Source organism: Haliotis cracherodii, unplaced genomic scaffold, assembly GCF_022045235.1.
Source record: "Haliotis cracherodii isolate W230 unplaced genomic scaffold, xgHalCrac1.p SCAF_5, whole genome shotgun sequence".
Taxonomy (NCBI): domain Eukaryota; kingdom Metazoa; phylum Mollusca; class Gastropoda; order Lepetellida; family Haliotidae; genus Haliotis; species Haliotis cracherodii.
Genome location: NW_027266308.1, coordinates 38,322,883 through 38,394,971, shown reverse-complemented (window position 1 = coordinate 38,394,971; position 72,089 = coordinate 38,322,883). Strand labels below are relative to the sequence as shown.

The following is a 72,089-nucleotide window of genomic DNA, read 5'->3' as shown; positions in this document are numbered from 1 at the left end:
ATCTCTCTGCTCTGGTCATGATACTGGACACTGTAAACCACCGGTATCGCTGACCAAAGAGTAGCACTGATCATCTCAACAGCGATACTCGTCATGTGATACCAGTCACGTGACACCTATTGCTCGTCCCTCTTCCAACACTGCAGCGAAGCGTTTGACTTGGAAAAAAATATCAAAATAACAAATTCAAAATATATAAACTGGCACCCATACTATCAATTTACCGTAAAGAGAAACATATAATTCAAGTCGTTGAATGTGTCGTATGACATGGCTTCAATAGTCATTACATAATCTTTTCACTGTTGCGTCATTAGAATGAAAACAACAGCAATGAGGAATTATTGTTGTCATTATAATAGTTGTACTTAGATTAAATAAATAAAATACATACACATGTATTTTATTATCGTGTTTTATTATATACATATGAGTGGACAAAAAGCTAGATACTATACTAGCAAGATAGATATTACCATTCAATTTCTGTCCGAAATAAATAATACATTCAGTCCATTTTAGTTGGTTTAATTGTCTTAAAACTATGAAAAATAAATATACACCGAGTAGATATTGTAGATAGCCCATGTTAACCTACCTCATCAAAATGTTTTTCTATTATGTTGATTTTTAGGCTAAACTGAACACACTAATGCTACTCAAACTCGTCAAGCAGAACGTGGCCCCAGGTAATTCAGATTGAGTGTAAACGAAATACGACACACGCTCGGCGTATCGATACGTATAAGTTCAGATAGATATACTACAATAACATTACCAAGCAAAATAAAAGATATGGTATATACTATTCTGTGTAACTAATAAATCAAATGTGTCGCACCATTTTTATTAGACTAACATCTAGTCTCTGAAATGAACATATTGTTCATAAAAAAAACAGTTGTTCAGTTATCTTAATACAAATATAATAAAAAGGAGCCCAGTGACTCTCTTCACTTTCCTGATACTGCAGTGATCTAGACTTGCCAAACATTATAGACTTCCATGGGCTGTAATTGATATTTATTTGTATCAGGGTCTGTAAGACAGACTATACTTTTATTTTCGTATTCGATATTATTATCATTTTAAATTCCGTTTAATTTTAATTTTATCATGTTGTATATGCCATTGTTGTGCATTTTGAGATCATTAATGTTAACTGTTCTGGTAGTAGATTTTCGCACAGTAGTGAGTGAGGTTTTACGCTGTTTTGAGCAATATTCCAGCAATATCACAGAGGGGAACACCAGTAATAGGATTCACACATTGCGGACGCTTTAACCACAAGGTTATCCCTCCGGCCCCCTTTTCGCAAAGTATTAATATTCTTCTGTTTACTTATTCACAGCGTAATCGCATCACATCACATCACATCACATCACATCACATCACATCACTGATGATGATGATGATGATGATGATGATGATGATGATGATGACGACGGCGACGATGACGATGACGATGATGATGACGTGTCCTATTTTCTTAGGTACTAGTAATACCTTCAGATTATGACTACACATGAGGAATAAATTAATTCATTTTGTTAGTGGTGCTATGTTAGTGGTATTAATTATACACGGTGTGTGTTTTTGCGATCATTTCCTTAATAATGTTTTCTTGTAGAAATTCTAAAGTACAAGATGTCACTTGTCTCCTACAGATCCCTGAGCATGTATTTCATAAAACAAACAGACAGACAAATGCCTTATTATAGTCCTGCGTATATACAATGCATGAAAATGTCATCAATATACACTTGTCACTCCTATGGGGTTATGAGAGACTTAAAATACGTCAATAATCCTCAAAAGTATGAACACAATGATATTCATGAATGAATATGAACATTAAAGCACTAACTGTACAGAAGCCGTTGGCGTCGCAGTCAAATAGGAAGCAGCTTTTGCCAGATTGTTTTATGATCAAAGTGTCGCTTAAAAGTAGGGACAGCTTTTCGTCATCTGTACACAATCAAAATTCTTTAATACGTCAAATCATTTCTTTGAAATGATGATATCAAACATAATCACAAATAGGACAGTCTGAAAGGACATGCTCTTTTGATTTTATTTCTGATAAATAATCGTTCCGCAGCTTCCATACTTTAAATTCACATGCGACATTTGAACATTGACAGTGCGCTCAGTGTGCTTTGGACATTGGTGTTGACACATAAGATTCTGTACAAATATTCTCATTAATATGTATGTGCGTAGTTTATTTCCACCGCCCCCATTCCATCCTTCATCCCATTCTCAACTCCAGCGATTTATATTCATCCCCTTTTCAACTCTAGGAATTAAGAGACTTGAAATTCCTTTAACATTCGTTGGGACCCTTGTAGAAATAATTTTGTTTAACCCTATATATAACTATTTACGGGATTGTATGTTACTTTAAATGATCGGCCAAGCTGTACTTTCTCGGAATGACCAAAGCTCGATCCCTAATCGCCTGACCGATGTCTTGACCGCATCTGCTGTATCGTATTATGGAATAAGTAGACGCCATTGCAAGCTTGACAAAACTTCACTGTCATGAGACCAACAAATCGATAATGGCTTTTGGTGACGACGAAGACAAGACAAGGTTAATCCTTGTTGAGACACACGACAGCTGACTGTTTGTTAAAGTCGTGTACTTATTTATGAAAACTTTGAATTTCAACAACAACAACAACAACAAGATAGCCGGGGTCAAACAGTCCTATTTACAACACACAAACGTAAACACACACAACTATGACATATCAATAATTCATTCTTATGGCCAAATACATGAGATAAAGGGAGATAACTGCGTTACATCCATCCTCATTTTAACCCGTAATTAGCAATTGTCAATGTTTATTTATGCCGGTATCGTATTAATTGGTTGCTCTGATGCGCATGCAGAATGATAATGTGATACGGGGAGAATTTGTGAATCAGATGGGATGGACTCAGCGTACAATTATTCGTTTTATAGAATGAAAAGCTGTTGTCAGCAAACACATGGTGATCAATATCTACCTGGTCGATGTAGGTTACGATGGATATTGATTGTTACACAGATGTTAAATACAACGGATAAAACAATTGACCTATCTGTGCTTTCATTATCTGGGGCTAAGAGGATCATTATTTTTTCAATGTAACTAAACTACACTTGATAAAACTACGCTCTAACGCCCGTCTGTTAATTCTTATATACTTGCAACATAATTATGAACATTTATTATCAATAGCGGAAAACTAAGTATTAGTAAACACACATAAAATAAGATTTTTGACAGACTATCAAAAGATGTTTTTTTTATACAGCTGAGTCATTTGGTGCAAATAAAGCTGATCTAAAATATTCTGTTTGGCTTTCGTTCAAGCTCCTACACCTTTTATAACGCCCCTCTGACAAGCTGGTCATTCAGAACCATTACGCCTTATCCTTGCACTGTGTAAGATTGGTCAGCCGTAACATCCGGGGGTCAGTGAAGCGTCCGAACTTGTCCCCATTGAGACCCGAGTGGATATCAGCTCTCTTCTCTTTCTCTCTTTCAAACGATTGTCTGTTGTGCTGGCTGCCATTTATGTTCAGTTTTCACTTTTAAGGATATAAAATGTTGATGCGCCCTGTAGGCCAGTGTGGTAGGGCCTTACACGTCGCCATGACTGAAACAGCTTTGCGAATGAGACACTGTTATTTTTTTATACTTTCAACAACAAACTCGACAAACAATTTAAGAGGGACTGTATGTTGTTTGTTTCAAAAATATTACCGTAGGATTAGGCTCGAATCTAAACATAATTATGCGCTAATTATAACTTTATTAAATTTAAGACTGAACCAAGTATCACTTTAATTTCATTAAACGACATCATTCCGGTATTTTATGTAGTCAATAACGTGCCGATAAAAAATGTTAATATCAGCTGCAGTATATTAAAGGGTTTTTTTCTCGATCATAATAAAAAAGTGTGATTAATATCGAGGCTTTGTCGATGAAGTCCTGAGTGAAATAGATGATTTTTGTTTATCGTTCCGATAACCTCAGTTTAATTATTTCAAAATGGTTGTCACGCGCGATGAAACTAGTAGAGCAGGTCTTAAACATCTTGCAGACGGAAAATTATGTTGAAGACGGAATTTTATACTGGCTCACGGCTAGCAAATATTTATAAAGTATTATTTCATCAATTTCAAGAAAACGATCGATTTATTAATCAATCATAAAATGTACATGTGTATAAAGGCACACTATATAGATATTTACTTGAAACAAACGTATGCAGTAGTTTCCATATGTATCACAATCGGTTTGTCAAGTTTATTGTAATTGCCCCGTGTTTGGATTTATCGTGTAGGCATTGCGATATATAATATATCAACGACGGCAAAAATACTATTAATAAAATTTGCTATTAATCTCACCGCCTCATATAAGCTTGACACGACATAATGGATGATTTAGCTACATAACAGTATAGTTCATATGTCATAGTTAAAAAAGACGGTTGATTGACAATGTTCGTTTATTTTTATTTTGTTTAAAAAACCATGTATTCATGTATTCAGTGGAGCTTGTAAGATGACGCATAAAAATGTCTCAAACAATTTTTTAATCCAATTAACTTTTTGTATTCAGCCGGGAAGATGAGCCCGGATACAAATCGCATTTCAAACAAACCAGAATTCGGAAATATAATAACTTCAGGAAATTAAAGTTAATAATAAGTTTCTAAATGAAAAGGATAATTTTATTAAATCCGTTTGTTTATATTTTTAAGCGAATTTCAAAATGGAAAATGCAGTTTTTGATACACCGTTACATTTATATATTGTTATTATGTTTATACAAAAAAAATAATACAGGCAGCAAACACATATATATTAAAAACCGCTCAATGTTTCTTGACGACGTATGATCGAAATATACACAATAATGAAGGAATGAAACAAACAAAACAGTGTTTCATTGATACAATGCATCCGCGTAAACAATAACATTATGTTCGCCATCCGTGCGAGTGAAAGCCCGTCCCACACAGGTCAGCTGTGACTGTGTTGTTGCTTGTACGAGTCATGGTTGACTCTCACTGGCCGGGGCAAGAATTTGGGCCATGCACGATCACTCCCACGATCTCTTACTTGTGCCAGTCGTGTCTAACGCTACCCCTGAGGTCGCAACGAATTCCCACTCTCGCTATCCTCCGGTTATATTTTTAACTGTTAGCCCGTGGTATTACTCCCCCCCACCTCCTACTCGCCTCGCGTGAACTCTACATGCCCTCTTGATGCTGACCAGTCGCCGATATGCAATGCTCGGTTATACAGAGAGCGTAATGTAAACATACAATGACACTGATATATAGTCATCTCATATCAAACAGTCATAAACGTGTATACAGTTATGCTGCAAGGAAACGCGAATCAACGAGTACGTCAATCGCTCGGTCAGTCACGTCCGGCCTGGCCTGGCCTGGTCAGAGCATGCGAAATCGCCACTGACCGTTGTGACAACATGAAGTAAATAACCTGGTGAAATAAACACAGCGGTCATAGCAGTCGCCTGTACTAATCACAGGACAAACTTCACACGCTCATCTTTTCTCGATAATTCATCACCACACCTATCCTGCCTTTTAATTGCGCAATACAAATAGAAACGATAAGTGTTTTCGATCTCCGCAATGTAATAGGGTCACTTCTCTGAAGTCCAAAACGAGGCTGTCACCTTTTGGCCTGTAATGCAACCACTCTGTCCTTACGCAACCTTGAAGTGCGGGACCCGTCAGCCAATGAGCGCCCTGCCCGTGATGTCAGCGCGGTTCGGCTGGACATGCCTCGTTCCGAGGAGGCCAACCCGATTGGTTAGCTAATTTTGGATTACGTGATCTTCACTGAGGGCGATTTGCGATTTGCATACATGGTACACCCTCGCGTCATTTGGGGTCAGAGAGCCAACGATAATGGACCAGTGTTCACGTACATTACACCACATTGTATGGCTAACATTTCATGGCTGTTTGTGACGGAGCGATCCGGCGAAGAGAGGCCAGCGGCTAACAAAGGTATGATACAGTATTTGTTGTGATACAATCAGTCTGGTCTATGGGCAAGCGGCCAGCGCTGTCGACTAAAGTACACATCAAGTGACCCTCGTCCTCAGCGTTGCGCACGGTACAGTTATATAGCTTACATAGGCTCTCATCCTGGTACGTAACAACCGTTCAATGTCTATGTTTTCATTGCCCTGTTTTCAGTCAGCCTTCAGCCATGTGTTAGTGTTTATCGTTTTTCCACGATGGTAGTTGTGGGAAAATCCTCATATTCATTGATCGATGCTATGAGAAAACTATGGCCTACAACCGCAGAGAACAGTGACATATTCCTCATTACATAGTGTTGTATCTCGCCCACATTCCTGTTCTTAGTCCCGAATAAAGGCAGCTTTATCAGTGCGTCATGGACTGGTGAGAGAGAGAGGGGTTTGTGAATTGAAAGGTATCGTGATAGGCGAGAGTTGTGTCGTGCTTACTACGTACTGGTGTTTGAGTGTTTCACTATCTCGCTATGTTTTGGTTACAGCGTGAAGGCCACGGAGTTGTGTACATGGCTGTTTGCCAATAGGGGAGTGCAGGGGGAGATGGCGGAGTGCGGGAATGATGCTAGTACGGAGGAAACTATATCGCAAGCATCACATAAACACACCACCAACGGACACTCCCACGGAAGTAACGGTGTCACTGATAGAGGGACATTTTCGAAGGAGAGAAACATGGGAGGAGAGGACGAGAAGAAGACAGTCGTGCAGGATATTCCTTTGGATTTTTCTGTGAAAAGGAAAAGTGTTGAGTCGATCTCAGAAAGTCTGACAGACGATTCTCAAGTGTCGTCAGTGAGCCCACCAGCTAGTCATGGGTCTCAGGAATCATACCCTGAACATAAATCCAACGAAACTACCTCCAATGGTTCCAGTCGGTCCTCGGACCCAAATGGTGACCCCCGGGCATCTTTACCGCTGTCCCCCAACTCCCTACCCATGGGTCTTGTCCCGGGGATGGGATCAGGCTTCGTGCCTAATGGACACTTGCCCAATATGCCTGGATTCATGGACCAAAGACTATTGCACGGGAATAAGAATTCTCGCCCGTTCAAAGCCTACCCCAAGGAAGCATTATCAATGCCATTGGGGTATTACGGGATGGCAGGGATGCCGCCTATGCCTCAAATTGACGGACAAGCCTTGCAGGGGCTCAATTTGAGTTCGGACGAAATTATGAACATATATCAACAACAACTTCAGGTGCTTCGTGAACGAGATAAACAACTTTTAACCATGGCAAAACAACACATGCGCGTGGAAACAACGAGCCCGACACGTACGGGCGCCAGCAGCAGCGGCAGCAGCAACAACGGAACAACGATGTCGCCGCCTTTGCCAAATTGCGTGTCCCCCCAACCCCGTCTCCCCCCTCCTTCTAGCCGCCCAAGCCCCATGGTCTCGAGTACCTCTGCCCTCACAGCGGCAGGACGCAAGCGGCCAAGGTCCTTACCAGATGAACAAAAGGATTCTGCATATTGGGAAAGAAGAAGAAAAAACAATGATGCTGCAAAACGGTCCCGGGATGCCAGGCGTGCAAAAGAAGACGAAATTGCAATCCGTGCTGCACTCTTGGAGCAAGAAAACCTCAAACTCCGAGTGGAGGTGGCAGCACTGAAAACAGAGACGGCCCGACTTCGGTGTATGTTGTATAACAGCTAGTGGATTTCTTGACCACCGGTCATCAGCCTATCTACCTCAGCAATGGACACAGGTTCGTCAGTCTACTACCTCAATCCCTGTCTCGCTTTCTATCCTACATGTTGCAGGGGTTTAATGGACATGTTGTTTGCCAATTATATGCAAATGTCTTATGTGTTTAGTCATTGCTGTATGTTAAGGAAACTTCCGTCAAGAACATGCACCGTGCTTGGGGTATGCTGTTAGTGGGGTCGTGTTTACAACAGCCATCTATCCATTCATACCCTGCTGTACGAGCCGCTGAGCACTACCGGTCACGTGACCTCTCAGCTGTTCATTCATGTGTGTATGCTTCAAGACTTGACATGCCCTCTCCTGAGGTAGGTTCGTCGACGGGCTGGAACACCCACTCCGATACGGGTCACGTCACTGTGCTGCCGGCCGTTTGGGCACGTTGTTGTCATTACATGTCCATATAATGCATTACTACATACAATTCTCAGGGACTGCTAGGCTGCTCCGTGTTAAATACTCCAGCTGTCAAGCGCATCCTCAAAACCACACCCGTATATTATCCCCAACCTCAAGTGCAACTCGTAAGAGCTAGTACGGTTCATATAATCTTGTTTTACTTGACACGGGATTGAGTCACAATCAATAAGAAATAGGGCGCAACGCAACACAAAAACCTCAACCCATCCCTTCCTCACCCCCATTCAACCGGCAGGTTCATCCGGTTCGGAGAATTATCTTCCCCGGGTGCACCCGAGTGCATCCAGAGCGCTTAAAATGTTAATAAGTTCGGCTTGATAGATCCATGATTGTTGAGGCCTGGTAATCTAATCGACAGGTGTAGCGGAAGACATCGACTTGGACCAGCTTTTATCATTGATTTGGAATTTGATGTCTCTGCTAAAACACCGACCCATTGTTTGTTCCTATTTGTTATGCAGAGAGATGTTCATTGTGAGCCATTATTTATGCCATATTACTTACTACAAGTTGTTTAATTGTGTTGTCGTGTCCCCTGTGCCCACGCGCCTATTCAAAGTTCGTCGTCTTAATGTCACAGATTAGTTCGTATTTTATACCAGATCAAGTTCTCCAAAACCTTTGAGTGTTGTGAAAATTGAATTAGTGCTCAAGATCTCGGTGTAGGTTAAGGTGAAATTGAATTCAGTCTCACCTGAAGTGCTATTTTCCCGAATCGAGAAAAGTGTTCATTGATAGGTTCCATAGTAAGTGCTAAGTTCCTTTTTTTATGGATCCCTGTTGCTATGTGTATTGAGTGCTGTTGAATCTATTAGTGCTAATCGATTGTGTATTTTGCTGGTGTAACCAATCGCAGAAATATGTAGGACTTTCCCACACTGTCGTGTATCATAAACAGCTGATTATTGCACACGTGGTTAAGTCCTACGAATTCATGTGATTTCTAATACGCCCTTGTGACATGTTTAGTGCTTTGCGTAATAACCACGCTATTCTCCCAGCATTGGCCTTTCCCCGACCAGACAAATCATAGGAGCTTTTAACACGGAGTAGTTTATCAAGGTTTTGCATTACGGTGGGATTGAGTGCGAATTGTTAGTATGTTATTGCCGAATAACTATGTTGGCTGGCGACCAGAGATCCTTTTGTTCATACAGACCTTGATTATTGACGTCATGATTATTGACGTCATGATTATTGACGATACGGGTGTATTTTATTACGACGTTCTCAGTGCTCAACTACGGAAGCAAGGCGGCACCTTGCCCACTTCCAAGTTCCAATCTAATATTCATAATTGTACACAATTCACGGTCTCATGAAGGATGTGTTTTTAACTCAGGGTTCATATCCGAAATAAATGATGTTGGATGAATTCGGATAGATGGTGGTATATTTGTGTGCATACGAATAGATTGTGTTAGAAGCAGCCAATACCCTGTCTTCAGATCTGAACTGAGTGGTACTGTTAGGTCAAAGATGGTACTTGTGTTTCACGTAACATGTGATTAATAGATTTTTTAAATATCAATTTTAATGAGTGTTCTTGACGACCAGCTACAGATGTGATAATATTTTCCAAGTCGCAAGAAAAAGCACGAATTGACTTTGTTACTCGAAACACAAGTATTTTGGGGTCTTTGATGAAAAAGATATTGCAACTTTACTTTAGATTAACAGTGTTGTATTTATCGTAGATTTTGTTGTGTAGGTCGTTGAGGTAGCTCTCTTTGTTTATGTTTGTGTTTTTATGATTGAACTGTTGCTATTTGAACGAGCGGGTGTTTTAAGTACATGCATATGTATGTATGATTGTTTTTTCGGTGTTTCATTGTACTGTGTCATGAACTGATGACTTGTGCTTTTTTTTGGTAAACCCTTCATAAACGTTGCCACACGTTTGAATTCACCAAGGGTTGTGAGGAATGGTACTACGGGTAGATGAATGCATTTTATTCAAAAAATGTCACATTAATCATTTTAAGCCACACTCACAGAACGCGGTGAACTAGATAAAAAACATCGTTTTACGCCAACTCAGAAACACCCATCCTTACGTTTCACAAGGTATACCTGGTTGGTTTAAATCAGCAGCTGCGTCATCAGTTGTGAAAATATGGCAAGAATTGAAAAGCATAACAATTAATGGTCTTCATACTGAAAAGGCCATGTAACACGCTATGCCTTCTGGCCATCATAAAATCGTTATTCTGAAACACAGAAGATAAACTTCGTCATTAGAGAATATGCCCCGGGGGGTCGTCGTTAGGACGATTCCCCCTCCACATCGATTGTAACAATGATAAACCTCAGGGATGATACATCGCATTTATCTCTGGATTGGATTGAAACATAATAAACAGCCTTTTTTCGGGGGCGCTGGGTACACTCTGGCGCTTTTATTCAGTGTCGTACAAACGGTAAAATGCGCCATGGAAAACACCGATATCAACAGATTCGAGAGATTATTTCTTTCTATTTTTGCACAAACTATTCCTTTAGAACTCAATCTTTTGACGATGACAAATCATGTTTCCCGAACTTCGGTCTTTTACAGCAATTCCCATTGTTAGCATGTGCGTACGTATTGAACAAATCCCCTTCAACTATTTTCTGAAAAGGAGATGCTATTTTGTATACAATTTGATTACTGATTTACCAGCATTCATGAGACCAATCACACCAAGGGGCCTGGGCTAGTTTTTGTGTAATTGTAGTACTATTTTATTGTAATAGTTATTTTATTTGTGTCACTGCCAATTTGGGCATTTGCCTTTGTTAAATCAGTGTAGTAGCATTCGTCGGCTCTGCAGTTGTAATAGGTTGTCTAACAGACAGCTTCTTTCGTACACACTATCTACCTCACGACTACCCCCATGGGCAGCTGGTGTTGGGGGCTTTCAAAGTAATATTGTTAATCCACCTGCTGTCCATGGGAATGTCTCACAGTCCCAATGTCTGCTCGCTCGCTCCATTTTGTTCTCAGGGAATTACATCACATGTCATGTTGCTATGTATATTATCATCGTATGTATTCACTCGCACTAAGGGCGTGAGAATTATATACTATTGTGTTTAATATGTATGCATTGAATGTATATTGCACTGTCACTTTGAATTTTAAGGTTACTACTTGTTTTGTACATTTTCTAAAAATATCCATGTTTCAAGTTATTGTCCTTACCGTTATGGATTTATTGATGACCTGCACCATGCTGGTTTGTTTTATAAATTTCATTACATAAGAAACCATTTCCTACGTTAACCTAGAAACCAGTTCGGTTTGCACGTTGTGGTGGCCTGTTTTGGTAATTTCAATGTAGGACACTTAATATCCATCACAAACGCAAAAAAGTCCACACTTATCTGTTTGAAATGCATTTGGCTGAAAGCACTCCACGTCAAACGCAGTGGTATTAGTTGCATTTTTAAGATCTTCACTGACCAGTGAAGGGGCGTATTGTGTTTGAAGTTAATAAGGTGTCGTTAGGAAATAACTCTCGTAAACAGCTGAGAAACGAAGCTTCGGGGCATGGTGATCACACGATCGGTTACGAGGAGTAAATATTCACCACACATCTCCATCTTTTGAATAATATATGCTGGCAATGTTTTACGTCTTCATCTTTGGATGTTACAGGTGAAATCGATTTACCTATTGATTTATGTGATTTGTTCAACAAATAGCATAATTCGAATTTGAATTTGAGAATAATATGGCGTTGTATTAACTATTTTCAATCCATGTTAATGTATGAGTTTTGAAACACTAGAGAACTGAACGCATGTGTTGAAAAAATCAATGTTATCAGGTGTGACTGCCAACATGTGTCGTATTTTGCGGTCATGGATGTTAAGTGTTGCACTATTGGCTTTATATTATGTGTCAGTCAGCGGTTTATTTTTAAATAGTGAATATGACAACCTGATTGTTTGAAACGTTGATATAGAGCAGAATAGTTTAAATAGAACTTCAATCGCATTAGTGCTATATCAGTTGATATGCCAATGTCGTGCTAAAATGTTTTGTCTTATTAATGTTCAACTATTTTGTGGACATTCAGCATGGTGTTTGTCTGTGTCAATACAGTGCTCAAAGTGTTGTATATTGCGCTAGTTTCTACTGTTTGTGTAACTATTACATCACTTTATGTCATACAAAAATGGTGCATTTCTGACCGAAAGCCGTTTCATAGAAATCCACTAGTGTATCACCATATTGTGGCCCAGTTCATTATGTGAATTAGTTGTACCCTGAAGGGTAACAGAAAGCTTCATGTCAAGTGCTATTTTTGTCTAGGAATTTTTAGTGTATATGTGGTATGAATCATTTGAGTGCTTCAAGGCCATTGGTGCATATCCTTATCCTTTGATAAATGGCTTATGAGTCTAACATACTTCATGAAACCAAACAGTTTCTGTTGACTAAGGAAGGATACATTCTATTTCTAAAATTCCAAATGATTTAAGATTGTTAAATGTTGCACTTTCCGCTGTCATCGAAATCAACACAGTTATGTTTTGGGTATTCGAGTAATTTTATTCGATGTTTTCATTCAATTTTGAAACTAAAAGATGTTTTCGGAATTGGTAGTGAGTTGTGTTTACGCAGTAATTAGCGTAAAGGCGTAATGATATTATATTCTTTGTATTCAGTTTGAATTTGACATGCTATCATTTACTTTAGAAGCAGAAATGATGTACACACTGGAAAACCTTTTTAAATAGTACGAACTCAGAAGAAATGTTTATTGGTTAAGATTATTTAAATAGACTTCACATTAATACTTTTTTTCCAACGAAAACGGGTTTATTGTCACTGTTTACAGTAGATTAGACATTGTATATTTTCATCTCCCTGACATTGGGTTGCATGTTCATAAATCACAACAGACAGGCGATATGCCTGTGCGTTCAGCGTTCATGAGCCCATATTATATCTGGTCCTATTTATAGTACCACATAATGTGCACATTCTACGGAAGTGACGCAACGCTATGGGTGACATTGCAGATTTAATGATAGTATGCGTGGCTGTCATGCATCTTTAACCATACAGTTATTGAGTAGATCTTTTGAGCGAAAATGATATTTTATTTTAGTCTATAATGTGTAATTGTAACCACTTCGTTTTACTTTAAATTGTACTAGTTTCTTTACTGTTAGATTAATTTAGTTTCATATGCAAGCTCGCAATTGAGCGCCACAATGTGATCCTGGAGTGAAGAGATGGGGGCACTTGTTTGTGAAATGTAGTGTACATTTTATATTCCCAAAAGTATATTTTTGATGTATTGGGGAAAATGTGCACATACTTTCAATTCAATGCTATATTCCTGATATTGTTATTTTTCATACGATATTTGCGTGGATGTGTTGTATGGTGACTAAAAATAATAATATTTACCTTCTTGATAATATTATTACCAAAGTACATGTCAATTGGTCGAATAAAAACGACCATATCTTCATTCATTGACTTTCAACAATCATCGTATCCAAAATCGTATAACCTTGATCAGGGACGACAAGTGATGTCGTTCAGCCCTTATCGAGATTAGCTTATTATTGACTCACGGTTTGTTTCTATTTACTCCGAGTAGCTGTCGAGCTGTCTCAAAGGTATTTATCACGAGAAGCCTTTTTATTTCCATCGATTATTCAAACCTGTACATTTCAGTGCTGTTCATTCATATACGGCATTTCATTACATTTCATGCTCAGGAAAGAACAATCAAAATTATAGTCACATGAACATTCGCTTTCTCATATTTGTTGATCTATCAGTAAGAAGGTAAACAAATTTCGTTAATCTACTTCGTTGCTCATCGACGGCAACGTCCATAACGGTTCGTCTTTCATGTCCACATTCTACTCCTGTTGATCAAAATGTGATTGTTGCGGGTGAATGGTCATATCATAATATGCATGCCTTGTCGGTCCATCTACCTCGTTAACATATCCATTCCCGTAAGTATTCGGTAATGTCCGTTACATAACGGAAACAACCGAAGTGTTCCGAATGGGAACTCGAGTGCCTGTTCTCCAAGGCACCCATCTCTTCACTTGTAATATTATATGCGAGTCTGCGGTCCCTATGTAGCATTCTGATATTGATGAGCGGGTATGTTTGTCGGGTAACCATCAGCGGGTTTTTTAACCTACCTCACTTTCTCAAAACTCTCACATATATATAGAGTATTGTTATTTATGGAGAATGTTTCGCCATGAAGCGAATTTTATTAAAATCTGTAACACGTTAATCTATGTTTGTTTTTCTTTGTCAATATGTTTGATTTATTATACATGAGTTTAACAACACTGGAGTACAATCGTACACAATGGGTCGAAGCTGCCACCAAAAACACTCCCGTCTTCAAAATCTGAAATGTTTTGCCGAGGGATGGGTTTGTAAACCGCCCAAGAGTCGTGAGAGAGTAATCCTCTTAAGTGGTCCCCTCAACCATGGCGATTATTGTACATGTATATTTAAGCAGGAGAAATGAGCGAGGTATTCGGCTGATCGATAGCCAAATGGGAAAATTCGCTTAAAAGACATTTCTATCTCGTCTTGAGAAATATCTCTGTCGTTAACGCCATTGTGAATTATGGAAATGATTTGGCCACGGGTGAGGACATAGGAGTCACGGAGACAGATGGTCCTTCTCCAGGAGATACAGTTTACCTCTGCACGTTCAAGGACTTTACGTTAGATTTTCCGTTTCGACTAGTTGATGCCAAGTTTTTTAAAACCCACGCCAACATTGTGCGTACGTAGTGATCTTTGTCTTATCAATGTAATGGCTTGTCCAGAAGATACTGTTCACTTCTGCACGTTCAATGACTTGACTTGAGATTTTCCGTTTCGACCAATTGATGCCAAGTTTTTGAAAACCCATGCCAACATTGTGCGTACGTAGTGACCTTGTCTTATCAATCTAATGGCTTGTCCAGAAGATACTGTTCACTTCTGCACGTTCAACGACTTGACTTGAGATTTTCCGTTTCGACCAGTTGATGCCAAGTTTTTGAAAACCCATGCCAACATTGTGCGTACGTAGTGATCTTGTCTTATTAATGTAATATGTGAAAACTATAACTTGCGATGAGCTTTTCGTCGCGTTAGATCACCACAGGTTATTGCCTCTAATGAAGATTTTAGTATGTGATATAAGATAAAACTGTGATTACCATGAATACTTGTCCAGTTGGAATGAAAACACTATTAAAATCAGTGCAAAATTTGTGTATTGTTTGCCAGTCCTTATGGGATATTCTTAAAGCTGTATGTAAATATTAAGTTGCCCTCAAAGCATGAAGCTATCAAGAGATCAGCGTGGATGATATACTGATGACCCCAAAAGATGACCCCAAGTGACCGATGGCTTAGACGAGCGACCTTATAATACGGAGCTTGAATTACTCCATGAGTTATGTAAATCTCGCGGGAATTCGAGACGCCATTATGCAAGCTGGCCAGCAAGGCAAGTAGGCCATACACCACGTAATGGCCGGAGCGGTCACTGATGATACTATGTGTGAATCACGACCTTGGCTGACCACTGGTCTTTGGTCTCAGTCGGCTAACATAAACAATAGCTGGACAAATACGCGTCATCTTTTGTCAACTGGACCGGATGTCTGGAATATTCAGACATGTAACAAGAGTTCAGGACAAGCGTAGAGGCTCCACATGTAACAGTGGTCAGTGTGAAAGTTGTAGATAGTGCCAACAGAGTGACCAGTTATTGATCGCAGAGAGAATATCCTTCGGCCTTGAGCGGTCAGCTGGGTCGATATAACGCTCTGCGGCCGACAAGCAAACATCGCTGGACACTTCAAGCTTCTTACACAGATCATAATGGCGTCATTCCGGCGGGCGCTTGTTGAAAAGTGCCGCCATGTTGGATGCTGATGTTGGATCTCCGTGTACACGAAGGAGAGACACAGGGTTCGAATATAGGAGTAGGTTTGCAATCAGTTGATCACAAATACAGTATCGGGATTACAGTTCCGAGATGACACCATGCCTCCACACGCTGGTCAGAGAGGCATGTTTGTTATATTCCTGGAGGTTAAATCAGGTTATTGATCACAGGCACCTGGGTCCATCTGACACATGACTGAACTGACAGTGCACTCGTGGTCAATAATCATATAATAGTTGCAATGACCTCGCTATTGAGCCACGTAACGCCCAATCGCATTTATGGCAAGTAATACCATAATACTATATGCCGAACAACGCCTTGCTTTTAATTAGAGAGGTTTTCATCCGTGAATAGATCGAAGGACCAAAGTCGATGAGCTTGTCCGTATACCCGGTGTGTGACACTTGGACGATGGATCATTTGAGACACGTAACGCAAAAAATCTATACATGACCTTTTGAAATTGTCACGTCGCATTTAGATAATCATTCAGGGCAGGAATTGAATACCATAGCAGCTGTTTGCGACATGGTCGTGTCCGTGCAGATTGTATTATTCCACTAACAAAGACAGGTATGTTGATTACTGAATGGCGACACGATCAAAGGTAGATGTATATATCGAATCGCAATGTTATATTCCTCAGGCCATGCTTGAATACACCCAGTGATAGAACAGTCATGGCAGAATTAGTATAGGCTGACGATGTGTTAGGTGTTTAAATGGATGTGACAATATGTCTGTTGATGGGTAGTCAGGATGCTGATGGGAAAGTGTTGTTGTAAATGAAAAGTGTGGCTGTAGTTGGATGTGTGGGGTGTCCTTTGATGTGTAGGAATGCACGTGTGGGTGGATAAGTCTGGGCGTGGGTGGATGTGCTAGGTGTCCGTAGATGTGAAAGAATGCACGTGTAGGTGGACATATCTGGGTGTGGATGGATGTGTGAGGTGTCCGTTGATGTGTAGGAATGCACGTGTGGGTGGATAAGTCTGGGCGTGGGTGGATGTGCTAGGTGTCCGTTGATGTGAAAGAATGCACGTGTAGGTGGACATATCTGGGTGTGGATGGATGTGTGAGGTGTCCGTTGATGTGTAGGAATGCACGTGTGGGTAGATAAGTCTGGGTTTAGGTGGGTGTGCTAGGTGTCCCTTGGTGTGTAGGAATGCAAGTGTGGGTGGATAAATCTGGGTGTAGGTGGAAGAGAGAGAGAACATATACGTGAAGATACTTTACATGCCATATTTTATAAATATATATATATTATGGACATTAGGTTGTATTGTCAATATGACATTTCAAAATATATAAAAATTAAGTACTTAAGTCGCATAACTGAACATCAATTTGTGTCATTTATCCCAACAGTTATATTACCATGTTGTTATTGTTGGTAGATAACAATGGATGTGTAGATCTGATAGGACTGAATGAATACTTAACGAACATTTTGATGGACATATCCCACATATCCATATATATTATCACATCATAAAGCTTTATGTGCCTTTATCGCATAATTATATCACTTTTATTACTTCCGCTATGACGCGATTGCTTTTTGCAAGAGTCATTGTGTCTATTTTTGAAGCGGGTTTATTGCTACAGAAACAGACACAATGGCTTCTGGCTTATCTGTATAGATATATGAATTTCAGTCAAAACTCCTTTACCTCGTGCGAATTTCTATTTCACTGACTAACGATGAATGTGATCAAGCCTTTCACGTTTATTCTTTCGTTATTTTTATATTACAAACATAAATACGATCTTTATGTCACGATATGACATTAAATTGTATTTTTTCAATAAGACATTTCCTAAAAATAACCTTGCATTGTGTATCACTTTGAGGACGTACGGGTATTCGGGGAAAACAAAAAACTGAACAGTGAACAGACATCATGCTTCTAGTTCACGGGGGCGGTCGGGTAGCCAAGTGGTTAAAGCGTTCACTCGTCACACCCAAGACCCGGATTCGATTCCCGACACGGGTACAATGTGTGAAGCCCTTTTCTGGTGTCCCCCGCCGTGATATTGCTGGAATATTGCTAAAAGCGGCTTAAAACCATACTCACTCACCCATTCTAGTTCACGATGTTTAAAAAGAAATTGTTGAGATAGTTCATCTTGATTATTTAATAGCTATAATGATTCAAATATTTTGGGCAGAAGTGGCCCCAAGTATCCCATTCTTCTTACAGCATTGCACATCCTGGCCAATTGTTGGTCACCGTCCTTGAGCGTGGTTCGCTCACAACGGAAAAAAATGGAAATAATAAAATGAAAACAGAAGAAAACTATATTTGTGTCTTTAAGTCGATTTTGATAAATATACATGTGTAATAAATTGCATCGCATGGCCACACCGTTAGTATTTCAATCTCGCGGGGATTCCCAATTATCATCCAAAACTGGCCCCCACAGGAGATATCGCTTGGGTGAGATCAAGCGATATCTACATTGTAGATATCACTGCAAAGAAATTGCATCACAATGCTTTGCAGACCATTGTGCCGTCATTGTTACCATGACGTCACAATTAAATGACATCACTAATGGCTCAGCTACTGAAGCTGTTAGCAGTACTTTTTACACTTAAGACACTGATTATTACTATCTACAAACTGAAAAATTTGGAAGAATGATGTTGAATGATAAATATAATCTCACCCTTGTGTCTTTTGATATCAAATAGATCAACCCTCGCTGATAAAAAAAAATCCACTTTTTATAAACTCGTGTTGATATATTTGATATCAAAAGACACTCGGGTGAGATTCTCTATTTATCAGGAGAAATTCTCACACAAACACGGTATAAACAATAGGATAGGAGGTATGTGTATGTACCGGCTTAAGAATGTTTGTTTGTTTGTTGTTCAACGCCACACCCAGCAATATTCCAACAATATGATGACGGTCTGTAAATAATGGAATCTGGACCAGATAATCCAGTGATATACATTATGCCTATCATCTGAAGCAATTGGAATTCGACGACATTGCAATCGACCAAGTCACGAAGCCTGACCATATGATCCACTTAGTCGCCTATTAAGCCAAGCATGGGTTGCTGGAGATCTATATTCCTACTCGGAATCCTCACAAGTCCATGTACCGGCTATGTGGTAAGTGAGACCGGAGACATAAGAGAAAGGCTTACCTATATACCTTGGGGGTACCCATAGACACATGTACATACTTTCATTCAAGGACAATTCATGTGACTCATACACCAATCAATATAAACTACCGGGTATCATAAAAAGTCATGCTGCTCTCAATGGTGTAAGTGCTGTGGGTGCGTTTTGCGCCACCTCACATATCGCACACGTGTGACAAATCGGACCGGATCATTCGAAGGATGGCCACAAGACTACATCCACCTTCAGACAAATGTTGTTTGTTTGCTGTTTAACGTCGCACTCAGCAATATTCCAGCTATATGAAGCTGGTCTGTAAATAATCGAGTCTGGACCAGACAATCCAGTGATTGACATCATAAGCATCGATCCATGCAATTGGGATACGATGATATGCATCAACCAAGTCAGCGAGTCTGACCACCCGATCCCGTTAGTCGCCTCTCACGACAAGCAAAGTCGCCTCTTACGGCAAGCATTGGTTGCTGAAGACCTCTTCTGCCCCGGATCTTCACGGTCTCAGACAAATGTAAGCTGTTATCTTTTACGTATTTTCACTTCTAATAATATATTTCTAAATGTTGATGGTTCATACGTATCGACTGAGGACTATATTGAAGTTTATTTATTAATCAAATGCAGTTACATGCCATCATCGATCCTATATATCATGTAAAAAGAGAGTTGACATTACTTCTGTGTTTAGGTTTATATTACGTTTGATAAAGAAAATGTATAACAGTTAGCTTTCCTAACCGGTACTGCATCTCCAAATGTTATCAATATATATGGATTGAATAAAAGCGACAAAATCCTTTCCATATTCATAAAAAAAATCTCCGCCAAAAGCATCTGTATCTATCTGTTCAGACATTCTCAATAACGATTTCTGAAGATGTTAAATGTTTCAATAAGACATTCTCAATAACGATTTCTGAAGATGTTAAATGTTTCAATATGAATCTAAAGTAAAGCAACAAAACTATTTCCACAATCATAAGAATTCTCTGCCGAAAGCAGAGTCGATTGTAAGATTCCGACTGTATCACGAGCATGTGGTTATGAATCACTATCAAATAGTGATAATACCAGGAGTTCGCGAATGGTTGAGCGTATCCTGCCCCACCGGTTGCACCGGTCACTTCCGCTGCCTATTTGACTTATGAACAAATGATCATTGATGTAGATTCAATACTTTCTAAACAAGACGGTTACATTTCAGTTCGCCACGTTTATCTGAACCGTATCCACTGAACTGCATGTAGACTTGCCAAGCATTATAGACTTGCATGGGCTGAATTGGATATATTTGTTTCAGGGTCTGTATGACAGACTAGGAACCCACGAACACGGGTAAGTGCTGACAACACAAGAGACATAATCGGGCTTCGAACCCATACCCATAGTATTCTGGTTCGCAACTTTTCAAGGCGAATTTGACGGAGCTACTAGCTAGTGCTAGTACATTGTTTGTTTGTTGTTTAACGCTGCAATATTCCAGTAATTAATCGAGTGTGGACCAGACAATCCAGTGATTGACATCATGTACATCCATCCAAGCAATTGGGATACGATGACATGCATCAACCAGGTCAGCGAGATTAACCACCCGACCCCGTTAGTCGCCTCTTACGACAGGCATAGTCAGTGACAAGCATGGGTGGCTGAAGACCTATTCTACCCCGGATCTTAACGGGTCTGTGCTAGTACGTACATACACACTTTGAATGCAAGCGATAAAATGTAACAAATTAAAGTACTACGAAGAACATCAACAAAAGAACATAACATCCGATGGCTCCTTAGATTACAGAACAACGTTATTTCTTTTAATTTGAAATAAGCTGCAATGTAAAGCACCAATGGTCACACACTACGCGATCCATTTAACAAACCGATACGACACCAACCCAAAATTTCCTACCCTACTAGCTATGGCTGTCTTTATAGCAAATATAGAAAAGTAGGTCACCATGATTATTCGATTGACTATGGACGAAACAAGTCACGTCAGAACTGAGGTCAGAGGTCATGGCGATTCATTATATTCGGCAAACATTCATGTTCTGTCAAAAAGGCATCTGCATGGTGTTGATTCCCTGGCTTCCCCCTCAAAGACCCTCGCCAATATTCATATAATAATATAATTCATAACTCTTGTTTATCAGATGCCAAATATGAACTCCGTCGTGTCAATAGACATGTGTAGTTACTTATTAAACAAGAATCGTTTTTTAGTAATTAATAATGTTCTAACACACTAAGTACCTATAAATTATTTATAAACAAACTTTATTAGAAACTTGGTCATAATTTGAAGGGAAATATGGAAACCGTTATGTATCCAACATGTCCTCTGAAAACTGTATCAGTTAATTGACACACGATGACAATAGGCGTCAGACACATTAATTCCATACTTTCCCAAAGTCTACCAAATAAAGAAAAACATGAATCCCTTGTCATTTGACTTCCTTGTATATGTGATGCTACCGCCTGCAATCGATAAGACCCAAAGGAAAATATACCTCCAGGCCCTTCGAACACATGAACATATTTGCATGATAAAAGTACATGAAATATATATTACCTGAAGGAATAAATCGTTCCCATGATGGATGAACAGATGAGTTATGTTCTTAGACTCGGTTCATATTTCCTTCTCTTAGGAAAACATCTGTCATTATCTGTTATTTTACCGGTCGTTAATTAATGACACTGTGGTTACCTTGATGACAACGGGTAGCGTAAATGAGGACCATGAACGCTCTCTCTATTTATATCTGTACGTACATAAGATCTGTATCTATCTGTTGAGACATTCTCAATAACGCAAATATGTTGAATGTTTCAATATGAATCTAAAGTAAAGCGACAAAACTATTTCCACAATCATAAGAAATTTCAGGTGTTCACAAAAAGGTGAGCGTATTCTGCCCCACCGGTTGGACACGTCACAAACACATGCAAAGAAAGGTCAATTGGACAACTGAAAAATAACACTGAGACATCTTGTACAAGTCAAATTAGGGAATTGCATCAGGCGTTATTTTGGTGTCTATCTTAAAACGAAGTGAAGTCTCGTCTACAATGACCATGCAATAACTACTATCATTTATGTATATCCTATAACCTTTCTCTGAGCTGCCAAAGTCAAGTATTGAGTCAGTTTCCGGCATCCCAAAGACGCCAGCGCAACCCTGGTTTTTAAAAGGACGAAGGCCAAATATTACCTTTGATTTGGAAGATTCGTTTACCCTCCTTCCTTGGATGGGTATACACACAGTGAGAGCTGACAGTGTGTACTAGAGAGTATAATTCTAAATATTGCTGTGAAACCTTTGGCCAAACCAGAAACAAACATCATAAAATCAGGAAAATATAGAAATTGCAAACAAGGAAATTTAATGTTCCTGAATTTGAAATTTGGAAACAAGAAAATTAATGCTTTAACCTTCAGTAACATTCTCAGACAAAACTCATTGAATGTCCTACAATCTTTCAAATTTCAAGAACCGCCATTTCCATTTTTCTTTACGAATCCCATTTCATCTAAAGTGTTCAGTTATAGGAACGTGTTCCAGAACATTCCACTCGCCATACCTGTTGGTCGTGTAGTCACAGGTGATTCAAAATATGGCCCACAATATTGGGATCACAATTTAAATCATGATGGATGCTGTCGAAGCCAATTCGGGAAGATGAACCTGTCATTCGCATCTCTACATTACTTCGTTGATCAAAGAACTTGGTATACGTGACATATGGAATAATGCCTCATATAAGACAAGTTAGTTAACAAAGAACTTGGTATACGTGACATATGAAATAATGCCTCATATAAGACAAGTTAGTTAACAAAGAACTTGGTATAAGTGACATATGAAATAATGCCTCATATATGACAAGTTAGTTAACTGATAAAACTGATTAGATCTGATAAAAGACGCGTCCATTCCACTTTTGAGCAAATTCCAAAGTTCCATAAAAAATCTGTACAAACAGATATATTGCTGGATGTAGCAAATGCACCACCAAATCCCTATATACAATTGACTTGCTTGTGATCCTGACGGGTGCCACCGGCGGGCAGGTTAAGCTCACCTTTTCGCAATTTGATATCGATTAATAAACACATGCTTATGATAGAGTCGGAATCATCGTATAATATAGACCTTCTGTGATAATGAAAGGGTTTCGTCGCTTTTTTATTACGATAAATTTAGCGTTATGTAATATCTATGCCATTACCTTTTGGTGTCTTGTTTTATCCAGTACAATCGGGTATTACTTATAGATAATATTATGTCAAGTCATCAACATGCTATGTGGTCAGGGCGCTTGACCACCATAAAGTCGTGCACACCATGCATTAACTGGCCAAAGCAAGAACACATGTGGAGAGCTGTTGTAATGAATCGGGCGTACTTTCAGCGAGCACGTCCTGAGATGCTCGGGTCGCAATCGATGCTGCTATTTAATCAGGTAATTACTCGGCTAGTAATCAGTGTTTGCCATCATGATGACAGGGTAATTCGGCTGACGCAAGGAGACTTATGGCACTGCCGTTTAATCATTATGGTGGCATGTGATTAAAGACACATACGGATCCTACAATAACTGACACTACATTATAGTGTTTATCCTTGTGGTTATAGAGATCGGATGTATTTTCAAGTGTTATCATTTAATTAAATAAACGCAGATCATACAAACATTGCCAATAAATATACTTCATTTGAAACAGTGTACACTGATCTAACTATATATTTGAGTTATATTAGCTTGGAGTTTCATGTGATCTTAATTTATTAAAATTCATAGCTCAATTATGATTAATAAAAACCAGCATCCTTTGAAATAGTATACCTGTGCATGTGGTATGGGCAACTGAAAATTATATAAAATATGGTATACAAAATAAGAGAGATTAAATTCAGAAAATAACTGGGACTCCAAATAAAAGAACGATATCCTAGAGATATGTCATCTGATATAGTGTGGTTGACATATTCCTACGGATGCACTTGTATAGTATGGATTTATGTTCCTACTGATATACAAGTATTGAAGATATTCATACTGGCATACTATTATTATAGATAATAATATTATAGATATTATAGATTATTATACTATTATTATAGATATGCACACAGGTATAGTATTGACGATATTCACACTGGTATAGTATTGTATATACTCATGCCGAAATATTATTTATGGTCATGATACTTGTAAGGTATTGAATGTATCCATGCAGATATAATGTTCATATTGATATAGTCGTATATATCCATACGGGTATAATATTGAAGGTATTCACACTGGAAAAGTATGGAAGATATTAATACTGGTATACACACACTGTCAGTGAGTTGGACATGCATCACCTGGTCATAAGTTACCCTCCATTTGTACACTGTCAGTGAGTCGGACATGCATTATCTGGTCATAATTTACCCTCCATCTGTACACTGTCAGTGAGTTGGACATGCATCACCTGGTCATAAGTTACCCTCCATCTACACAAACACTGCCAGTGAGTTGGACATGCATAGCCTGGTCATAAGTGACCCTCCATCTATACACTGTCAGTGAGTTGGACATGCATCACCTGGTCATAAGTGACCCTCCATCTATACACTGTCAGTGAGTTGGACATGCATCACCTGGTCATACGTTACCCTCCATCTATACACTGTCAGTGAGTTGGACATGCATCATCTGGTCATAAGTTATCCTCCATCTATACACTGTCAGTGAGTTGGACATGCATCACCTGGTCATACGTTACCCTCCATCTATACACTGTCAGTAAGTTGGACATGCATCACCTGGTCATACGTTACCCTCCATCTATACACTGTCAGTGAGTTGGACATGCATAGCCTTGTCATACGTTACCCTCCATCTGTACACTGTCAGTGAGTTGGACATGCATCACCTGGTCATAAGTTACCCTCCATCTATACACTGTCAGTGAGTTGAACATGCATAATCTGATCATAGGTTACCCTCCATCTATACACACACTGTCAGTGAGTTGGACATGCATAATCTGATCATAAGTTACCCTCCATCTATACACACACTGTGAGTTGGACATGCATTACCTGGTCATAAGTGAGCCTTCATCTAAAACAATCATGGGTTGCTGAAAGTAATTCTAAGTCAGATCATCCCGGGGAACACACACACTGTGTGTGAGTTTGACATGCATTACCTGGTCATAAGTAAGCCTGTAATTCTAAACTAGATCATCACGGGGAACACACACACTGTGAGTGAGTTTGACATGCATTACCTGGTCATAAGTAAGCCTGTAATTCTAAACTAGATCATCACGGGGAACACACACACTGTGAGTGAGTTTGACATGCATTACCTGGTCATAAGTAAGCCTGTAATTCTAAACTAGATCATCACGGGGAACACACACACTGTGAGTGAGTTTGACATGCATTACCTGGTCATAAGTAAGCCTATAATTCTAAACCAGATCATCAAGGGGATGACACACACTGTGAGTGAGTTGGACATGCATTACCTGGTCATAAGTGAGCCATCATCTACAACAATCATGGGTTGCTGAAAGTAATTCTAAGTCAGATCATCACGGGGAACACACACACTGTGAGTGAGTTTGACATGCATTACCTGGTCATAAGTAAGCCTGTAATTCTAAACTAGATCATCACGGGGAACACACACACTGTGAGTGAGTTTGACATGCATTACCTGGTCATAAGTAAGCCTGTAATTCTAAACTAGATCATCACGGGGAACACACACACTGTGAGTGAGTTTGACATGCATTACCTGGTCATAAGTAAGCCTGTAATTCTAAACTAGATCATCACGGGGAACACACACACTGTGAGTGAGTTTGACATGCATTACCTGGTCATAAGTAAGCCTGTAATTCTAAACTAGATCATCACGGGGAACACACACACTGTGAGTGAGTTTGACATGCATTACCTGGTCATAAGTAAGCCTGTAATTCTAAACTAGATCATCACGGGGAACACACACACTGTGAGTGAGTTTGACATGCATTACCTGGTCATAAGTAAGCCTGTAATTCTAAACTAGATCATCACGGGGAACATACACACTGTGAGTGAGTTTGACATGCATTACCTGGTCATAAGTAAGCCTGTAATTCTAAACTAGATCATCACGGGGAACACACACACTGTGAGTGAGTTTGACATGCATTACCTGGTCATAAGTAAGCCTGTAATTCTAAGCCAGATCATCACGGGGAACACACACTCTATCAGTGAGTTTGACATGCATTACCTGGTCATAAGTGAGCCTTCATCTGCAACAATCATGGGTTGCTGAAAGTAATTCTAAGCCAGATCACACACTGTGAGTGATTTGGACATGCATAATTTGGTCATAGGTTTACCCTCCATCTATACACACACTGTCAGTGAGTTGGACATGCATCATGAAACGACTAGCGTCGCCACATGTTTAAGATCACCCTGTATCCAGCACTTACACACAGAATATGTTCTTGTCCTGATAAAACCGAAGCCGAGTGAATGTTGAACAACACCAATGCGGCGCGGACACTCGAAATCATCAGGGGAGGTGGGGTAGCCATGTGGTTAAAACAGTCGCCCCTCGCAGAACCGAATTCGAGTCCACATGTGAGTACAATGTGTGACGCCCATTTTGATGTTACCCCGTGATATTGCCTGAATATTGCTAGAAGGGGCGTAAAACTAGGCTCACTCTAAAACAATCAACGTATGACTGTGTGTTTGTCATTTCATACTACCTCATTAAAAAATTCAAATACATACAAATACAAATATAAAAACATAAAAATAATACTAAATTTCAATCTAATACTCTTTCATATTTCCAAACAGAGATATAGATCATCCAGAATGCACAATCTCATACTTACAGTTTCATTATCGTATCTCAAACAGACACTTCATTATATCTCTGTTTTTGCACATATGTTTGCCATCGGCCAATGGTGCTATTTTGGTCAACATACAATCAAACTAATACAAAATGTTGAACGAACTTTAAAGAGTGAACACCTATCTTTCTTTATGAATATTATAACAAGGACACCTATGCTATCACTTTGTGTGTAGAGTTCATCAATTATATTGTATATGTTATCGCTATTGTATATGATGAATCTTCTGTGTCCTTGGTTCGTATTTCAAAATCCACAATGTTGGACATAAGCTGTATACGGAAACAATGAAGTGAATATAAAGCAAGAATTTGAATATGATATTCATGCCTCTGACATGGAAACCATTTCCATCTTTCACAGTAGGATGGTCTGATCAGATAATATTGATATGTTACACAAACAGGACAACGTGCTGTCGTGGAATGAAGGACCCGCGTAGTTTTTGTCGTTATAACTAATCAGTCTGGTGTTGACTGATTTGAAAACAAATTTCAGTTTGACCAATGTCATCGTCTTAATCCTTTGTATATTATAAGACTGATTTGTTTACGCCACTCTCGGCGATATTCTAGTCACATGGCGGAGGCATGTAATTAATCCAGAGAAACCAGAGTTTGATATTTGAAAATTCCATTTATCCATGCCTTCGGAGTACGATGACACGCGCAACCAAGTCACCGACTCTGACCACTCGATCCATGAAGTGGCCGTTCACGACGACCATAGTTGGCTGGGATCAGTTACAATATTAAATATAGCATTACTAGTACCATACATTTGAATGTTGACTAACATCTAGTCTCTGAAATGAACATTGTTTTACAGAAAAAAAACAGTTCTAACATTATTGTTATAAAATATTATAAAAAAAGAGCGCAGAGACTTTCTTCATTTTCAGATACTGCAGTAATCTAGACTTGCCAAACCTTATAGACTTGCATGGGCTGAATTGGATATATTTGTTTTAGGGTCTGTATGACATACTAATTTGAATGATATAATACAGTCTATACATATATACAAGGACATCATGATGATTCTGTTTATTATCGTAAGAAAAGAATAAGATATGAACAATCTTACTTGATTCCCCAAGTAAGTTAGTCCGAATGCCTCCGAGTACTTGTGCGTGGTGAGACAAACCCTTAGTCTCTGAAAATTATGATAGAAACAACAAACGTCTTGTAAACTGAAAAGGATCCCAGTAAGATGGGAGTTTGATAGACTAACATTTAGTCTCTGAAATCTTATATTACACAATATCCTTCTTGACTCTGTGGAATAAAAAAATTTCCTAGCTTGAGCTGGCTAGACTTGCTTTTGTATGCATTTCTAGATTATTATTTTTTCATAAAATAAATATATTCCACGGTCATGGTGCAGGACTAGGAGTTTGAGAACCTGTGGGAAATCTAGACTTGTTTCATATAGAGCTCTACGTACTGTGAATGAAAATGATATGTAATATCTCTATATTTCATGTACATTATGTATATCTACCTTTCGTGTCTATATTATATTAATTCCCAAATGTAGATAGTTTGTACCCTGTCGTACGAGAGGGTTCTGTACAAAACAATTCTTGATTCTTGATGCTATAGAGCTGTAGCATTACACTAAGGGCTGGGCGGAGTGGACAATCATATGGTTGAGGGACTTGAGATTGAATAGTGCGTCTTGTGTATTTGCACGTATCTGTAGTAACACGTTACCCTCGCCACTAAGGGCGACTGGATAGTCCATGATTACAAATTCTTTAAGTGGAAATAAGCGATGAAATATGAATATTTTATTGAGCAATTTATGCGGTTTGAACTTCTTTAATGATAAAAGTCCACACATCTTGGATGCAAATTCCAGTGTCCTCTATGCTTTGAAAATGTACTTAATGTCAAACAATAATTTTAATATATTTCTATGAAAACACAGAGACGTTAGAAGATAGCTATGTCCGCTGTAAGTCGTAAAAACGGAACTATTTTCTTCAAATAAAAACCCCTAGATGTTTGTGAAATATGCTGTAAATATTTGTTTATTGCCCTACACAAGTTGTATTTACCGAAGGAACTGATGACTGTAAATATCATTAGCGCATGGGGTCTTTCCCACCTCTTTCCAATACAATACTATCTTCAGCGTTCCTCGTTTCAAATTGAAATAATATAGTTTCGTTCCGGGCCGATGACCGCGGCAGTGATGCCAACGCCAAGGTCAAATGTCTTAGCTTCCTGTATCGTGCAAAGAGAGAAGAGATCGCCTCCAGATGTAAACGGGTTTTACTATTAGTGTGCTTAACAGTCGTCAGCGCACTTTCAGTGGTATCTGCAGACAGTACCTAGTCGACATGCGATATTTGCACGGCGATAGTCATCACCGGTCCGCATGGATGAGGGGCAGAGAACGGAGGGGGGGGGGGGGGGGGGGGGGGGGGGGGGGGGTTAAGGGGTAAGGGAAAGGGGCGGGGGATTCAAGGTTTCATGATCATGGCCGGTTAGGCCATGAACTCCAGACGCTTCCACTTTGACCTTATGGGGTGAGGGGGGGTCTATGTAGGGAGGGGATATTAGCGACCGCATGTGGTAACTGGGTTTCTGACGCTGATACGGAGTTCTTTCCCGCAGAACAGAATACCACGCGATTTGAACACAATTTCAATAAACTCTACTCCAATGGCTGTGCACCATGAGATGTGACACCGAAAACTGCTTGAAGAGAAAAATCGGTTTAGGTTTTATTAATAATGTACATATTTGGGCACAATAAAGTCAACATTGCATTAAGATGACTTTTGATGAAACGAGAAAACATAAAAATGCCTTACAAAGATAGTTGTGACAAAATTAAAGTGCGCCATAAATGTTCTACTTATTCGAATTACTATCTCGATATCTGGACAAATTAACTGTTCATCAATTGTCTTCATTTTCATTAAAATAACTAATGGTGTTCACGCACAAGCATTACAACGTGAGAGCAAGGGAAGCGTCCATTTTGCATTCATTCAGAAGTCTGTTAAGATACTGAATTATTCAAAAATCCGTTTCATACTATTATCGTTGCACAGATACATGCTCGTCTGACCCAGGCCTTATCGTTGATGGCAAGCTCCCGTTTCAATTTCCCAAGCTTCAGCTGTTCATGTTTAGACTATTTGACCGAGATAATTGTGTTGTTATGCATACAATTACTTTATTTGGAAATGTGTAAACCAAGATCTACGAGTAATAGAAACATGACCCTTTTAACAAGATTGATATACAAGGCTCCCTGGTTTTAGATAAGTTTACCCGCCATGGCGTCTTTGTCAACTGCAGACAGCTACACGGCTTACTAGTTTCAGGAACAAATTTCTGAAATATGACTTTTTTCAGGGAAGGACTCCAGAATATATCACGAAACAGAGATATAAGGAATATACGTTGTGATAAAATCTTAAAATTGATTTCATGCGCTATAAAACGAACTGAAAATATGCCTCTTTTCACGTATGATTCGTTTCGGACAAAATGCCTTGATTTTTTGGACCTCCTTTTCTGCACTGAGCTCTGTCTCTGAAGCAGTGAACCACGTTGTCACACGTATTGTTTTTCGTGAACCATCTTACAAAGCGTTAACCAAGTTGTATAGGTGTTCTCTCGCCACGCCGAAGACCCTAGTTCGATTCTCTGCATGGCAATTTATTGCTTTAAAATGGTGCTGAGCCTAACGCACCTTCTCATCGATGATTTGTTTTGAAACAAGAGCACGTTTTCGATTAATTAGAATTTCAACCAAATAATATAAAGACGTTTGACTTGGTGATGACATTTAGATGTATTCCATTCACTAGAAACTAGGTTTGGCTTATTTAAGAAAAGTACCAAGAAGAACCCTCATCAAGAGAGTTGAATTCCTTCGCCGGCCGATCTAACCCATGTAACGCCATCGGGAATATGCACTTCAGTCACATATTCAACAACTGTGACCAAACTGGAAACGGAGGTCAATGGTATTTCTATACCTGTCAACACGCAGTGGGGATTACCACGTTGGTCATATTTGATTGACCGACGTAGAAATAACGGCTTCAGATTGGTTGAATGACTTTCAAATTTTGGAAGCTGGAGACATACTAGTAAATGCGAAGCTTCATTAATGCGAACAAAGACTTACAGTATTTTATTTCAAGATTTACAGTATTTACGTCATAATATATTTGGATTCTGGCGTTTAGCATTTAGGACGCCAGGCATGACATCATAGTCAAACTTCCTAGGATAAAATACAAAGGGGTCAAGGTTTTGATCTGCTTGTTTTCGAATGTGTGGTTGATTTACACGTTAATTTCTTTGTATCAATAATGAACCAGTTGTCACTCCGGAATACCGGAATATCTTGCTCGTGAATTATTTTGGTGAGCCCCTGGTTAATTAATTCAAACTCAACAACATTTATTCAAACATTTTCTAAACCTACAGCTTCACTGTCAAAGAGCGGAAAAAAAATATTAGTTGTATTGTGCATACATTCCACACAGATAAAGTGATAATATTCTCTTACCAACATACGTAAATGACAGCGTACAACACTTCTAATTATGAGAGTGTACAGCTATATTATTCTTCTCAGATTGGAATGGATGTCTGTTTATCTGCAACCGTCTGTCAAAATTTTAGTGTACAGAATAAATAAACAATCCCACCGATTATCTCCCTTCCTAGCGTGGCCACCGCCCGGCCTGTTGCTTACACGTCAGACAGGTGCGTGTTATGTTCGCTGACCCCATGTCCGGTGCAGGGCGTTATGCTGAGTGACCGTCGGTCATCTGTGAGGAAACGCCAGACAGCCTCCAGGGTCACTTCAGGGGAGCTCGGACGAGGTCAGTTACAGGTGAAGCGATGTTTTTCACAGATCACCACCGGTCAGCGAACAGCAGATATGGCCTGTTAGTGTCAGCTTGTTTAAACATCGCCCAAGGTCGACACACAATCATAAATGACTCATATGTAATATGATATGGTGTCGTGACAAACTGAAATATAAAATATGAAGTAACGTCTGGAATATTATACAGCTAAATATGAAATTAAATGTTTCAAAATATACAAAATAAATAGACTTCCACATTACGAATCAAAATGAAATAAATCTTTTACAAATTATAACAGAAATATTTTAAAACGATAATGTGCGGATAAATGTTGTTCATCTCAATAAATTCAAGATTAACAATTTCAATTTGCCTAATATTACACCATTCCTAATGTAAACAACTTGAGGAAATCATGCTGTCATTACAATTTAATCTGCGAGCAAACGAGCGCTGTTGTAAATAGACAGACGTCAAACGGGCGATTAATATCAATAACAACCTCTAATATCATCTTTCTGATAAATATCACGTATGAAGATCCTAATATCACTCTCTTGTTACAAGGATCGGTATATTCGTCCGATGACCAGTCTGTCGGCCAACGAGGTAATACAACACTAGAATCTGCATTGGTGGACAATAAGCCCTCATCCTCAACCTCATCATTGTAGCAATCTTTAATATCAGAGATCGCAGGTCAAATATCTATGCACCGTCGTTTAGTATTCTCTAGTATTGGCGGATATTAACAGTTTTTAGCATTTAGATTCCGTTTGATAAGAACCTCCAGAAACACAAAGAGAATGTAGTGGGTTTCAAAAAAAATAAAACCTATGCCAGATAGTATCAGGCTGAGAAATGAGTGAACGTATTATTGGCATTAATAGATATAAGTGAGCAGCGTTTTGCGAACACCTGGTGTCATCACTATTCAGTAGTGATTCATCGACACATGCTAGGGATATAGTCGGAACTGTACAAACGACTGCTTTTGGGCAGCGATTTATTCTGCATATGGAACGAGTTTGGTCGCCTTTATTGTCTATATAATATATTTTAATTGGGGTTGGTACGTTTAAAAGTAAAACGTTCAAAGAAAGCAGAATGTATCTTGTATTGAAGTCTGAATCATAAACAGATACAACGACGCCCGATTTGCGACGCAGGTAGAAAAGAAACGTAATAATTATATTGACGAAGAACACGCGGTTGTTCATTTACTGTACATGTGTTAATTCAATAACGTATTTGGGTACATAAATAACATATTTACTTTATCTTATGACTTGGCACGGATGTTATTTTTAAAGGATTTAGTTATGGCTGTCAGTCAGCACCTCAGATAAAGATATTGTAAACAGGAATTGTATTGTTTCCAGATAACCTTTGTGCTGTGTATACGACTTTTCTCTAAATCTATGAATCTTGTGTTGACGTCACCTGCATCTTTTACAGCGTCACGTCGTCGTCATGCAACACATACTTGTTTTTGTTTATTTTGATTTTTTGTTTCTTTGTTTTCAACGCTGCACTCAGCAACATCCCAGCTGAATAATTAATAATGGACTCTTGATTGATAGCGGTTGATATAGTGAGCACCGGAGAACGATATCACGCAGTCACTGATCCCACCTCCACACCCCCACCCTCACCCCCACCCCCAACCCGACCCATCCATTCAGTCGCACGACAAACATACTTGCCTGTGGATCATTTGTAACCCCACGTGATATAAGAGGGTGTCATCTCTCCGGCACACCACGTAATTTGTCTTGTCTTCAAATTTAAGAACTCTTAAGTCATATAAGTGTACAAAGATGGTACAAGTAAATTATAGTGGGGTTTTCATATGGAATGCATGACCATGCGTGTTCATAAAGTTAGGCTGAATATTTTGTTGATTTGTCACACTTTGCAAGAAATAAAAAAAAACCGAACAATATATATCAATATTGGCATTATCGTACAGATAAACAGTTCATGGCACCCAGCGTACAGCACTGCGGTATCCGGAATACCTCTGAACAAGACTAGACACTCGGATAACCCTCATATTAGAATCATGGAATGTTATTTCATAAATGCAGTTCCACGAAATACAATGCCGGTTTATTTACGGTTAAAACCGTTTGTATTACATGTTATGGTTGAAACGGTTTGTATGAACCAAACCCTTCCAAAAAGATTACGTACTTTTATGCAATGATGAATTAACATTATTAAGATAATGTCAAGGCCAATGGACTATAGTGATGAAATTATGACCGCAACATGACGTGAGCTGTCTGTCGACCACGTGGCAATCAATATCAACCTTATACTAACGCCTGGGCAAGTTGAGGCGCAACGTGAATACATTTCACAGTCAGAAAGCTTCAATACATTTATACCACTGGCCTCTGCTTCACCCCTAAAACATGGCTTCGCAATTGCAAGAATGAAAACCATGACACAGATATTCTTGTGAAAACAACGAGGTACTTTTATTGCAATAGCAGGACGCTAAAATGTAAGCTGGGTTTTGTTGACGCGCTGTTGAATCGCCTCGCTCACCTCACAACGAGCTGACCTGTGGGTAACACCGCTCGCCGGGGAGGGGTTACCAAATGATTGACGTAACCTCAACCTCATGTGACCTTTAAGGTCACGGTCAGGTGTCAGAGGTCAGTTAGGTCATCCATGGTCCAACTGCGGCGCAAAGTAAAGCGGCCTTTGTGTATGTGCAAACAGGTCAGTTTGGACATGCGGGGATCCATATACCACAGCGGCTTATGGTGAATACGGGCAGGTTCGTGTTGAAGCGGGGAGGAACATATATGGTGTGCACTGACGGTAACTGTGTACATTTGCACATATACCTATTAATCCAATGTCGATATTATAATACTCGAGACCACAACATGTTATTACTTAACATTACGTTAAACAACACTGAATGACAACACTGACATCTCTAAGATCGAAAGGACGTGGCTATGTCTTACTTTGTAGTTTGACATTCGCATTTCAATGACATTTTGTTTTGTATCTTACGATAATAAAAGAGTGCAATTCGATATTTCTATAATACATCAAAGCAATACAAGGTTACAACATGTCTGATGCACACAATACAATGTCACTACCTCTTAATGCCACACATGGGCACTACACAAAGTACCTCTTAATGCCACACATGCGCACTACACAAAGTACCTCTAACTACCACACACGGATACTACACAAAGTACCTCTAAATACCCCACAAGGATACTACACAAAGTACCTCTAAATACCACACAAGGATACTACACAAAGTACCTCTAAATACCACGTGTTGACAGAATACAGTGACATTACATCTATACTAATCAAGTAAACACAACATCAAGTTGTCCTGCACCATGACTGTTGAATCTATATTTTTAGGTATTTTTATTTTACTAAACGCTAAGGGGCGGTCGGGTAGCCTAGTGGTTAAAGCGTTCGCTCATCACGCCAAGACCGGGGTTCGATTCCCGACATGGGTACACTGTGTGAAGCCCATTTCTGGTGTCCCCCGCCGTGATATTGCTGGAATATTGCTAAAAGCGGCGTAAAACCATACTCACTCACTCACTAAGACTCACTAAACGCCAAGGCCAGTTTGCTTCATTCCATATAAAACAGCAGAAAAGTAAATGTTCTTTCAAAGAACAAGAATTTAGATATCTTAAAGACAGATTTTCATTGACTAAGTGTAAGTCTAAATATAACGTTACTGCCTCTATATACTACATGCTGTACAATGCAATGTAACTATCCCTACACTGGACCAAATACAAACTTATGAAATCTAATCAATACCAAATTGTTTGAAATTACCACCAGATAACTGAAACCGCAATAATACACTCTCCTTGGTACAAGTCATCGATACAATGTCACTATCTGCATCATATACCATGGCGAATTACAATAAAACCTTCATATTCATATCCCAGGAATACTAGTTGTACATGTATGCATGTTGCGTATAGCAGACTATACAGATAAGTCATTAGCATGGAAAGGTGTTGTTCATGATTATTTCACGTACGATGGGCGTCTGAAAGGTTCTTAGTTTGGCTTCGATGGATAGCGTTGATGGAGTTGGTTGCTAATTATTTTTTTTCAACATAATCACCTCCGAGATCTACACACTTCGGCCAACGGTGCTGGAGTGTTTGACGCGTCCCGTGAAGATACGGGTTAGAATAGGTCTTCAGCAACCCATGATTGCCGTAGGAGTCGACAATGGTTGTCCCAAAGGGTGACTAACGGTATCGGGTGGTCAAGCTGGCTGACTTGGTTGATGCATGTCATCGTATCCCAGTTCCGTGGATCGATGCTCATAACATCAATCACTGAATTGTCTGGTCCAGACAGCCGTCATATAGCTGGGATATTGCTGAGTGAGTGCGCCATTAAACAAAAAAAACACACACTCGGACACAGTATACTGACCCCTAGTTGACCAGTCCTTGTTTTATCCCCTTAATACCGAGCGCCAGGTATGGTAACAACATCTTTAAACGTCTTTTGGTATGACGGGGCCGAGGAATAAACCACAGAAGAGCTTCCGCTCTCGGGGCACACGCTTTATCTACTGGACCACGGAGGCGCACCCACAAGTCTGTAACCTGAATATCCAAGCTTATTATCACTTACGTCACACTTATTGGGGCGCGCGTGTTGGCATTTAGACTCATAGTCTTGAATAAAAAAATATCTGGTTTTCTCGCTGAAGCTGCAAATAATATCTAATATCTAATACAAAATCACAGACTATTACATGGTCGGTCCCTAACATGAGAACGATATTGGAAACTATATTTTGTTTTCATATTCTTCTGGAAAAAACACATTTCCCTTTTTCTTAAATAAACAACCAAAGGTTTCAAACCATCATTCGATACATCACCTCCATCGCTTTTACCTAAGGGTGGACATATTTTGGTATTGTGCCCTTAAATGGATATACACAAATTGTATTAAATCGAAAGTTAGTGACTTCTTATTGAAAATGGTGAAATAATATTGGGTAAATGTAACACCCTTGCTATGTCCCACCAATAACAAAATTAATAACAATTACATCTATAACTGTCAATTCAATCAAAACAGTCAGTCACATAACATAGAAGCTGGCCATTCTAATTGTTCATTTTAACAATTAACATTGTTTAAAATCGCGGAGGGTGTTGTACCTAGGTCGTAATTTTGTTCCTAATTAATTCTAAATAAATACATGATTGCATTTGTTATACGCAAGCAAACAACGACAAACGCCTTTTCCACTCATCGAACAAACATTGGTATCAACAGAATTGAAAAGATCTTCAATTGGCGAAAAAGCGTGATCAAATCGGATTTGAAGCACAGATTGCATGTTTTCTGTTTACGGTGTAAGAACAGTTTCCTCTCAAAAAAGTGTTTTGACCTCAGTTGCAAAATTGCTATTCGGCATGACAACACGAAAAGTGAATTCATCATGTATTCAATTTAATTCAGGTATGACAGAAAAACTTCCCTGATGTGTCTATATACTGACAATGCGGTTAGGTTGCCATGGAAACATATACCGAATCCATTTTTGCAGTAACGCCATCCATTGTTACTTACATCGCTGTATTCTAAATTGACGCCATTTCTTTTCACAACTGTTAGAGGTCAGCGCAGACTGTCGAAAGTCACAGAAATAACTATCGGTTTGAAATGAAAATATGAAATACTTAAAGTCGTAGGCAAGTCTGAGCATATACCGTTAACAGCTAAAAGACGTCGCGTTTCTAATAAGCATGAGTATAGTATGATTAATTCAGAAGTTGACCTAGACAATTGTTCAGACTCACAGAATAGCATTTCATTAATCTGATAACACCGTTATGGACACATACCAGTACAGATGAAACTAGAAACAGCATTTTCTCGATAAACATGCCCAAACATGCTCCAGAGCAAAGGTCGCTGATAATAAACTAACTTTATATTGTTCAGTCGTACAGTGTAGACACACGACGTCCAATTGACAATGACCCATTGGTAAATCACAGGTTATATACACATCGGTCATACACGATAAGTTGAGTTAAGAAAATCATTGCTTACCCTGCATCAAAACGAATGTAAAATATACTACTCAAAAGAAGTTATAAAGAAGAATATAAATTGTCAGTGCAAGAGAATAGCTGGTCCAGTTTATCCCCCGAAACAAATTCCATTTGCCGTAAGGTGCAAACAAACTGTGAAAACAATATGAATGGGCCACTTAAAATCAGCGAGGACACCAAGAGGTCGCGAAAGAACACCCTATGGCCAGGGCCATGACAGATCATACGAAAAGAAGGGTGTTCTTTTACTTCTTTCGAGTGGTTCATATATAAATACATACAGTACATATAAATATGAATCAAAACTGTGCCTAGATTATTGTTATTATAAAGTTATTATAAATGATCACACTGGTGCCTTTAATTCCAGCCTCCGTGGTCTACGGGCAGAGCGTCCGCTCTGAGAGTGGAAGGTCCGGGGTTCGATCCCCGGCCGCGTCATACCAAAAGACGTTAAAAGATGGTACTTGTTGTTACCCTGTCTGGCGCTCGGCATTAAAGGGCTTAAACAAGAACCGATCCGCTCGGAGTCAGTATACTGCGTCTGAGTGGGATATCAACATTCACAAACCCTGACAGGATTACATGTACTATAGCATATGATTATCATCCGTGACAGAGTTCGTCTGGAGCATGTTTAACATTCACAAACCCTGACAGGAGTACATGTACTATAGCATATGATTATCATCCGTGACAGAGTTCGTCTGGAGCATGTTTAACATTCACAAACCCTGACAGGAGTACATGTACTATAGCATATGATTATCATCCGTGACAGAGTTCGTCTGGAGCATGTTTAACATTCACAAACCCTGACAGGAGTACATGTACTATAGCATATGATTATCATCCGTGACAGAGTTCGTCTGGAGCATGTTTAACATTCACAAACCCTGACAGGAGTACATGTACTATAGCATATGATTATCATCCGTGACAGAGTTCGTCTGGAGCATGTTTAACATTCACAAACCCTGACAGGAGTACATGTACTATGGCATATGATTATCATCCGTGACAGAGTTCGTCTGGAGCATGTTTAACATTCACAAACCCTGACAGGAGTACATGTACTATAGCATATGATTATCATCCGTGACAGAGTTCGTCTGGAGCATGTTTAACATTCACAAACCCTGACAGGAGTACATGTACTATAGCATATGATTATCATCCCTGACAGAGTTCGTTTGGAGCATATCGCTATATGGCTGAAATATTGCCGATGCGATGTAAAATTTAACTCACTCACTCGTTTGGAGCATGTTTAACATTCACAAACCCTGACAGGAGTACATGTACTATAGCATATGATTATTATCCCTGACAGAGTTCGTCTAGAGAAGAACACCGGGGTGCGATCCCCGGCCGCGTCACACGAAAAGACTCTAAAAGATGGTACTTGTTGTTACCCTGCCTGAAACCAGGACTGGTCGGCTCGGAGTCAGTATACTGCGACTGAGTGGGGAATTGATGTTAAACTGTGGCATGGTATCGCTGTGGGCTAGCACTAAAGATTCGTCATTAGTATGGACTAGTACAAGCAGCTATATATACACACACACACACACACACACACACACACACACACACACACACACACACACACACACACACACACACACATGCATGCATGCATGCACGTCGTTATACAAGTGCAACAATCCTGACGCGACGTTAAACTCTATTTCACCTCACTTCACCTCGTCTGGAGCAGGTTTAACATTCACAAACCCTGACAGAAGTACATGTACTATAGTATACGACTATCAACACTGCAGAGCAATGATGTACTGTGCTACTGACAATGTGTGCATTGTTTTCAAGAAATATAGACCTCACAAACGTAAGAACTACTTTTTCTATCTTACATATTATATCTACGGCTTTATCTATAACATACAAAACAAAGGAGTTCTATGGAGCTAAATGAATTTACTGTTTCTAACGACTTTTTGGCAGGATCGTCTTACGGTATGTTGAAAGAGACAACGATCTAGGCCTAAATGACATCTGAGAAAATTCCACTTGAATAATTTAACAGTTTTAGCCTTACGCCCTGAGTTGTTCCAAATGTTGATAAACCACTGGCATCCATGAGTCAAAAGTTCAAATTTTCGAGCATAAGTTAACAGAGGTGTTCTATTCTTTCAAATAATAGCTGCAAAGATATGATATCTTTAATTGGTAATGTGGCAACTGCCAAATATTCATTGTAAAGATGCAAGTGACTTTTAATGTATGTACTTCATATATTTAGGGGCGGTCGGGTAGCCTAGTGGTTAAAGCATTCGCTCGTCACGCAGAAGACCCGGATTCGATTCCCGACATAGGTACAATGTGTGAAACCCATTTCTGGTGTTTCCCGCCGTAATATTGCTGGAATGTTGATAAAAGCGGCGTAAAACCATACTCACTCACTCTTCACATATTTTAACCTAACCTTTTCCACCATAACTACCCATTTTACTACGCCAACCATTACCAATCACCATGCCAACCACTACTTAAAACAACCATTTACCCCTATTATCACCGATATCGTGTAAGCATATTCAAAATAAAAACATACACTTCTATTTACTTAATCATCGTCGTCCCTATTTTTATTACATCAAAAAGGACAACACAACAAGCAACAATCAATAGCACCATCGTCGTAGGTCTATTATCGCCAACAGCAAAAGAAAAGACAGCCAAAACATACATGGCATCACCAACAGCATACTCATCATCCCAACCATCGCCTATACCTCAATAACCATCGCCTACACCATCGTGTATCATCGTCAATATTATCATCAACATCACCATCACCTCAACCATTACTGCCACCATAACCTACCACCACCAACGCAGATGTCGTGCTAATTTTCACAACTATCATCATCAGCATCTTCACCATCATCATCAGACCGCCTCCGTGGTCTAGAGAAGATCGGGGGATCGATCACCGGCCACGTCATACCAAAAAACGTAAAACGCTGGTACTTGTTGTTACTCTGTCTGGTGCCCGGTATTAGGGGGCTAAAACAAGGACTGGTCGGCTCGGAGTCAGTATACTGTGTCTGGGTGGGATATTCATGTTAAACTGCCGGTATGGTATCTCAGTGGGCCGACACTAAAAAACCGTGATTAGTCTGGACTAGTACATGCATGTTATATAAGTGCAATAAGTGCAATAATCTTAGACGTGACGTTCAACACCTCACCTCACCTCACCTCACCTCACCTCACCTCGGGGCGGTCGGGTAGCCTAGTGGTTAAAGCATTCGCTCGTCACGCCGAAGACCCGGGTTCGATTCCCGACATGGGTACAATGTGTGAAGCCCATTTCTGGTGACCCCCGCCGTGATATTGCTGGAATATTGCTAAAAACGGCGTAAAACCATACTCACTCACTCACTCACCTCACCTCACCTCACCCCACCCCACCTCACCTCACCTCACCTCACCATAATCATCATCACCGTCATCCACAGCAATATTATTGCTAAAAGCGGCATAAAGCCATACATTCACTCCCTCATAATCCGACCCAAATTACTATCATAACCAAGTATCTTACCCGGATCGTCGAGCCAATGTTCGCAATTATTAACATCACAACCACAACCATGACATACAATTCCAACTTTATCATCTAGCATACAGAAACATACAATCTGTTTAGAACCACGGCAAAACCTCAAGTCTATTTGATACACCAGGCCCAGTGGAAATCTATGGGTCATAAATCATGCCTAAGGCCTTTCTTTGAAATATTAATAGGGCATATCCCTTAAGTAGTTACAAAGTTGTTATATTAATAAATCATTTCAAACATATAAGTAACGTTGTGCGCACTAATTGTCCAACACATAGAAACAATAAGTGGTTGCTAGAAAACAGAGCAACGTAAGAAAGAATATGAAAACTGAGCCTGTGTTACTAATGGTGTGTGAGAAATGTGATAGTACCACAGAATGAAATATTAATCATTAACTCTTAATACCGATGGAGGAATTTGTGAATGGACAACGTGAGGTTACAGCGTTATATAGCACTAAATGTCGCGTTAATAATATATTGAAGGCCAGAGTTTGCATTAAAGAAAATACGAAGGGGGTGATTATGAATTACAGTAAACTACGGTTATAACGAACACGCTTATAACGAACTGACGGATATATCGAACTTTCCTTTTTTGGTCCCGACTATTTGGTGTTGTTATACTGTATATATGCTTATAACGAACTACGGTTATAACGAACTAAAATTAGTAGTCCCTTTGAGATCGTTATAACCGTACTTTACTGTATTGTTGTTATAACAATGGGTGAATGGACATAAATGTTCTCACCTGTTAGCGGAAATAAATTAGGTAACTGTGCTTCATGGAAGGTGGTGTGAATGTTATAATACTGAAAATAACAACAACGGATTTGGCCATTCGTCTGATCTATGTTTTATGGTACCAAATTCATTGACAAAACCCATACCTGGTGACAGGAGACATAGGGACACGACCTAAAAGAGAAGAGATGTAACTACACAATTAACAATGTCAGTATCGGATGTGACCACCATTTGCGTTGATACAGACGAGGCCGCGGCGGTGCATTGAAGACGCCAGATGGTTGAAAACATCCTGGGGGGAGGGGGGGGGGGTTGTTGCAGATGTCAACAAAAGATTTGCCAACTGAGCTAGCTTTAGCGGCTGGTTCTGGTCCTTTTAGCTCATCCTAGACATGTTCTATGGGGGAGAGGTCTGGAGAAACACCTGCTAATTGTGAATCACGACCGTAAAGTCGAAATGCCTTTATGAATATTTATTGAAAGATGCAACATATAATTTCGGGCGGTCGGGTAGCCTAGTGGTTAAAGCGTTCGCTCGTCACGCCGAAGACCCGGGTTCGATTCCCGACATGGGTACAATGTGTGAAGCCCATTTCTGGTGTGCCCCGCCGTGATATTGCTGGAATATTGCTAAAAGCGGCGTTAAACCTAATCACTCACTCACTCAACATCTAATTCCAGAATCGTTTTTTTTAATATTATATATATAAGCACAGTTTTATTTTTACCGTTACAATAAATGGTCCTATTTCGATACCATATTTAATCAGTAAACGTATTTTGTATAGATCTCCCATCCAGTATTGGTTTTGTCATGATAGAACATAACCAGGGGTCTCGATTATTAATATAGTCGGAATCGTACAATGCGGTTTCTTATATCAAAGTAAATTGCTTTTGGCGCTTGGTCTTGATTAACCATTGGTCTTGTGAAATCATATGTCTTGGGTAAACTTTTGTCTCGGGTAAACATTGGTCTTGAGTAAACATTTGTCTCGGGGAAACTTTGTACTAGTATAAGTATTGGTTTTCTGTAAACATTGGTCTCAGAACATTATTGTTCTCGGATAAATATTGGTCTTCTGTAAACATTGGTCTCGGGTAGAGGTTGGTCTCGGGTAAACATTGGTCTAATGTAAACATTAGTCTTGTGTAAAGATTGGGCTTCTGTAAACATTGATCTCGGGTAACATTGATCGTGTGTAAACATTCTTCTCTGGTAGAGATTAGTCTTGTGTAAACATTGATCGTGTGTAAACATTCTTCTCTGGTAGAGATTAGTCTTGTGTAAACATTGATCGTGTGTAAACATGCTTTTCGGGTAGAGATTGGTCTTGGGTTAAGATTCTTCGTGTGTAAACATTCTTCTCTGGTAGGGATTGTTCTCGGGTAAACATTGATCGTGTGTAAACATTTTTCTCTGGTAGGGATTGTTCTTGGGTAAACATTGATCGTGTGTAAACATTCTTCTCTTGTAGAGATTGGTCTTGGGTAAACATTGATAATGTATAAACATGCTTCTCTGGTAGAGGTGGTCTTGGGTAAACATTGATCGTGTGTAAACATTCTTCTCTTGTAAAGATTGTTCTCGGGTAAACATTGATAATGTATAAACATGCTTCTCTGGTAGAGGTGGTCTTGGGTAAACATTGATCGTGTGTAAACATTCTTCTCTTGTAAAGATTGTTCTCGGGTAAACATTGATAATGTATAAACATGCTTCTCTGGTAGAGGTGGTCTTGGGTAAACATTGATCGTGCGTAAACATTCTTCTCTTGTAAAGATTGTTCTCGGGTAAACATTGATAATGTATAAACATGCTTCTCTGGTAGAGGTGGTCTTGGGTAAACATTGATCGTGTGTAAACATTCTTCTCTTGTAAAGATTGTTCTCGGGTAAACATTGATAATGTATAAACATGCTTCTCTGGTAGAGGTGGTCTTGGGTAAACATTGATCGTGTGTAAACATTCTTCTCTTGTAAAGATTGTTCTCGGGTAAACATTGATAATGTATAAACATGCTTCTCTGGTAGAGGTGGTCTTGGGTAAACATTGATCGTGCGTAAACATTCTTCTCGGGTAGGTGGTGAGGTGAAATGTGGTTTAACGTCGCGTCCAAGATTGTTGCACTTATAAAGCGACGTGTATGTGTGTGTGTGGCTGCTTGTACTAGTCCAGACTGATGCCGATTTATAGTGCTACACAACTGAGATACCATGCCGCAGTTTAACATGAATACCCCACTCATACACAGTATACTGACTCCGAGCCGACCAGTCCTTGTTTTAGCCCCCCAATACCGGGCACCAGACAGGGTAACAACAAGCACCAGCTTTTTGGTATGACGTGGCCGGTGATCGATCCCTCGATCTTCTCCTCTCCTCTCTCGTCTAAATCTTGGTCTAATGTAAACTTTGGTCAAGAGTAAACAATGGTCTTGAGTAAACATTAATCTCACCTAAACATTGGTCTTGTGTAAACAATGGTCTTGAGTAAACATTAATCTCGTCTAAACATTGGTCTAACGTGAACATTGGTCTTGCGTAAACAATGGTATTTAGTAAACATTAATCTCGTCTAAAACTTGGTCTAATGTAAACATTGGTCTAGAGTAAACATTGGTCTTGAGTAAACACTGGTCTTGAGTAAACATTCTTCTAAGTTAGAGATGGGTCCTGGGTACAAGTTGGTCTAGGGTTAACTTTGGTCATGGGTAAACAGCATTGGTCTTGGGTAAACATTGGTCATGGGTAAACAACATTGGTCATGGGTTAACATTGGTCATGGGTAAACAACATTGGCCTTGGGTCAACAACATTGGTCATGGGTAAACAACATTGGTCATGGGTAAGCATTGGTCATGGGTAAACAACATTGGTCATGGGTAAACATTGGTCATGGGTAAACAACATTGGTCATGGGTAAACAACATTGGTCATGGGTAAACATTGGTCATTGGTAAACAACATTGGTCTTGGGTAAACATTGGTCATGGGTAAACAACATTGGTCTTGGGTAAACAACATTGGTCATTGGTAAACAACATTGGCCTTGGGTAAACATTGGTCATGGGTAAACAGAATTGGTCTTGGGTAAACATTGGTCATGGGATGAACATTGTTCATTGATAAGTCTTCGTAAACTATAATATTTAAGGTAATATCTCGCAAATAGTGTACATTTGTTATTTTCGTCAGTTAAATCATTGTCGTCTGAACAAATTTGCATAACCATTAAATAGTTTGTATGGTCTTCTTCTCACGTAAATAACAAGTACTCATCCCCTGTGCCAAAATGTAAATCAATTGAACGGTAATATAGTACTGTTTGCATAGGTTAGTGGTTACGTTTCGTCGCACATCACCTATCTCCCTGTATGTACCAGTTCATGGCCTATTTCACAGCACTAATTTTAAGAACCAAGCAAACACTGATAGATTAACACTTCTTCCTCGTCCCGTTGTGAACGCTGGTGTAGTTTCTGGGTTTTCCTAGTTGTCAATCACATCTAAAAACCGCCATATGTATCGCGTCACCTGCCCGCAAATATCAGATTTATTTAGCAGTAGTCTTCCCCCTGTGGGTGAGACGGGCGTGTTGTTTTTTTCCAAACGGCATCCACCAAAAGAATTAATAACATACAGAGATATAGAATATCTCTAGAGATAGTCGTCGAGCCATACTAAAAGACTGGATGACCTAAAGTACCACGTGACTTAAATACGCCTTTCTGTACACGTCAGCAACACAGCATCTTGATTACACAAACGCAAACAAACAATTTAATGAGTAAACATTGCATGGTGCCAAACTTTTTGTAACGAAAAGCTTACACTCAACCATTTGTGAAATGGTCGCTTGATGCATTTAACCGTTAAATCTATATGCATTATTATATTTCAACTCTGTTGAAAGCGGCGTTGCAGCCAATCTGCTTAAATCAATGTAGACCCTCAACTAACATCTACATCTGCTACGCTGGGATTAAATGGGTTCATGTGAAACGTGTAATACCACTCAGAACCTTTAGTTTAATAACTTACCGGATTAATGTAAGAAACGCACACGTGACAGTCATCGGGATGCGATATTATTAAAACCTATTGATTAAATATTAAATAATATTTCAGTAAAAGAAATGGGCAATAACGTCAGTAATCCCATTATTCTGAATATATCTGCCAATCTCGAAATAATATCAATGTATGGCCATAACTGAATGTCTAAAGTTCAGCCGAGTCGAATGCCGGACTGCCTGCCGTTTGTCCAGCTGTAGCGGGACAGCCACCTGTCTCAATGCTCTGCCATTGTTGTATTAGGGAAAGCGTAATTATATATGTAATACAGTGTACGTGTTTTCATGCTGTTGTTTGATGCATGCTCTCTGATATACGTATCTCCATGTTTCTGGTTGATGCAGTGCTCTCTGTTGCACATAGTTTCATTCTATTGGTTGATGCATGCTCTCTAACGTAAGTGGCTTTGTGCTGCTGTTTGATGCATGCTCTCTGATATACGTATCTCCGTGTTTCTGGTTAATGCATGCTCTCTGATATACGTATCTCCGTGTCTCTGGTTGATGCATGCTCTCTGATATACGTATTTCCGTGTTTCTGGTTGATGCAGTGCTCTCTGATATACGTATATCCGTTTTTCTGGTTGATGCATGCTCTCTGATATACGTATCTCCGTGTTTCTGGTTGATGCATGCTCTCTGATATACGTATCTCCGTGTTCCTGGTTGATGAATGCTCTCTGATATACGTATCTCCATGTTTCTGGTTGATGCAGTGCTCTCTGTTGAACATAGTTTCATTCTATTGGTTGATGCATGCTCTCTAACGTAAGTGGCTTTGTGCTGCTGTTTGATGCATGCTCTCTGATATACGTATCTCCGTGTTTCTGGTTGATGCATGCTCTCTGATATACGTATCTCCGTGTTTCTGGTTGATGAATGCTCTCTGATATACGTATCTCCGTGTTTCTGGTTGATGCATGCTCTCTGGTGTACGTAGCTTTATGCTATAAGTTGATGCAGTGCTCTCTGATATGCGTATCTCCGTGTTCCTGGTTGATGCATGCTTTCTGATATACGTATCTCCGTGTTTCTGGTTGATGCAGTGCTCTCTGTTGCACATAGTTTCATTCTATTGGTTGATGCATACTCTCTAACGTAATTGGCTTTGTGCTGCTGTTTGATGCATGCCCTCTGATATACGTATCTCCGTGTTTCTGGTTGATGAATGCTCTCTGATATACGTATCTCCGTGTTTCTGGTTGATGCATGCTCTCTGGTGTACGTAGCTTTATGCTATAAGTTGATGCAGTGCTCTCTGATATACGTATCACCGTATTTCTGGTTGATGCAGTGCTCTCTGATATACGTTTCTCCGTGTTTCTGGTTGATGCATGCTCTCTGATATACGTATCTCCGTATTCCTGGTTGATGCATGCTTTCTGATATACGTATCTCCGTGTTTCTGGTTGATGCAGTGCTCTCTGACATACGTTTCTCCGTGTTCCTGGTTGATGCATGCTCTCTGATATACGTATCTCCGTGTTTCTGGTTGATGCATGCTCTCTGATATACGTATCTCCGTGTTTCTGGTTGATGCATGCTCTCTGATATACGTATCACCGTGTTTCTGGTTGATGAATGCTCTCTGATATACGTATCTCCGTGTTCCTGGTTGATGAATGCTCTCTGATATACGTATCTCCGTGTTTCTGGTTGATGCATGCTCTCTGATATACGTATCTCCGTGTTTCTGGTTGATGCATGCTCTCTGGTGTACGTATCTCCGTGTTCCTGGTTGATGCATGCTCTCTGATATACGTATCACCGTATTTCTGGTTGATGCAGTGCTCTCTGATATACGTTTCTCCGTGTTTCTGGTTGATGCATGCTCTCTGATATACGTATCTCCGTATTCCTGGTTGATGCATGCTTTCTGATATACGTATCTCCGTGTTTCTGGTTGATGCAGTGCTCTCTGACATACGTTTCTCCGTGTTCCTGGTTGATGCATGCTCTCTGATATACGTATCTCCGTGTTTCTGGTTGATGCATGCTCTCTGATATACGTATCTCCGTGTTTCTGGTTGATGCATGCTCTCTGATATACGTATCACCGTGTTTCTGGTTGATGAATGCTCTCTGATATACGTATCTCCGTGTTCCTGGTTGATGAATGCTCTCTGATATACGTATCTCCGTGTTTCTGGTTGATGCATGCTCTCTGATATACGTATCTCCGTGTTTCTGGTTGATGCATGCTCTCTGGTGTACGTATCTCCGTGTTCCTGGTTGATGCATGCTCTCTGATATACGTATCACCGTATTTCTGGTTGATGCAGTGCTCTCTGATATACGTTTCTCCGTGTTTCTGGTTGATGCATGCTCTCTGATATACGTATCTCCGTGTTCCTGGTTGATGCAGTGCTCTCTGATATACGTATCACCGTATTTCTGGTTGATGCAGTGCTCTCTGATATACGTATCTCCGTGTTTCTGGTTGATGCATGCTCTCTGATATACGTATCTCCGTGTTTCTGGTTGACGCAGTGCTCTCTGGTGTAAGTATTTCCAGGCTATTAGTTTCGTATCAGTTTCCGTTCTAAAGTGTGTTTGTGCCAAGTCTCTTTTCCGGTAAAACTCTCAGGTACCTTTTCAGTGCATGCTTACTCGTGGCTATTGAAAATGTCATAGACCCAGGTAGTTTACCTGAATGTTTCGATATTTGTAAACGTAGTTTATTAGTTGAATATAAACCAAAACTAAAGCTACACAAGTAGCCAATATGTCTACATTCTTATCGTACAAACAATGACATTTTCAAGGAGATTCGTGTAATTTGGCTTATGTTGGTAGATGTAAAAATGAATAGATAGTATTTTTATTCGACCGCCTCTGCGATCTAGTGGATAGATCGTCAGCGGATGCGGAAGGTCGGTGGTTCGATCCCCTGGGTGCATCATACCAAAATATATACGTTAGAAGATGGTACCTGTTGTTACACTGCCTGGCGACCGGCATTAAGGGGATAAAACAAGGGTTGGCTCGGTGTCTTTATAATATGTCTGAGTGAAAATGCTCGCCATTAAACGCCATTGTGCCTCAACATGTATGGCGTCAAGATTTAGACCACCTGTACACGACATAACTTCGATAACTTCATGTAGAAAGATTGTATTTTTAAACGATACATTTATAGAAAGGTTATACGCCTCTGCCATATTAAAATAGTCTCTGCTTCTTATAACACATACATTTATACATATTATCAGCATCAAATAAAACATGTTATTCCTGTGCGTATTTATATAACGAGCATAACTGGTCGGACTTAAAATTAATATATTAACATATATTGCCAAATGCCTTCGAAAAATGCAATTTATTGGTCATAGTATTATCGACGTGAATGCCACATAATATTTGTCAAGCTTGACTTGACTTTTTTCAGCAGATGTTTCAGAATTTTCATAGACAAACCAATGACTTGGTGTTGAGGCGATAAATGGTATTTTTATATAATATATAATATGGATGTATGTATGTATGTATGTATGTATGTATGTATGTATGTGTGTGTGTGTGTGTGTGTGTGTGTGTGTGTGTGTGTGTGTGTGTGTGTGTGTGTGTGTGTGTGTGTGTGTGTATGCATGTATGTATGTATAGACAGACAGACAGACAAAGTAAGCGGACACACATACATATGACATTGAACCATTGTGTGTACAGTTATTAAACCAGTTATTATACAGATACCGACAGACTCATACATTATACACATATAGACCCCAACCTCCTGCACTCACACGTACTCAATAAACACACACACACACACACACACACACACACACACACACACACACACACACACACACACACACACAAACACAGGAGCGATTACAAGGGATGCAGAGTGAGATGGAGAGAGGGGAAGATGGCGCGGATGAATATTTTTAGCCTCGTCAGCTGATGAACCACCTGATCTGTGACTTATACTTCCTTTTTGAATATCAAAGTCCGTCAAATAAACCCACACTCTTGAAATTGTTGATGTGCAAAAAACATTTCTCATTCCCGGGCAACAATGATGATAAATTCATATTCTGGGTCACATATGTTGCAAGTTTTGGTCAGCAAATCATGAATATTCTCGCTATCCGAAACCTGGATCTAGGGCCTGGTGTCCGGAGCCTCGTGCCTGCAGCCTGGAGCATAGGGTCTTTAGCTGGGGTCTGATTCTGAACCTAGGATCTGGAGCCTGGAGCATGGAACATGGAGTATAGGGCCTTTAGCTAGGGTCCGAGTCTGAACCTAGCATCTGGAGCCTGGAACATGGAGTATAGGGCCTTTAGCTGGGGTCCGAGTCTGAACCTAGGATCTGGAGCCTGGAGCATGGAACATGGAGTATAGGGCCTTAGCCAGGGTCCGAGTCTGAACCTAGGATCTCGAGCCTGGAGCATGGAACATGGAGTATAGGCCTTTAGCCAGGGTCCGAGTCTGAACCTAGCATCTGGAGCCTGGAACATGGAGTATAGGGCCTTTAGCCAGGGTCCGAGTCTGAACCTAGGATCTGGAGCCTGGAGCATGGAACATGGAGTATAGGGCCTTAGCCAGGGTCCGAGTCTGAACCTAGGATCTCGAGCCTGGACCATGGAACATGGAGTATAGGGCCTTAGCCAGGGTCCGAGTCTGAACCTAGGATCTCGAGCCTGGAGCATGGAACATGGAATATAGGGCCTTTAGCCAGGGCCCGAGTCTGAACCTAGGATCTGGAGCCTGGAGCATGGAACATGGAGTATAGGGCCTTTAGCTGGGATCTGAGTCTCAATCCAGTTTCTGGAGCCTTGAGCCTGGTGCTGGGATGTGAGCCTGCAGCCTGGAGCATAGAGCCTTTAGCCAGGGTCTGAGTATAGACCTAGTGTCTGGAGCCCGGAGCCTGGAAGATGGAGCATGTAGCATAGGGCCTTTAGCTGGGGTCTGAGTCTGAACCTAGTGTCTGGATCCTTGAGCTTGAAACTTGGAGCATGGAGCATGGATCTGGGGTCGGAGCATGAGACTTGTGTCCGGAGCCAGGATCGGGGCCTGAGTCTAGTGTACGACTGAGAAGGACACTGACATGTTCCCTATAAATATAAGCAGTGATTTCAGTTGAAAACTAGATGCGTGTACAGTTTGCACGTTTATAGCTTTCGGGAGAATATATTTATGAACACACCGAAACAGTGAATACACCAGAATTAAGTAATCAGAACGATATGTTAAAAGTAAACGGACAAAGAAAAGAAATCGTTTCACAACCACGTAAGGTTTTCTATTTACCAACTTGATCACGTTTATCAAATTGATATCTGTAGATCGCCCAAAGAATGTACAATATTTTACACTGCAGTCGGTATTGACAGACACAGCCCTAGTGCATCACACCATATGTAGGAATTGTGGTCCCCCTCCCCCTCCCCACCCTTCCCCTCATTCTTCTCTCCAACCCTCCCCTCAGCACTGGGTGGGATAAGGAGGTCATTCTGCTACGGAGAGCTTCAAATTTTATCAGTTAGTCCGAGCAGAAATAATAAGTCGGGGAAACTCGCCTGAAGGGGAGATAGTGGAAGGGTCAGGCTGTCCGTATCTCGGGTCAAGGAGTTTGAGAAAGCTCCAGCCAATCTATGGTATCTCGGGCTCCGTCGCTGGACATCCTCAGCGACTGACCAGATCTTGCAAATGGCTTCCCAACTGCAACTTTGAAATTGCTTTCGATATCTGCAACAGAGCTGTTTTAGCTCACTCGGTGAGCGCAGTGTGAGTTTATGTTTTAGATCTTTGATCGTCGTCCTTCTGTTAACACTGAAACTTGAAATCTCTTTTTGTCCTAATCTACTGAACATATCTTTATGATTTTCACATAACATGACAGAGTTTCATTTTGAAAAAATCCAAATGGCCGCCACAGCTTTTCATTTAGTAAAAACTACAGCACTCACGCCAATCTCTTTTCCCCAGTAACCATTGAACACATTTTTTCGAATTTCAGATTTGTTTATTAGATTATTCTTTACAATATTGTCATGGAACATTTTTGAAAGTTAATTTGAATATCCAGTTTTGCCTACCAGATTGTCACTGTACGTATGAGAGTGTGTATACTTTACACATCGCCTTGTTTTGGTGTTTGTTCTGACATGTGATTGGTTGAGCTTGAACATCAAGGTCACTACTTATAACATATTAGGCATACAAACTGCTTATTAACCCAACTCACACACTCATTAATCATTACACCTAGCAGTAGAAGATGTGCATTGCATGTTGATGTTGCTGTTATCCTTTTACAACTAATTACTTACCTATATGATCACAACTAGAGAGCGTACTTTGGGACTCCGAGCTTGAAAACGTAGGCAATATGAATACAGTAAACTACGTTTATAACGAACTGACGGATATAAGAAATATATTTTTGGCCCTGCCATTTTGCTGTATATATGTTGTATATATGCTTATAACGAACTACGGTTATATCGAACTAAAATCAGTGGTCTCTTTGAGTTCGTTTCAACCGTAGTTTCCTGTAAGTAACACCGCAACATCGGCTCGGTTTCTTTTTTTTATAGGATATAACTACAATTACTATTTACAATACCAATAACCACAGACAACAATAACTTCACTGACAAACACTAATTGTTATGATTAACATTTGTTACAAACAATAACAAAGCAAAAGTTAGTTTGTTTATTTCAATTGTTTAATTAAGCATAAATTAAAATTGCAATTAAAACATACTCGGCGTTTCCTGTATGTAACATCGCAACATCGGTTCGGTTTCTTTTTTTATAAGTTATAACTACAATTACTATTTACAATACCAATAACCACAAACAACAATAACTTCACTGACAAACACTAATTGTTATGATTAACATTTGTTACAAACAATAACAAAGCAAAAGTTAGTTTGTTTATTTCACTTGTTTAATTAAGCATAGATTAAGATTGTAATTAAAAGATACCCGGCGTTACTTTAACCTAAACAGGGCTAGGATTCCTCCTGACGGTATATTGTCAAGCTACATATTCACAGTTACATTTCAGGTACTAATTATAACAATACTACAACTCAACAGGTAACCCTTAATATAATCTAGCGCAACCAAATGCAGTGGGAAGGCTACACAATATCACAAGATGAATACCAAGTGGAAGGACTGCATCAATACCCAATACAGATGAACCAGCGTTGACCATGGTATAACCCAAGTTAACTAGGCTTAACCCATGTTAACAAATGTTAACTAATTTACGTCATACTTCGGTTGACCAAAGTTGCCATACCCACTGACTAAGTTGAGTGTATCTTTCTGGTTAACAGCCGCCAAGTGAGGTAAATTTAATTTCATTTATTGATTCAATTGTGATTAAAAGCATTTTCATTAATATCATTAACTAGGAATTGATAGCGTATTCGTATTCTGAAACGTTCCCGTATCCAGGGAAACGTAAGTTTTAGATATTTTTATACATATTTAGAATCAACAACTTTGATAACGAGTTTGCATTTCTACGCTTCATTTTGAACTTTCTTGTCGTTTTACGTACATAAAATAGAACGGTTATAATGTCAGTTTTGTCAGGAATAAAACACTTGTAAATCTCTCCGTGGTGTGTGTTGGCTGTTGTTTCTATTTCTTCTCGCATATATTTTGTATTATATATCTAAGGCTGCATTTTCTACGTTGTATGTCGGGCACTAATGTGAGTCATGTTAACGTTGGTTAACTCAGGCTGAATCTAGTCAACCATGAATGCGAGAAATGGGGTAACCACGGTTGACTCACTCTATTGTTAATAATCGAAGGCACATAATGCAAAGCGTACATGGTCGGACAGTTCCGTCACCGATAAGCACGGTGGCCCATCTATAAGGTGACATAATATATAAGATCCACCTCTTATGGGGTCGCCTCCGTGGTCTAGTGGATGGAGCGTCTGCCCGGAGAGCGAATGGTCGTTGGTTCGATCCCTGGTAACGTCATATCCCCAAAATTTTAAAAGATGGCACTTGTTGTTACCGTGCCTCGCGCTCGGCATTAAGGGGTAACACAAGGACTGGGTCGCAGTTCTATAATCTCCAAAACAAAAAACAAAAGACAGCGAATAAAGACACGTTATCAAAAACAGCGCACTCATCAGCCCAACCATCACCTATGCATCAACAACCATAGCCTACACCATCGTGTATCATCGTCACTATTAACACCAACATAAACATCACCTCAACCATTACTGTCACCATATTGTCGTGCTTATATTCACAACTATCATCCTCATCATCAGAACGCCTCCGTGGTCTTGTGGTAGAGCGTCAGCCCGGAAAGCGGAAGGTCCGGGGTTCGATCCTCCGGCTGCGTCATGCCAAAAGAATTTAAAACATAGTATTTGTTGTTACCCTGCCTGGCGTTTAAGGGGCTAAAACAAGGACTGGTCGACTTGAGTCAATATACAGTGTCTGAGTGAGGGTATAACGTGAAACTGCGAGCATGAACGTCGCTATACACGTGAATCCTATCCAATGACGTCTCAGGTTAATCTTACTGTTCACTTTGTAAACGTTAGACACGACGTCAAAACTGACCTTGTGACGTTAGGGAAAAAACGACAGACAAAGGGAACATGTAAACTATGTAAAACTACCAACATAATAAATATAACTCTGGCTTCTATACAACATATACCTCAATCAAACCATAAACACGTTGAAGGCAGTCACATCAAAAAGCCAGTTTGTATAACAACTATCAGAGACCGCCTCTCGGTCTAGTGGATAGAAGGTCTGAGAGCGGAAGGTTGCTATTTCGATCCCTGGTCGCGCCATACCAAGATAAATGTTCAAAGATGGTATTTGTTGTTACGGTGCCTGGAGCTAGGCATCATGGGGATGAAACAAAAACTGGTTGTCTCGAAGTCAGTATACCGAGTCTGAGTAGAATATCCATGTTAAACCGCGGCATGGTATCTCAGTGGGCTAGCAGTATAAAACGAGCATTAGTCGGGACTAGTACAAGCAAACACACGAGCTCGCGAGCGCACAGACACACACATGTGCATGTTATATAACTGCAATAATCTTGAACGCGACATTAAACACCATTTCACCTCACAGAAGAACTATTTGTATTTTTGAATCACTATCAATAAAGAACGAAATTGCTCTTGTGTAATTGCAACGTGCATAGATTAATGTAGCTTTCTGTGGGTACATGTTGTCAATTAAATCTACTTGATACGACTTATCCATGTAACAGTTTTGAATGTTACTGTTGATATATTTCAGTACCTGTCTACAGGATTTTGACGAAAAAGAAAGATGCGACTACTGAATATGGCTTAGCAGTTATTTTATATAAAATATGAGGTCATTCAAAAAGTGATATTTACGAATCTTCGGAGAATTTACAAACAACGAAATATATTATATCCATGTGAGGAAGTATGTTTTTATACATTGTAGCCAGTTAAGGGCCTCCTCACTTTTCATATTCTATATCACCGAATGATGTGTGGTAGTCTGGTGGTTCCCCCATCACGCCAAAGACCCTGCTTCGATTCCCCAAGCCCATGTCGGGTGTGTCCAGTCGTAATATTGCTTGAATGATGCTAACAACTGCGTAATGTCAAACTTTCTTATTTTTACCACTGAAAAAAAGTGAGCTTCTGAACCGGTGGTTAATGTTTTTTGCTTTTGTTGGTTTTTGTTGTTGTTGCTTTTTGTGTTCTTTTTGTTGTTAAACGCCGCACTCAGCAATATTCCAGCTATATGACGGCGGGCTGTAAATAATCGAGTCTGGACCGGACAATCCTGTGATTCCCATCATGAGCATTTATCCACGCAATTGGGATACGATGACATGCATCAACCAAGTCAGCGAGCCAGACCACCCGCTCCCGTTAGTCGCCTCTTACGACAAGCATACTCGTCTTTTGCGACAAGCATGGGTTGCTGAAGACCTATTCTAACCCTGATCTCCAGGGTCGTGGTTAATGTAAATCAATGTTGGTCGCTACTGTTGTGACAGCGGCTACTAAATTTCATTGTACTATTTTCATTGATATATTGCCCGTATATATTTCAAACCATTATATCCACTGAAAAGGAAACGTATTTTGTGACATATACATACTGATTTCTATCAATTGTTTATGAAAATAGAAACAATTCGGTGACAACTCAAGATACACTGACACGTTGAATACTTTAAATCACCCTAATAATTAATAAATTTGGAAGTCGTACATTATTAACCTGTAGTCGGTGAGGTAAAATGAGGTTTACCTCCGCGTTCAAGATTATTGCACTGATATAGCGACCGGTGCATGCACGTGCACGTATTGGTCATGCCGATTTTATAAATCTAGCACACTGAGAAACCATGCCGCAGTTTAACATGAATACCCCACTCAGACACAGTATACTGACTCCGACATGACCAGTCCTTGTTTTAGCCCCTTAATGCCGAGCGCCAGACAGGGTAACAACAAGTACCATCTTTTAACGTCTTTTGGTATGACGCTGCCAGGGATCGAACCCCGGACCTTCGTTCTCCAGTAGACCACAGAGGCAGTCGAACCTGACCTCGACGGTAAAACCCCAAGAGTGTGATAACACGGATTTGCTCTTTACATAATATACAGTCATTCTCTATACAATGGTCTTAGGCAGAGGGGGCGGTCGAGTAGCCAAGTGGTTAATGCGTTCGCTCGTCACGTCGAAGACCCCAGTTCGATTCCCGACATGGGTACAATGTGAAGCCCATTTCTGGTGTCGCCCGCCGTGATATTACTGGAATATTGCTAAAAGCGGCGTAAAACCATACTTACTCCTCACTCACTCACTCACTCACTTAGGCAGAGACGCTTCGCTTTGACGTACTCTTGTGATGGTTCTGGGTTGTCCGCAGGCTACTTGCACCGTGCGTACCCCAGGCGCGCCAGAAATGTAAGATCGTTGGTTCGAATCCCAGATTTTCACTATCATGTTCATGGTTTGTCAGAACCATCTCTGTTTCTTTACACCACTGAGGCACCGCGATAAATACCAAATACTAAAATCTCATACGATCGTACGCACTCTCACTCACATTCACAGATGAATAGTAGTCATGCGCAGCGAAAATGTCCTTCCACTTGTTACGTCACACGTCATTCTAAATGGATCGGGTGGTCAGGCTTGGTGACGTTATGACGTTATGTTATGACGTTATGTGCATGTCACTGCACCCCTACAGCGTGTGACGTCGCACATAATATCAATTACTGGATTGTCTGGTCCAGACTCGATTAATTACAGGCTGCCTTTACATAGCTTGAATATTGCCGAATGTGGCGTTAAACAACAAGCAATCAAACAAACAGAACAAAACACTAATGTGGAAAAGAATTCTTTCTGCACCTCTTTGGTTTTTACCCAAACATTGCGTTATGTTGTTGAAAAAAACACCCAACTTAGCGTTAAAATGCCCTACTTGTGTGTAACGATAATGAATACCTATATACTCGCTGTGATGAAATAAAGTTTCAGATAAAGTATAGTGTGCAAAGTAAGGAAATTGATATACGTCGTCGGAGTTCGAATCAACACATTCATAGCCACTCGATGACGTTGTAAATATCACTAGATTATTACCTTTGACACAGTCATACTTCGCCACGCTTCAAAATATTTATTTTGTGGTGAGTTCATGTATTGTTTTTATGTTTATATATCTCACATCACACATCACAATAATCAATAATTGAAAGTACATAGCAAAACGTTAGAGTTAACTTGGCTAAGGTACTCGTCGCTACACCCTGTTCTGAACAGCGAAAGCCGTCACATGTCTTGTTTCACTTGTCAACGTTTAGTCCACGTGTAGAGTCCCTTGAGCTCCTGTCTACAGCAGAATCTGCGTTCGTTCTAGGAGAACTATTGACGTTAACACACTGCACAGGCGGAGAAGGCAGGTGGAGGTGGAGAAGGCAGGTGGAGGTGGAGAAGGCAGGGTGGAGGTGGAGAAGGCAGGTGGAGGTGGAGAAGGCAGGTGGAGGTGGAGAAGGAGGGTGGAGGCGGAGAAGGCAGGTGGAGGTGGAGAAGGCAGGTGGAGGTGGAGAAGGCAGGGTGGAGGTGTGGGAGGCAGGGAGGAGGTGGAGAAGGCAAGGTGGAGGTGGAGAAGGCAGGGTGGAGTGGAGAAGGCAGGGTGGAGGTGGAGAAGGCAGGGTAGAGGTGTGGGAGGCAGGGAGGAGGTTGAGAAGGAAGGGTGAAGGTGGAGAAGGCAAGGTGGAGGTGGAGAAGGCAGATGGAGGTGGAGAAGGCAGGGTGGAGGTGGAGAAGGCAGGGTGGATGCGGAGAAGGCAGGTGGAGGTGGAGAAGGCAGGTGGAGGTGGAGAAGGCAGGGTGGATGCGGAGAAGGCAGGGTGGAGGTGGATAAGGCAGGTGGAGGTGGAGAAGGCAGGGTGGAGGTTTTGGAGGCAGGGAGGAGGTTAAGAAGGCAAGGTGGAGGTGTGGGAGGCAGGGTGGAGGTGGAGAAGGAGGGTGGAGGTGTGGGAGGCAAGGTGGAGGCGGAGAAGGCAGGTGGAGGTGGAGAAGGCAGGGTGGAGGTGGAGAAGGCAGGGTGGAGGTGTGGGAGGCAGGGAGGAGGTGGAGAAGGCAAGGTGGAGGTGGAGAAGGCAGGGTGGAGTGGAGAAGGCAGGGTGGAGGTGGAGAAGGCAGGGTAGAGGTGTGGGAGGCAGGGAGGAGGTTGAGAAGGAAGGGTGAAGGTGGAGAAGGCAAGGTGGAGGTGGAGAAGGCAGATGGAGGTGGAGAAGGCAGGGTGGAGGTGGAGAAGGCAGGGTGGATGCGGAGAAAGCAGGTGGAGGTGGAGAAGGCAGGTGGAGGTGGAGAAGGCAGGGTGGATGCGGAGAAGGCAGGGTGGAGGTGGATAAGGCAGGGTGGAGGTGGAGAAGGCAGGGTGGAGGTTTTGGAGGCAGGGAGGAGGTTAAGAAGGCAAGGTGGAGGTGTGGGAGGCAGGGTGGAGGTGGAGAAGGAGGGTGGAGGTGTGGGAGGCAAGGTGGAGGCGGAGAAGGCAGGTGGAGGTGGAGAAGGCAGGGTGGAGGTGGAAAAGGCAGGGTGGAGGTGTGGGAGGCAGGGTAGAGGTGGAGAAGGAGGGTGGAGGTGGAGAAGGCAGGGTGGAGGTGAAGAAGGCAGGGTGGAGGTGTGGGAGGCAAGGTGGAGGCGGAGAAGGCAAGGTGGAGGTGGAGAAGGCAGGGTGGAGGTGTGGGAGGCAGGGTGGAGGCGGAGAAGGCAAGGTGGAGGTGTGGGAGGCAGGGTGGAGGCGGAGAAGGCAAGGTGGAGGTGTGGGAGGCAGGGTGGAGGCGGAGAAGGCAGGTGGAGGTGGAGAAGGCAAGGTGGAGGCGGAGAAGGCAGGTGGAGGTGGAGAAGGCAGGGTGGAGGTGTGGGAGGCAGAGAGGAGGTTGAGAAGGCAGGGTGAGGGTGGAGAAGGCAGCTTTAAAATGGGGAAGGCAAGATGGAGGGAAGGAAGGCACGGTGGAGGTGTAGGAGGCACGGTGGGTTTGGGGAAGGCACGATGAGGATGGAGAAGGCACGATGAGGGTGGATCAGGCAGGTTGAAAAGGGGAAGACAGGGTGAAGGTGGAGAAGGCAGGGTGGAGATGTTAAGTTAGGTTGGAGATGGGGAGGTCGGCTGGAGATGGTTTGGAGACTATATGGAGATGGGGAGGACACAAACTGGAGATGGGTCAAGCAGTTTAAATGAGGGAGTGTCAGTGTAGAGACAGAGAAGACAGAATTGTGCAGGATGGACTTTTTGTGAAGATGTGATGTTCTCACTGTTAAGTAAATATTAAAAGGGAGATTCATTGACTAATAAGTTACTTCATATAACAGAATAGAATGCAGAGAAGATGTTCGGAAGGACGGGGTGGAGGAAGGAGCTGAGGAGAGGAAAGAGGAAGATAGCAGCGAGAAAGGGTCGAATTAGATAGGCGAGAACTCCGTGTCTCTGAGAGTCAGATTACGCGATACAATACCAACAAATACTCCACACATTCACCATGCTTTATCGGCTTTGTCCGTCGAGCACACTGTGAGGGAACGATAGCGTCAGGCTGCCAGACAGATAGAGAGATCACAATGTCACTTTGAGTCAGGATTGCCAAGTCACAACAGTACAGGATATTTATCACATATATACAATACCTACTCTGATGGGCAGGACGTGTAACCGACACTCTGGTGCTAATCGGCTGGATAATGTGTCTTTAAATAAAGAATGATGCGACACCGACCTGTCAAACCTGTCATTTTCCATGGAATATCTTTTATACTCGAGTATTGAATTTGATTCTCAGGTAATAGGGAGTTTTAGCATGAACCCTTTCTTACGTATCTGTGTTATTAGACATATCCACATATATACTGATCTGTACAAAACTGCTAATTTGTTGAAATTAAAGCATGACAAATGCGAAGGTTCAGTTATATGAAGGGTGGTTTAGGACTGGCTTTCAGTGTGCTTCGGGATGGTTCACATCGCAACCTTTCATGATCAGATTCTATAAGTGATCCTTTTGATATGCGTCTTCCTATCGCGCAAAAATGTTTTAAGTATTTGATACAATTAAAATGTAGCAATTATAGACTTTTGAAGAATTTGTGATTTAGAAAATATACCCAGGAATTTAATCTTCCTTACCGGGAATGCCAGTGGAATCTGTCGTCTCAATGCGCTGTGTAGAGTTCACCCGCTTATCCGCGTCAGGATCTGCTGGTCGTCCATCATTCCCTGATTCGTCCTGGTCATGTTTCTTAGTCCGCATAATATCCGTGCATTTCATGGAACCAAAACCTGCAAGATGAGAGATGTGACCCCTATATTATGCTAACATACCGTGGCATAAATGAAATTGTGTTTAAGCGTCGATGAATCTATCCCACTCAACCAATGATGGTTCGATGAAGGGTGTCTTTTGAATAATTGAATTATTTCATATTTTTCGACATTTTTAAATACGAGTAGGCTTACTTTCTTGAACTAAGTCACTTTCTATAATCTTGTGACACCATAGCACTTTGAGTTAGAATATTAGAGAAATGCCTTAATGCGTATGTTGTTATTCATTTGCAAAACAAATCGCACACAAATAATTGTTTAATCTTAAAGAAAGGGGTTTTATACGTGAGCAAAAGAAAATATACATCCATTTTTGATGATGTAAGAATACAATCCAATTTTCAAATGTATACTTTCTTTTGTCCGTTAGGTTATGTGTTAGATGTATGAATACTCCGTTTAACAATGATATATACACGGCGAAGGATTTTTCAATACCTCAAAATGTGATTTGTCGTGACAATTTAACAAATGTGCCTCGCGTTTTTTATTTTGACAGTTTTAGTAATCATATAAATTTGTAAAACGGTCTTAGAAACAGTTAAATCATTTGCGTGTTTATGTATTATATTATGCCCTGTTCTTAAAGTTGTGGTTGATAAAAGATTGGAATTAAAACTGTTCGCCTGTAGACAATGTGTTTGTCGAAAGAAACATCACTAATGGCCAAAGAACAAAACAAACAGGTTTATGATTAACTGAATAGGTTTTCAGAAGTTAGAGCTTTCGTTTTTATGCCGTATATAAAAAACAGGAGGAGACACATCGATTGATAATGTGTCTCATGATTGTTGCTATGAGATGAAATATGAGTGACTGTGTTTATGAATCCAATATATTCCCATTAAATATAAACACGTCTAACTGAACAACCTTTTATATTCCCTTTCGAGAAAAAAACCAATAAAAAAACCTGCAAGACTATTTTTTCAAGCTTATTTAAAATGAAACTTAATCTATTAGTCATATTTGGACCTAAATATATTTCTTTAATACAATACAATAGATAAAAAAAACAGAAAGACTTTTTTTCCTTCGAAATACGATACGCTTAAATATTTTCAAAGTTTAGAACTTTTATAGCTTAGAAGTTTTGAGAGACGTTGTTTGGAAACATGTGCAATTGTGTTATATTATCTTACACACGTATTGTAATGGATTGTTCTTAATTCGAATGATTCTATATCTTCATGTTATGTCATAGTCTCTCTGCATAAAAACAATTAAAAACTTCCATGTAAGAACACAGTAAAAAAGTGGTGTTTTTTTTACAGCTTCCAATGGTCTGATCATAAAATATTCAACTTCGATTTTGCAGATTGGTAATTTGCATACATTATTTCTCTTCGCTTATCAACAATCGACACGTTCTCGATAAGGTCTTTCAAAGACATCTGTGGTCAAGTTATCTCCACAATTCGAAAAAGATTACGTATTATATATTAAAGCACACAACTATATCATTGAAAAGGTCGTGGTTTATCCATATCTTCGTGATTTAAAACGTAAAACATTCTTTGCGATAGATATGACAATGTGTTATCTACGTGGTTCCGCAGATAATGTGATCAATGTTTTATGGCTAACACATTTCAGTGTTAATGAACATTAATGAATGAACAAACCACATCCACACTTGGAATCTTGTATTAAAATATACATTCAAAATTCGTCCCTGTAGTCTTCTTTCCGTTTTTCTCTTCTTTGTTCCTTCTTGAATCGTGCTTCTACTTTTTCATGCTGTTTTAGGTCCCTTTAAACATTATTTAAGTTTGCCAGCTTGATGTTGAAGAAAATATACTTTTAAATTTACATTTGGATGTGATGCAGATCTTAGATGATAGGCTTCTGGCACACCTGAGGAACCTGACGACGGGAGGACTCAGTAGCACCGGGTTGGTGTTGATAAAAACCCTGGAAACATGATCAGAGAAAACATGGAATTTGAACACGGACATGGGTTTATGAACTATCAACAAAAATCTGAGCCAACTGGGCCACAAGTCCCCCTTTAAAGACAGTTGTGAGATACTTTCTCCACAGGAGATACCAAAGAAATAGGAGGACTTGAAAGGGATTTCTTAAAAAGATTAAGTTTGTCTATCCGTGTCTCAATACTTGCCTGAAACAGGACAGTTTAGTTTATGGAAAACAATACAAAATGATATGCGTTTCCACTTGACTAACTTGACTCGAAAAAGATTACGTATTGTATATTAAAGCACACAACTATATCAATTGAAACGGTCGTGGTTTATCCATATCTTCGTGATTTAAAACGTAAAACATTCTTTGCGATAGATATGACAATGTGTTATCTACGTGGTTCCGCAGATAATGTGATCAATGTTTTATGGCTAACACATTTCAGTGTTAATGAACATTAATGAATGAACAAACCACATCCACACTTGGAATCTTGTATTAAAATGTACATTCAAAGTTCGTCCCTGTAGTCTTCTTTCCGTTTTTCTCTTCTTTGTTCCTTCTTGAATCGTGCTTCTACTTTTTCATGCTGTTTTAGGTCCCTTTAAACATTATTTAAGTTTGCCAGCTTGATGTTGAAGAAAATATACTTTTAAATTTACATTTGGATGTGATGCAGATCTTAGATGATAGGCTTCTGGCACACCTGAGGAACCTGACGACGGGAGGACTCAGTAGCACCGGTTTTGTAGTGATAAAAACCCTGGAAACATGATAAGAGAAAACATGGGATTTGAACACGGACATGGGTTTATGAACTATCTACAAAAATCTGAGCCAACTGGGCCACAAGTCCCCCTTTAAAGACAGTTGTGAGATACTTTCTCCACAGGAGATACCAAAGAAATAGGAGGACTTGAAAGGGATTTCTTAAAAAGATTAAGTTTGTCTATCCGTGTCTCAATACTTGCCTGAAACAGGACAGTTTAGTTTATGGAAGACAATACAAAATGATATGCGTTTCCACTTGACTAACTTGACTCGAAAAAGATTACGTATTGTATATTAAAGCACACAACTATATCAATTGAAACGGTCGTGGTTTATCCATATCTTCGTGATTTAAAACTTAAAAGATTCTTTGCGATAGATATGACAATGTGTTATCTACGTAGTTCCGCAGATAATGTGATCAATGTTTTATGGCTAACACAAATCAGTGTTAATGAACATTAATGAGTAAACAAACAACATCCACACTTGGAATCTTGTATTAAAATGTACATTCAAAGTTCGTCCCTGTAGTCTTCTTTCCGTTTTTCTCTTCTTTTGTTCCTTCTTTAATCGTGCTTCTACTTTTCAGGGAAAACATGGGATTTGAACACGGACATAGGTTTATGAACTATCTACAAAAATCTGAGCCAACTGGGCCACCAGTCCACCTTTAAAGACAGTTGTGAGATACCATCTCCACAGGAGATACCAAAGAAATAGGAGGACATGTGAGGGATTTCTTAAAAAGATTAAGTTTGCCTTATTTGTGTCTCTCTCGAACTTGCTTCTATCCGTGTCTCAATACTTGCCTGAAACAGGACAGTTTAGTTTATGGAAGACAATACAAAATGATATGCGTTTCCACTTGACTAACATGATGTCTCTGATACAGAAAAAAAGAAGTTTTTAAATGATCTTAATAAAAATATGAAAAAGAATCTCAGAGACTCTTTCAGATTTCCAGATACTGCGAAACTCTAGACTTGCTAAAGATTATAGACTTGCATCGGAGTGAGTGAGTATGGTTTTACGCCGCTTTTAGCAATATTCCACCAAAACTGGGCTTCACCCATGTCGGGATTCGAACCCGGGCCTTCGGCCTGACAATCGAACGCTTTAACCACTAGGCTACCCGACCGCCCGACTTGCATGGGCTGTATTGGATATAATTTGTATCAGGGTCTGTATGACAGACTAAATTTCCACGTTGATTACCGCCACTGTTCCCTACAAATCAGCGTTCCCTCTAACGGTCGTGTTTTCGAGTACCCGAGGAATAGACAATATTGCTAATTGTAATTACCAACCAAGTTCTACCCCATACTGCTATGAAGCTGCAGACTATTGTCTTTTGGCTTTAGAACACGGTTTTAAATTAGTGCCGACGAGTCAAAGAGTTACACTGCATTGCACATTGCCCCTGTAGCAACAACAGAATGCGATGAGGTTGTGTCTCTTGAGTCATAGCATCATACATTATTATAAACCCCCGGGCAATAGAGGGAGGCAATCAACAAACATGTGTGATTACTTAGAGTTTCGCATCGCATCGCATCGCACCGCACCGCACCGCACCGCACCGCACCGCACCGCACCGCACCGCACCGCACCGCACCGCACCGCACCGCACCGCACCGCACCGCACCGCACCGCACCGCACCGCATCGCACCGCACCGCACCGCATCGCACCGCACCGCACCGCATTCCATTTCATTGTATGGTCAAAACGTTAATGCGAGAATATACTCAGTCTCGACGTTTGGGCGTGAGAGAAGAAATAGCGGTGAAAATTATGAGAATGGATCACTAAAAACTCTGAAAACGGTAAACGTGTCCTGTTCTAACGGTAGCACCCGACACTCACTCAATTTGCATAAAATAGTAAGTGTTTGTTTGTTGCTCCTCGGCACTCAACAATACTCCAACATGTATATAATTATAATCGACCGCTTTTCAATTTATAACTGTTCATATGCGCTTAGACCATGATCGAGTTACGAGGCAGTATGTAGGATAAAGACTACAGATAGATTTATTAAAATCGTCCATATCAAATACATGACATATCGGGGGAAATACTTGACACAAGAACACCCTACACGTATCACAGGGTAGTGACAGTATATTTCTAATGGGAAACCTATCCAATCCAACTCATCTCCACTCGCATTTTGAATTCCTAAAATATTAAATAACGCATTGGAATTGAAATGTCATTCCTGTCACGGTAATGAATATCAAAACTAATGTTGTAGTTATTAAAAGTATTAACCGACACTAATGAATGATATCTAAACTACTTTGCACAGAACATTATCTCCCTGTTCTCATTTCATCAATATACATCAATGTAATACAGTAGGTGTGGTTCATCTAGTGTCATAGTTAGATATGACACGGTCCCTGGGAAGACCTATATCTCTCCATCACATCCCCTAAATCACATCCCCATCACTCTATCTACAGTTTTTGAGTAACCCTCAAAGCTAGGGCCGTTGTAGTGCACGTCATCACCGACATCGCGTTGTTAATGATTAAAATATCTATTATAATTATAGATGTGTTTGACACTTGCGTTCCCACATTATGCTAAAATATTGCATTTTTTTCCTGTCAAAGCAGATGTTCTAGTTCTTTCTGGCTGCCTTATAATCTGTGTGAGAAAGTAAAGAAATAGTGTCCAACATGCCAACTTGTTGTAATTGTACGATGGCAATGGGTTGTTGCAACTCAGTATTGTACCGATAACACCAAGAATGATGAACGTATTGTATCTCTTTCTCTTCCCTCCCTTCTACATGTGTCATCTTTCTCTCTGTGTTAATACTTCCCTTTCCCTCTCTGTCTCTCTGTGTCTCCATTTCTGTCTATGTCTGTCTTCGTCTCGCTTTGCCCCTTTCTGTCGGCATGTCTGGCTGTCTCTGACCATGTCTGATTTATAGTGACTGTGGCTGACCCCCTCGTATGTATATTTCTCTGCAAATCTGTCTATGGCTGTCTGTATATGTCTGATGTGATTTTTCTGTATCGATCTCCTTGTCTCTTTGTCCTTCTCGATGATCTCTTTTGTCTAAACGTATTCTCCTCTACTTTCAATTTCTATTTCTCCTCTATTTCTGTCATTCTGTTTGTACTTGTGTCTCTGATGTGTCCTTTTCTCATCGTTCTCATTCCTCATATCTCTCTCTCTCTCTCTCTCTCTCTCTATCTCTCTCTCTCTCTCTCTCTCTCTCTCTTTCTCTCCCCCCTCCCCATTGTCCATTCACTCAGACAGGATAAATTCATACACTCATAAGGTATACGATACATTCCATAAGGTTCATATTTACAATCCAAACCTTGTATCGTGTGTCCGTGTGGATCATATATAGCTGTTCTCTATTTCGACGCCGGATGGTTGAAACAGCAATTTAGCTGTCTGCTGTACCAGACATTGCCAAAATGGTGGATTGAGGACACAGTGTATGTGTTCATTAAAGACCAGACATCTCAGGTGGTAGGGAGGCAGTCTCATATCTTACAATGGTATACCTATGGGGTGACGCTGTGTTCAAATGATTAGTAATTTGAGTTGATTGAGACAATGTAAACGTCATAGTCTCTATCTAGGGTCAAGCTTTACCCACAAGATTAAAAAGTGTAACCTTCAACCTCCAGAAATTGAGCTAGATTGATATTGTCAGACAGAATTAATATGTCCAAGTTTAAAAACCAATTGCCTAGGTTTATATAACAGAGAAAACACACAACGAGACAGGATCGGATAGTGAGCGAATACGTCCAGGAGAAAGAAATCTCGAACCCTTTCTTCGTGTCTTCTAGTTTACCCAGATGTGAAAAATATATTTGTATACACAAATTGTGTACTCCAACAACAGCGACTACATATTTAGAAACGTCATCACAACCACTTCGTGAACAGTTCTTCAGTTAAAGGGAAATACCTAACTACCCTGAAATATAAAAAGCAAGGATTTAGTTCTGATGCAGCACAAACTATTGTCATGTGGAGTCATTCTGTGAGAAGTCAGACACATTGCATGCTTGGTAAATAATAAAGAAATGGGAACAAAACTATCGGGACACCAAACAAACTACATACATAGTTGCTTACTTCAATACTTCGCTTCTACTTATTTACTTCCTTACTTATAGCCATTACTTACTATAGCTCGCTGACTTGGTTGATGCATGTCATCGTATCTCAATTGCATGGCTCGATTCTTGTCTGGATTGTCTGGTCTAGACTCGATTATTTACAGACAGATATTGAATATTGCTCAGTGCGGCGTTAAACAACAAAGAAACAAATTAAAAATTAAACATAACTTATAGATACTACAACCACTGCTGCCATTGTTCTAATGTTACAAATATACATTCACATTCCTATAAGCTACTGCAACCATTGTTGCTATTGTGTCTAATGTTACAAATATATATTCACATTCCTATTAGCTACAGCAACCATTGTTGCTATTGTGTCTAATGTTACAAAAATATACATTCACATTCACAATAGCTACTGCAACCATTGTTGCTATTGTGTCTAATGTTACAAATATATATTCACATTCACAATAGCTACTGCAACCATTGTTGCTTTTGTGTCTAATGTTACAAATATACATTCACATTCCTAATAGCTACTATAATCACTGCTGTCATTGTTTTTAAAATAACTGTTTCATATTTAAGAAACTAAAGATATAATGATTTATTCAATGGTAAGATGTCTAAAACCTGATCGTTTAGAACATTTTCATTGTGCAGCACTTATATTTTTTACATCGTCTATTGCATTTCTATCATTGTCATGAGGCTTGAGACCCGTGAAGATCCGGGGTAGAATAGGTCTCCAGCAACCCATTTTTGCCGTAAAAGGCGACTATGCTTGTTGTAAGAGGCGACTAACGAGATCGGGTGGTAAGGCTCGCTGACTTGGTTTATGCATGTCATCGATCCCATTGCATGGATCGATGCTCATGATATTAATCACTGGATTTTCTGGTTCAGACTCAATTATTTACAGACCGCCGTCATATTGCTGGAATATTGCTGAGTGAGGGGTTAAACAACAAACAAACAAACCAATCATGAGGCTTGGACTGAAGGTTAACTTTCTGTTACAACATTTACTTCTCAACTTTCAATAAACCCAACAACATGCATATCTTTCTGTACGTCGCTCCACAAGCTATGGCACTCAGCACTTATACAATAACACAAACATTCTCGCATTCAGCAGGCATTCTTATTTCGTATATCCTCTACTAACAGATAAGACAATACGATATATTGATATTTTTTTATACTGTCAAAGGTGAATTAATATATAATTATGTTAATTATATATACTATCTTGAGGCATTTGGGTGGACTGGGTTTCTATCTAACCATGTAAATAGCGCACTCTTCAAGCTGTTTACCTTAACCATCCATATTTATGACGTAATAGGTAGTCTCTAGGTAATCTGAAGTCTGGATTATTGAATGAAAAAGTACCATTTGAATAGTACAAATATATATAATATGTGCCCCTTGTACGTATCGCAGTACATATCGCAATACAGAGAACCGTATTGCGATATATTGCAATACGATCTATGTGCCAATACGCCAACCCTACCAACAGACATGTATAAAAAAGGTTTGTAATTTATAAGATACCGTATCGGTAAATCAACCGATTATAGTCAAACCAATGAAGTTGACACTAAAACAGTTTATTATCATCCATAACGATAATTGCTGTATACATTTAATTTCTGCCAGGAGGATGAGAATCCTGACTATGAATAGGTTATTGAAAATGATTTTTGATACCAATGAATCATATGAAAGAAAACCTTTTTGCCCAAAGCAATATTTTCCTGTTCTCATGTCAATGGGGTATATATATATATATATAAAGTGTTGTGTAATATATACTGCGCTATTGAGAACAGTCAACGCCTTCAAGGTTCGTATACCCTACACTACAGCCATGGACTGTATAGTTTTTAATTGACACCGTGGTGTAAATTCTGAGAAGGTTGATATTCAGGTATTGACTAAGTTATTAAGATCAAATGATCTTATTACAGTTACTTCAGGGCGAGGATTTCATTTTTGTCTGGTTGCAATTAATTGCTTTGAGAAGATGAAGAACATATTTTGAAACTTTATTGTACATTGCCTGTCGTTGGGTGTACAAAATATCCGGCGGTTGTGTTATAGGGAATAGAGGGAGTGGAGGGGGAGTTGGTGTATTATGTATTGTGTATTGTGTATGGTGTATGGTGTATGGTGTATGGTGAATGGTGTAAAATGTATTGTGTATGGTGTATAGTGTATAGTGTATTGTGTATTGTGTATTGTGTGTGATGTATGGCGTATGGCGTATGACGTGTCGTGTATTGTGTATGGTGTTCTGTGTATGGTGTATGGTGTATGGTGGACTGTGTATGGCGTATGGTGTATTGTGTATTGTGTATGAGGTTTTGTATGTGGCGTATGGTGTATTGTATTTGGTGTATGGTGTATCGTATGTGCCACACGTGAATTAACGTGATGTATATGCCCAATTTGCTACAAAGTCAATGCATTTGTGCCAGACAGGTGACCCATTCTGTTTTCCTCTTGTAATTCCAATGGTCATGACATACGTTTGCATGATTAATCCGATTTTGCCATTTTACTGAGAGAGGCATTCTTTTAACAATAAGATCGAAATAATATTAAACATGCATACATGGAAGTACGGTAAAGTTGTAAACTGTGGGGCAGGGCAGGCGACTGCTGTGAGGGGAAGGGTGAAAGGATAATAGGGTTCCATGAGCAAATCAGTTTAATTTGAATACGTAATATAGAGGTAGGTACAAGAGGAAGGTTCCTAATGTACGTAACGTTGATGTTCAAAATATCAGTATATGTCCAAACGCTCTTCCCTCGGTGCAGAGATCAGCTACGGATCTCTTTCTCTCCACTCCACTCCATTCCACGACCAGCAACCCACCCTACCTCCGCTCCACATCCCCATCGGCCACCGGGCCTCCACTCCACAACTGTACCGATCTACCCCTCCACAACCCCACCGCTCCACCGTGCCTCCACTCCACAACCCCACCGCTCCACCGTGCCTCCACTCCACAACCCCACCGCTCCACCGTGCCTCCACTCCACAACCCCACCGCTCCACTGTGCCTCCACTCCACAAATCCACCGTTCCACCATGCCTCCACTCCACAACCCCACCGCACCACCGTGCCTCCACTCCACAACCCCACCGATCTACCGTGCCTCCACTCCACAACCCCACCGCTCCACTGTGCCTCCACTCCACAAATCCACCGTTCCACCGTGCCTCCACTCCACAACCCCACCGCTCCACCGTGCCTCCACTCCACAACCCCACCGATCTACCGTGCCTCCACTCCACAACCCCACCGCTCCACTGTGCCTCCCCTCCACAACCCCACCGATCTACCGTTCCTCCACTCCACAACTGCACCGATCTTGCGTGCCTCCACTCCACAAATCCATCGATCTTCCTCTCCTCCACTCCACAACCCCCACCGCTCCAACTTGCTTCCGCTCGACAACACCACCGATCTACCGTTCCTCCACTCCACAAGTCCAATACACTAACAAATAAAATGCACTAACAAATATACTAAGCATGATAAACATCAACGACTACGGCAACAACAACACAACGACAAATTGTGAAACGTGATCACGACCATACTTCAGTAGTGAAGGGTCAAAGGCTATCTCATCACATTGAAATAGAAAACTGAAGGATTTAGTTTTTATAATACCCAATTTGAAATTATTCCAGTGGCCTTTACGTCTGTAATGCAGACATTGATTGGTCTTGATACTTAAAAAGAAATAGAATCACAATATAGGGGATC

General features: G+C 40.2%; 4 protein-coding genes across 4 annotated transcripts; all 4 read left to right on the top strand.

Annotated features, from left to right (window-relative positions):
• Positions 1-5,884: 5,884 nt before the first annotated feature.
• LOC139442460 (cyclic AMP-dependent transcription factor ATF-7-like) lies at positions 5,885-14,469 on the top strand. The gene is made up of 2 exons (XM_071223269.1): positions 5,885-6,054; positions 6,572-14,469. The coding sequence occupies exon 2, from the start codon at positions 6,630-6,632 to the stop codon at positions 7,746-7,748; it is 1,119 nt and encodes a 372-aa protein (XP_071079370.1). The 5' UTR covers positions 5,885-6,054; positions 6,572-6,629; the 3' UTR covers positions 7,749-14,469.
• A 17,562-nt stretch (positions 14,470-32,031) lies between these two features.
• Positions 32,032-59,316, top strand: LOC139443678 (RNA-binding protein cabeza-like). Its single transcript, XM_071224618.1, has 3 exons — positions 32,032-32,107; positions 58,524-59,022; positions 59,115-59,316. Exons 1-3 carry the CDS (start codon positions 32,032-32,034, stop codon positions 59,314-59,316), a joined length of 777 nt encoding a protein of 258 aa, XP_071080719.1.
• Positions 59,317-59,435: 119 nt separating this feature from the next.
• Positions 59,436-60,578, top strand: LOC139443676 (RNA-binding protein cabeza-like). Its single transcript, XM_071224617.1, has 2 exons — positions 59,436-60,064; positions 60,485-60,578. Exons 1-2 carry the CDS (start codon positions 59,436-59,438, stop codon positions 60,576-60,578), a joined length of 723 nt encoding a protein of 240 aa, XP_071080718.1.
• Positions 60,579-71,102: 10,524 nt separating this feature from the next.
• On the top strand, positions 71,103-71,837 carry LOC139443675 (uncharacterized). Its single transcript, XM_071224616.1, has one exon. It carries the CDS (start codon positions 71,103-71,105, stop codon positions 71,835-71,837), a length of 735 nt encoding a protein of 244 aa, XP_071080717.1.
• Positions 71,838-72,089: the final 252 nt, after the last annotated feature.

Excerpts from the sequence above, each read along its gene's own strand:
- LOC139442460 (XM_071223269.1), top strand. The coding sequence starts at position 6,630 with ATGGCGGAGTGCGGGAATGATGCTAGTACGGAGGAAACTATATCGCAA.
- LOC139443678 (XM_071224618.1), top strand. The coding sequence starts at position 32,032 with ATGCTGAGTGACCGTCGGTCATCTGTGAGGAAACGCCAGACAGCCTCC. Across the intron at positions 32,108-58,523 it reads TTCAGGGGAGCTCGGACGAG|GAGAACTATTGACGTTAACA; the intron begins GTCAGTTACAGG and ends CGTTCGTTCTAG. Across the intron at positions 59,023-59,114 it reads GCGGAGAAGGCAGGGTGGAG|GGTGGAGGTGGAGAAGGAGG; the intron begins GTGGATAAGGCA and ends TGTGGGAGGCAG.
- LOC139443676 (XM_071224617.1), top strand. The coding sequence starts at position 59,436 with ATGCGGAGAAAGCAGGTGGAGGTGGAGAAGGCAGGTGGAGGTGGAGAA. Across the intron at positions 60,065-60,484 it reads GAGGAGGTTGAGAAGGCAGG|AATAGAATGCAGAGAAGATG; the intron begins GTGAGGGTGGAG and ends TTCATATAACAG.
- LOC139443675 (XM_071224616.1), top strand. The coding sequence starts at position 71,103 with ATGTCCAAACGCTCTTCCCTCGGTGCAGAGATCAGCTACGGATCTCTT.